Source organism: Rattus norvegicus, chromosome 1 (genome assembly GCF_021556685.1).
Source record: "Rattus norvegicus strain SHRSP/BbbUtx chromosome 1, alternate assembly SHRSP_T2T, whole genome shotgun sequence".
NCBI classification, from domain to species: domain Eukaryota; kingdom Metazoa; phylum Chordata; class Mammalia; order Rodentia; family Muridae; genus Rattus; species Rattus norvegicus.
This window is the reverse complement of record NC_141534.1, coordinates 60,887,634-60,959,722: the sequence shown is the minus strand read 5'-3', so window position 1 is coordinate 60,959,722 and position 72,089 is coordinate 60,887,634. Positions and strand designations below refer to the sequence as shown.

General features: G+C 43.7%; 1 pseudogene across 1 annotated transcript; it reads right to left on the bottom strand.

Moving 5' to 3' along the window:
• Nucleotides 1–58,048: 58,048 nt before the first annotated feature.
• On the bottom strand, nucleotides 58,049–62,994 carry LOC148007064 (sperm motility kinase Y pseudogene; annotated as a pseudogene). The gene is made up of 3 exons (XR_015646150.1): nucleotides 62,403–62,994; nucleotides 59,749–61,341; nucleotides 58,049–59,038 (listed from the first exon to the last, which is right to left on the bottom strand). The product of XR_015646150.1 is annotated as a sperm motility kinase Y pseudogene (transcript).
• Between the last annotated feature and the right edge of the window lie 9,095 nt (nucleotides 62,995–72,089).

Below are 72,089 nucleotides of genomic sequence, written 5' to 3'. Positions count from 1 at the left end.
ATCAGAAATGAAAAGGGAGACATAACTACAGATTCGGAGGAAATTCAAAAAATCATCAGATCTTACTATAAAAACCTATATTCAACAAAATTTGAAAATCTTCAGGAAATGGACAATTTCCTAGACAGATACCAGGTATCGAGGTTAAATCAGGAACAGATAAACCAGTTAAACAACCCCATAACTCCTAAGGAAATAGAAGCAGTCATTAAAGGTCTCCCAACCAAAAAGAGCCCAGGTCCAGATGGGTTTAGTGCAGAATTCTATCAAACCTTCATAGAAGACCTCATACCAATATTATCCAAACTATTCCACAAAATTGAAACAGATGGAGCCCTACCGAATTCCTTCTACGAAGCCACAATTACTCTTATACCTAAACCACACAAAGACACAAGAAAGAAAGAGAACTTCAGACCAATTTCCCTTATGAATATCGACGCAAAAATACTCAATAAAATTCTGGCAAACCGAATTCAAGAGCACATCCAAACAATCATCCACCATGATCAAGTAGGCTTCATCCCAGGCATGCAGGGATGGTTTAATATACGGAAAACCATCAACGTGATCCATCATATAAACAAACTGAAAGAACAGAACCACATGATCATTTCATTAGATGCTGAGAAAGCATTTGACAAAATTCAACACCCCTTCATGATAAAAGTCCTGGAAAGAATAGGAATTCAAGGCCCATACCTAAACATAGTAAAAGCCATATACAGCAAACCAGTTGCTAACATTAAACTAAATGGAGAGAAACTTGAAGTAATCCCACTAAAATCAGGTACTAGACAAGGCTGCCCACTCTCTCCCTACTTATTCAATATAGTTCTTGATGTTCTAGCCAGAGCAATCAGACAACAAAAGGAGATCAAAGGGATACAGATCGGAAAAGAAGAGGTCAAAATATCACTATTTGCAGATGACATGATAGTATATCTAAGTGATCCCAAAAGTTCCACCAGAGAACTACTAAAGCTGATAAACAACTTCAGCAAAGTGGCTGGGTATAAAATTAACTCAAATAAATCAGTAGCCTTCCTCTATACAAAAGAGAAACAAGCCGAGAAAGAAATTAGGGAAACGACACCCTTCATAATAGACCCAAATAATATGAAGTACCTCGGTGTGACTTTAACCAAGCAAGTAAAAGATCTGTACAATAAGAACTTCAAGACACTGAGGAAAGAAATTGAAGAAGACCTCAGAAGATGGAAAGATCTCCCATGCTCATGGATTGGCAGGATTGATATAGTAAAAATGGCCATTTTACCAAAAGCAATCTACAGATTCAATGCAATCCCCATCAAAATACCAATCCAATTCTTCAAAGAGTTAGACAGAACAATTTGCAAATTCATGTGGAATAACAAAAAACCCAGGATAGCTAAAGCTATCCTCAACAATAAAAGAACTTCAGGGGGAATCACTATTCCTGAACTCAAGCAGTATTACAGAGCAATAGTGATAAAAACTGCATGGTATTGGTACAGAGACAGACAGATAGACCAATGGAATAGAATTGAAGACCCAGAAATGAACCCACACACCTATGGTCACTTGATCTTTGACAAAGGAGCCAAAACCATCCAATGGAAAAAAGATAGCATTTTCAGCAAATGGTGCTGGTTCAACTGGAGGTCAACATGTAGAAGAATGCAGATCGATCCATGCTTATCACCCTGTACAAAGCTTAAGTCCAAGTGGATCAAGGACCTCCACATCAAACCAGACACACTCAAACTAATAGAAGAAAAACTAGGGAAGCATCTGGAACACATGGGCACTGGAAAAAATTTCCTGAACAAAACACCAATGGCTCATGCTCTAAGATCAAGAATCGACAAATGGGATCTCATAAAACTGCAAAGCTTCTATAAGGCAAAGGACACTGTGGTTAGGACAAAACATCAACCAACAGATTGGGAAAAGATCTTTACCAATCCTACAACAGATAGAGGCCTTATATCCAAAATATACAAAGAACTCAAGAAATTAGAACGCAGGGAAACAAATAACCCTATTAAAAAATGGGGTTCAGAGCTAAACAAAGAATTCACAGCTGAGGAATGCCGAATGGCTGAGAAACACCTAAAGAAATGTTCAACATCTTTAGTCATAAGGGAAATGCAAATCAAAACAACCCTGAGATTTCACCTCACACCAGTGTGATTGGCTAAGATCAAAAACTCAGGTGACAGCAGATGCTGGCGAGGATGTGGAGAAAGAGGAACACTCCTCCATTGTTGGTGGGATTGCAGACTGGTAAAACCATTCTGGAAATCAGTCTGGAGGTTCCTCAGAAAATTGGACATTGAACTGCCTGAGGATCCAGCTATACCTCTCTTGGTCATATACTCAAAAGAAGCTCAACATATAAAAGAGACACGTGCTCCACTATGTTCATCGCAGCCTTATTTATAATAGCCAGAAGCTGGAAAGAACCCAGATGCCCTTCAACAGAGGAATGGATACAGAAAATGTGGTACATCTACACAATGGAATATTACTCAGCTATCAAAAACAACGAGTTTATGAAATTCGTAGGCAAATGGTTGGAACTGGAAAATATCATACTGAGTGAGCTAACCCAATCACAGAAAGACATACATGGTATGCACTCATTGATAAGTGGCTATTAGCCCAAATGCTTGAATTACCCTAGATCCCTAGAACAAACGAAACTCAAGACGGATGATCAAAATATGAATGCTTCACTCCTTCTTTAAATGAGGAAAAAGAATACCCTTGGCAGGGAAGGGAGAGGCAAAGATTAAAACAGAGACTGAAGGAACACCCATTCAGAGCCTGCCCCACATGTGGCCCATACATATACAGCCACCCAATTAGACAAGATGGATGAAGCAAAGAAGTGCAGACCGACAGGAGCCGGATGTAGATCGCTCCTAAGAGACACAGCCAGAATACAGTAAATATAGAGGCGAATGCCAGCAGCAAACCACTGAACTGAGAATAGGTCCCCTATTGAAGGAATCAGAGAACGAACTGGAAGAGCTTGAAGGGGTTCGAGACCCCAAAAGTACAACAATGCCAAGCAACCAGAGCTTCCAGGGACTAAGCCACTACCTAAAGACTATACATGGACTGACCCTGGACTCTGACCCCATAGGTAGCAATGAATATCCTAGTAAGAGCACCAGTGGAAGGGGAAGCCCTGGGTCCTGCTAAGACTGAACCCCCAGTGAACTAGTCTATGGGGGGAGGGCGGCAATGGGGGGAGGGTTTGGAGGGGAACACCCATAAGGAAGGGGAGGGGGGAGGGGAATGTTTGCCCGGAAACCGGGAAAGGGAATAACACTCGAAATGTATATAAGAAATACTCAAGTTAATAAAAAAAAAAAAAAAGAAAATGGAGATAGAGTTAATCATCCGAATGCAGAACCGTAAATAATCAAAGCAGTAATATAGCATGTGAGAACATAAACCCACTAAAAAATGAAACCAGCAATCCATAATAAATAAATAAATAAATAAATAAAACAAAAAACAAAACCCCAATAAGGAAATAGCCAGTGGCGTGGCAATATGTGACCTAATTCTTTCTCTTGAAGTCATCCAAAAATCAATCAATCAAGAAATAGGCAGCCAGCCATCTCCATAGGCCTTTAAACTGATATTATGGGGTTGGCATACCAAATGCCTGGGAGCGACTGGTCAGCCAGCCCAGATACTTGGGCAGCTGCAGGCCAGTGAGAGAGCCTGTCTTGAAAATAAGGTTGAGAACCTACCTCAGGAACAGCAGCCGGGGTGACTTCTGGCCTCTACACTCTCTTGCACTGAGGTGCAGGTAATATAGATACAAGGGGCAAAAGGGGATGGGCACGTGCACACACAGACACACACACACACACACACACACACACATACACACACAGGCACTCACACAGGCACAGGCACACACACAGGCACACACACAGAACTACACAGAAGTGAAACTTATACTCACACAAACTCTTACAAACACCCAGATTCACACAAAACACGCATACTTACACACAAGCAAAGCTGGAAAAACACACGTCAGACACATACACACATACACACAGGGATACACATACGCACAAGAAGACATACACACATACAAACACATACACACATACAAACCTGTAAAGTCACACACTCCTACATATACTGACAAACACACAGGCAAAAGTGTACACGCACTCACACACAGGCCAATCTGTCAACACACACTCTCTTACACACACTGATACATACACATATACACAGTACAGTAAAATTCGACACAACCACACACAGCTCACTAGATACAACCAAGTCGCAGAGGGCTCCACTCCACACCTCCTCTCAAAGCACTCAAAGAATTCTAGGCCTGGCAACAGCTTAATATGTGTTTGCTGGGCCGCCTCACAATCGCTCCTCATGAGGTCACAATAGGACCTGTCAAGGCATGGTTGGGAAGGACTCTGAGACTGTGGCTTCTATGGGCTATGGAAAGACTTTAGGCTGTTAGAAATAAAACCCTGTAAGATGTTTAGCTGTCCATAGTTCTCTGTTTTGAATGTCTACTCTGCATCCTGCTTTAAAGTCCTCATGTATACACTCAGGGTGTCACGTTATCTTTGAATTCTGAAGGATTAGCCTCAAACTGATGGTATAGTTTTCTTTTTTTAAAGACAAAGCTGTTTCTAAACTGACACATCAAGAGGACACTGTTCTCATAAGTCCTCAGAAAGGCTCTAGGTTATCATCAAACACCAGAGACAAAGCTGCAGGACTAGGCAGAGACTTGAGTTTGAATCCCCCAAACGCCAAATGGATGCATCAGCAAAGCTCATAAGCTTTCTCTGTGGAGAAGTTAACATGGACCAACAGATTAGAGGGCCAGAGCCCCAACCCATGCTGGGTGGACACTCTCCTCTGACATCCAACACAGAGATCTTTGTACAGAGATCAGGAGAAGGCTTCTCTGAATAGCTGTGCAGAGCACCTCAGGCTCAGGGACTCAGGACTGACACCCATAGAATGCTGTAGTGGAACCCTTTGTGATTCAAGGGCTCATCTGCCTGGGTCCCTGAGCCTCTAGAGATGATCCCAGGACTGGGCTGTGGCTGCTTATGGGCTCAGACAGGGAGGTGCCAGGTGGTTTGCCCTTGGCTCCTGGGAGTAGAGCAGTTTTTCTTTCCCTGTCCCTGCTTTTTGAACTTTTCTTTCCTTGGGAAAATGGAAGGACTGGAAGAAGTCTGGCTATGGAGAGTGAGGCTGGCTGGGAAACTGCTCGCTGTTCTCCATTGTCATCCTGCTGGGGGTTTGGAGTTGTTGGCAGGTTAGCCTCTCCACCATTCCAATCTGCTTCTCTCCATTTAATCCATGCATCTCTGTCTCTTCGCTTCGTGACATGGTTGCACAAGTCCTACCTGTAGCTGCCACTCCAGGGCATAAGTCCCTCAGTGAGTGAATTCCAGATGGTTCTGTCTAGAGAGAAATTGTACAGGGTCGTTGCTCATTATGTAGGAACATGGAAGAGGACACTGCACGGGATCCACACACATTTCATATAACATCAATCCACATACTCTGGTACTCATCGGTTCTATTTACACCTTTCGCGATTACTGCTATTCACTGTACTGTGAAGTGTGAATTTTTATTATGTTTCACTTCTGCAAAGGAAGAGACAGTGTTTAGCACTGGAGATCCAAAGGCCTAGCTGGAAGGAAGGCCTTGACACACAGGTGTGCTCCTGGGAAATAGCTCTGTCATAAAACACCCCGTTGAATCCCATGTTCTATGGATTGCTCTATGCCCTATCTAGGGTTGACCTCAGTGTATATATATATTAACTTGAGTAATTTTTATATACATTTCCAGTATTCCCTTTCCCAGTTTCCGTGCAAACATCCCCTTCCCTCCTCCCCATCCTCCCCCCCTTGTCGCCCTCCTCCCAACAATCTAGTTCACTGGGGGTTCAGTCTTAGCAGGACCCAAGGCTTCCCCTTCCAATGGTGCTCTTACTAGGATATTCATTTTCCATGTTCCCTTCCCCAGCTTCCAGACTTTAGATGACTGGATGCCCTGACTGATTTTTACACAGGATAAAAGTCGGCTACATTTGTGTTTGATTATTAACAGTGCCTCTGGAACTAAACTCAGATCATCAGCTATTCCTTTCACCTCTGAACCATCTCAAAAGCTCACACTATATATTCTGTTCTGTCCTCAGTGTACCATGTATTGCTATAATCACCAGCATTGTTAAAGCAAGCCAAAGGAGATTTATAAAATCTTCAGATTTTGAAATTTACATTCACACAAAGCTTGTGCTACACATCATTAATCCCCCTTTCATGAGAGAGAAGGTCTCTTTACTGTCCAAACCACCCTTGTGTACAGGGTGAGTTTTAGGACAGCTTCAGTTTGTGGTAACACTCTGTCTCAAATTAAGCACACAACAGCAACAACCCAACCACACTCACACAGAAACACATGCATGGAACACACACACACACACACACACACACACACACACACACACACACACACACACACACCGAGCACTTTCCAGTTGCTACCCTTCCCATTCCTCAAGTTAGCATTCAGTGTAACTGTACTTTAATCTCACCTACCTCAGTCCTTCCAGTCTGTAGGCTTCTCTTAAACCCTCAGGAATTGGCAACTGACATCAGGCCGGTTTCTGCTTGCTGGTGGGGAAATTGGGTTGTGTTGCTTTGTTAATCTGTACTCCCTCAGCCATCTTCCCCAGGCCCTGAGAAGATTCCATTAACCTCCTTCAGAGTACTTCAGTGTTTTTAAGTCATACTCAACAAAGTAAGAAACCATTAGGTTTGATTGCAGCATTTAGGATTGTGTTGAGTAGGTACCAGCAGAATGTACACTGTTTATGAAGTAGGTCTGTGAGTAAGGGCTAGGTGTAATTTTATCTGCTGAGTGAGTGAGTGTTTGCTCCATATCGTTACCCATTTTGGCTTCTTTGGTATTTTTATTCCTATAGACTAAACGGTTTGAGTTTGTGTTGGCTTCTTCTGTGATTTCAGTATCCAGCACCTCTGGACTTATCCTATAAGTATGACCAGATTAACAGGGCTGTTGATTTTCCATGGAGATGCTTGTTTACATTTTTACTTAATCCACATCTTATGTTCAAGAGGAGGGAGAGCAGCTTGCTGGCTTTGCAGCAACACACATTGACCCAGAGTGAAGGTTCTCTCTGTTACTGATTCAAATTCCTGAATCATCATGACATTTTGCATGAGCTATCCTCCACTGTCTCTGGCATTTGAGTACTCCTTTCCCAATTCGTGAATCGGTTTGGGAAGACTCAGGAGGTGTGCCCTTGCTGGAGAAAGAATGCCAGTGGGGCTGGGCTTTGAGGTTTTAGTGCTCTGCACCACTCCCTGTGCACTGTCTGCTTTGTACTTGTGATTCCAGATGTGAGTCCTCTGCTTCCTGCTCCTTCCACCGTGCCCTGTAGTCATGGAACTTAACCTATGGTAACAGGTGGTCTGTGAAATAGGATCACTAATCGCCTACATGTTTTATAGTTTGCTGTGCTCATGGCATTTCTGTCACAGAAATACAAAGGTAACTAATGCGGAAGGGGATGTAATAGAGCTGTGTGATACCTGACCATGCCAGTTTGTGCTTGTTACTTGTTTTGGAAAATATGCAAGAATTCAGAACTTTGAACTAGAAGTGGCCCAGTGCTCTAAGAAGAGTTTAATGGGGTATACTGGCAGAAGCTTGGGAGTCAGGAGTGCCAAGACCTATCCAGAATGTGGAAGCCCAGGACAAGGGGATTCAGAAGGCAATAATATTTGTAACTGGCCTGGGATAATTTGTATGATGCTTTTACAAAAATGTGGCTTCCTTCAGCCCACATCGTAAAAACCTACCTGAGGCTAAATTAAAAAGTAATAAACAAATTTCTTCGATGAAAATTTGAAGAGAGCCCAGTATGGCCTCTGTTATACTGAGGTTATAGGACTTCAATGAAAAAGAGCAAATGGGGCAAATAGAAATGCAAAATGTATAGTTTACAGAGAAGAAGACACTGGAAAGATTAATATTATAGCCAATGCCTAGGCCAGAAGAGAGCCTGCAATTACTTAGGAGATTAGAACCTTAATAAGAGGCCATGTCTCCTCAGGTGATGACATCACTCAATTAACCTCGTAATCTGTGGTAGAAAGTGACTTACTTAGGGTTTTCCTGCTATTAACAGACACCATGACCAATGCAAATCTTATAAGAAGAACACTGCTTTGGGTTTGGCTTACAAGTTCAGCAGTTTGGTTCATTATCATCAAGGTGGGAGCATGGCAGCATCTAGGCAGACATGGTACAGGAGGAGCTGGGTGTTCTACATCATCATCTGAAGGCCGCTACTAGAAAACTGATTTTCATGCAGCTAGGACAAGGAACATAAGGTTCACATCAACAGTGACACACTTCCTCAATCAAGGCTACACCTATGCAATGAGGGCTCATCTGCAAATAGTCCCACTCCCTGGGCTGAGCATATTCAAATCAACACAGGAACATTAGGCATTTTCAGTTCCTGAAATCACCTGTGATCAGAAGCTGCTGCTACTGTGGGTCATGGGGCCCAGGGCTTTCCAGAAATCAGGCATCTTCTCATGTACTCTCATCAGTCACTGGGAGTAAGGAAGCTCAGCAAAGGACTGCTGTGTGGGCTGAGAAAACTGAGAAAGTTTGCTTGGGAAGGTGTGTCAATCTTCATCTCCACATGGAGATAGCATGGGGGTTACCTGACCTTACCTGACCAGTTTCCATGTTTGGTACCCCTGGATCATATTCACTGTCAGGTAGGAAAGTGTTATTTGGCACCCAATGTCATGTTGTGCTTATCATGTACCCAAAGTTGATAGATGACTTAAGAATGTAGGCTTGAAAGGTATCCAGTTTCTAATCTGGGAAGGAGAACAGCAGGCCTGAGAGGAACAGGCCTCATGTGCAGAGGGATGTACCATCTGTACATGGTTGGGAGAAGCTCACAGAAGGTTAGTCAAACTTGTCTATCCAGTAGAGGTTAGTTAACTGTGAAACTATCACTAACAGTAAAGGTAACTTTGAACTCTGAGGAAGAGAAGGTTTGTTGCCATTGTTTGTGGACCATGCTTCAGAGGTGATGAGACACAGAGAAGCTGTGTCTTGGGTTCATGCCAGGAAGCATGCTAGCTGAGCACTTCACATCTTAAGTTGTGTATGTCGTCAGGGCCCTTACACAAAGGTGGTCTAATGACAGTGTCATGCTTTATTTGTAGCAATCACATGAATTTAAATTTCCTACTTGTTCTTGTTCTTAAAAACTCACTGATTAGTTTTAGCTGAGACTCCTGGGAGTCTTCTCTCTCACATGCTGTAAGTTTTAAAGATTTGGTGATTAACATAAATAACTATTCATAGGTCAACACAGGGCCCACACTGACCTCACCTTGCTATCTGGAACTGTTACTCCTGAGCCAAGGGTCTCAAGGGTCTCTGCCTCAGAAAGAAATGTGGTAAAGTGATCTCATAATCTATTCACATTCCTTGTGTCATCCAGAACATCTGCTAGAATGAGAGGATCCTACTCTGCTCAGGACAATGTAGATAATGATTCCCCAGGAGGAAAGAAAGGGCCACTACCTGCCTCTGTGGGGCAGTCCCTGGTGTTCACTGTAATGTCACCCAACAGTCCCACCTTGAATCTGCTGTTCCACTTGAGCATGGAGCCTCCCTTTTATTCTGGGAGATAAACAGGAACCTCCAGCTAGGAACAGTGGTCCAAACATGAGGTTAAGTGAAGGCAGTTAGAATGGGGTATATACATTAAGGGTTTCTGATTGAATGGTTCTGAACTTAATGTACTTCCTACTAGAGTCATCTGTAAGTGATATGTAAGCTTTGTATTAAAATGTACCTTTAGGTCCAAGATTTCATTGTAGGTTAATGCCCTACACTCTCTTAAAGATAATTTAAGAACTGCATAAAGAAGAGAAAATACTGATCAGAAAATGTTCCTAGGTGTACAGGACTGGTTTACATGTGCAAGTCTCTGTGCTCAACTCCAAGAGCACACAATATGCATTAAGAAAGTAGATGATAAGAACTCTCTTTCTTTCTTTCTCTCTCTCTCTCTCTCTCTCTCTCTCTCTCTCTCTCTCTCTCTACCTCACTTTCGATCTATCACTCTCTCATGGGTGTGTGTGTCTGTGTGTGTGTGTGTGCATGTGTTTGTGAATCTGTGTCTGTGTGTCTGTCTGTCTGTCTCTCTCTCTCTCTCTGTGTGTGTGTGTGTGTGTGTGTGTGTGTGTGTGTGTGTGTGTGAAGGTGAGCTGAGGGTCTGCATGCCGAGTTGGAAAAAGGATCCCATGTTGATTGACTCCCACCTTGACAAGTATCTTGTTGTTGTGATGACCAGCATGTGACTATTGGGACAAGATAGAAGTATTTAAAAAGCCAACAGTTTTGACTGATTTATGCAAATTAGGGCAGATTTGAGAGTACACTTAAGAGTTTTATACTTTGTTTGAAAAAACTAAACAGTGTTCTTGGAAGAGTTTCTTTGGAGTAGACCGCCAAAGGCCAAATTTTATCTGATTGCTGGTGAGCACCTGTGGGTTTTTGTGTTCCTTATGTAGTATCCCTTAGGTTTGGGTCAGACAATGTAAACCTTATCATTTCCACTGTTTTTAACATCTCAAATGATGTCCAACGTTCTAGGTGCCAATCCACAAATGCCCACTCCTACATCTTCTCCCTCCTCCCTCCATTTTGCCACTATGATGCTGCTCCTAAACTCACCCAACTTTTCGAAACCCACCACTCCAGCCTCCTCCTATGTTCGAGCATCACATCTCTACAGGACCAAGGGCCTTCCATCCCATTGGTTTCAAATAATGCCATCCTCTGATATATATTGGTTGGTGGTCTATTTTCTGGAAGCTCTGGGTCATCAGCCAGCATATATTGTTCTTCCTCTATTGCAGGACCTCCTCTGTCACAGGACATCCACTGTTTAAGCACCACCACTACCTCAGGAAGTCCACTGTCTGTGTGTCAACTCCACTGTTACAGGACCACAAGTGTCTCAGCACTTCAACTATCACAGCACTTCTACTGTTCAGGAGCTCAAGAGTCTCAGCATCTCAAGTGTCACAGGACCTCCTTTGTCCAAGAACTGGACTGTCCAAGCAACACTACTATTGCAGGACTTCCACTGTAGGAGCACTACAACTGTCTCAGGACACCCACTGTCCTATAACATCCACTATCCCAGGAATTCCACTGTCGTAGCACCACCCGTAGCAACTAAAGTGTTTCAGGACATCAACTGAAGCAAGATCTCCCATGATTCTGCAACTTCACTGCCACAGGATCTCTACAGTGACAGGAATACCCCTGTATCAGCAATTCCAATTTTGCAGGACCTCCACTGTAGCAGAACCTTCAATTGTGCAGCAGCTCCCCTGTAAGTAGATTGACCCCCATGATATCAGTGCCTCCACTTTCAAAGGACCTTCACTGTCACAGAACCGGCGCTATTCCATGCCTCCACTCTCGCAGGACCTACCTCTTCACAGGATCTGCACTGTTGCAGCAACTGTAATTTCAATTTTTCAAAGTCATTGCTGGTTATTAGATTTGAGGCTGAATGAAATGTGATGCTACTTTTGACAGCATAAGATTTTGTTCTATAGCTCTTGTGATAAATGCCATGTGTGCTAGGACCAGTAACCTATGGAAGACTTCATGAGCTCATACCACTCTCCACCTCACTTTGTGGAAGCTGGTGTTTTTAGAGTGTGATAAACTTCAGGTGAATGGATTCATTCAGCTGCACCACGCTCTAGAGTGGGCTACACAGCAGTCATATTGAGTCCTTGCTGGGAAGAGAAGAAATCCAGAAGAGGGAGATGGTTGTGTTGGGGGAAGAATCATTAAATACTTAGAGGATATAAGAAGTTAAGAATTATGGGGAACTGGAAAACAGAGCCAGAGGAAGAATGAGCACAGAGCAAACTGGAAAGGACAAAGTACAAAGGCACGTGGGTTTTGCCATCTGCCTGTTCTCTGGACAATCTCCCTTGGCCTCATTTCTGGGAGAAAACTCTCCCTCCACCCCCTTGTAATGTTTCATTCTTGAAGGAAAGCAGCAACACAACTTCATCAGTGAATTTCCCCATTGGAATTGGTTCATCCTTTAATGCCTCTGGAAATCCCCAGCTGGGGAATGTCCTGCTCTCTGCTGAGAGACAGCAGGAAAGTAGGTTGTCCTCTGTTTTCTCGTTGCTACAGCTCTTCTAAGTGTGGCTGATTGTTGAGTGAAGACACAGGACACTTCTGGTGTGTATGTATGCTTTGTTCACTGTGGGTGTTGTCGGGAGTGTCCTGAAAAGAAGAAGGGCATGCCCAATGGCTCTTTGCTTCCTCTTTGACTAGCCTTATGATCATAGGGATACACTAGGCCATTGGAAGATGAGGAGAACAATGTGTCTATGTTGTGTTCACTTCTATTCCTATTTAGTCTTAGAGGGAAATCAGCAAGGGTAGAGAATGGGACCGTAACTGGACAAAGCTGCTGAGCCTGTGTTGTGAAGCAATTCCTGTGTATAACTTGCTGTTACATTAAGCAATAGGATGCCATGTTCTGGTTATACCTTTTTGATGCAATGAATCTATAAAATTTTACCTCAAACCTCAATATATTACGTTTCTTCCTCTTTTGGAGTATCTGGCATGGGAGGGATCACTTCTTCATAAGGATTTGTGAACCTCTTCCAGTTTTCATTGACCAGGGGTACATCATCACCTCTGAGACTGTCAGCCCATAGTTTGGATTGACTTTTATTAAGAGGCTAAGCTGCCTCTTCTGACACCCCACAGTGAGCAGGGTACACACCTGCTACAACCTGTCTTCTGAACTGTTGTATGACAACAGAGTCAAATACAACAGTGAAATATAAGCCTACTCCTAAGATCCATACGTTGTTGTTTTTTTTTTTTTTTTTTTTGCACCATCATAAAGTTGTCCTAGGAAGAGATCAGGTGCACCAATAGGGTAAGCACCATGCTGCCAGTTCAGCATTTGCCCAGGTTTGTCTTGAGTTGAAGGCCAAAGTCGATGCTTTTGACTTTTCCGTTCTTCTCTAACAGAATATAATCTGGTTTCAGGTCACTGTGAACTTATACAGTGCCCATAGCCATAGATAAAGCCTGCTAACATTTGCCTAAATATTTCCTTGGCTCCTTCCTCCTCTCGGTGGAAAGACTTTCAGATGTATTTGTAAAGCTGTAAAATTTCAACCAGTTTCACGATAAGTTATTAGAATTGTCTCAGACTCAATTGGAGAAGCAAGATGATGTTGGGGTGGATGAAAAACTTCATTATATTTGCCATGGTCATGTTTGGCTGGCACCATTGCTTCTTCTTTGCATGCAATTTGATAACCCCTGTAGCAGAACTTCCACTGTCCCAGCACCTGAACTATCCCAAGACCTCCACAGTAAAAGGACCAATATTGTGGTAGGGCGTCTGTGGTCAGGCAACTCCTCTGTCTCAGACCCTCCAAATTGCAAGACCTTTACGGGCACTGGAAGTCACTGTCCATAAACTTCCACTGTTGGAATACCTCAACTATAACAAGGACCTCTACTATTGTACAACCCCCTTGTCATAGCACGTCTATTGTTACAAAGTAGTCCACTGTCAAAGGACCTCCATGGTCTCAGCCTCTCCACTGTTACAGGATTTCTACTGTCTTAGGACCACTGCTGTTGGAGGACCTCCTGTCTCTCAGCAACTTCAGTTTGTTGGAGCTCTCCTATCAGAGGACATTTACATTTTCTGTACCTCCAGTGTCACAGCTGTTATAAGAACCTCCATTCTCACAGGACCTCCAGTGCGTCAGTACCTCCACTGTCCAAGGACTTTTATATTGTAGGACCTCTACTGTCCTACAGAATGTCCACTGTTGCTAGATTTCCACTGTCGCAACACCTCAACCATTACAAGAACTGCAATTTTGGCATGACCTCCAGTGTTCCAGCCCCTCCAGTGTCATAGGACCTCCACTATCACAGGACGTCCACTGTCTCACCAAGGCCAATTTAAAGGACCTCTACTATAACAGGATATCCACTGTAGCTGGACTTACACTGTTGCAGTACCTCAACTGTTGCAGGACCAACAAGGTTGCAGGACATAGACCCTCTCAGCAGCTAGAATTTGCAGGACCTCTACTGGCACAAAAATTCCACAGTTGCTGGAGCTCCACTGTCACTGCAAATGCACTGTCTCATGATATTCACTGTTGCTGGACCAGTAGTGTGGCAGCACATCCATTTTTGCCAAGCCCCTCCACTGACGCAAGACTTCCACTTTTGTAGCACCTTCACTGTCCAAGCAAACCAACTCCTGCAGGATCTCCATTGTCTCAGGGCATTCACTAATGCCAGCTCTCCAATGTTGTAGGATATCCACTTTCACAACAGCTAGAATCTTGCAGGACCTCTACTGGCAAAGACAGTCCACTGCTGCTGGCTCTCTACGGTCAGTGCCAATGCACCGATTCATGACCTCCATTGTCACAGGACCTCCACTTTTGTAGGACCTTCACTGTCCAGGCAAACTGCAGGATCTCCAGTGTCTCAGGACACTTACTGGTGCAGAGCCTCCCTTTATTCCAGACTTCAACTATTCCAAGTTCATCTACACTGTCTTAGGACCTCCAATATTGCAGGACCTCAAATGTCCCAGGACCTCAGGTGACATAGCACCTCCATTGTCCCAACACCCTTACTGTCCCAGAACCTCAATTTTCCCACGACCTATTCAGTTGCATGACCTCCAAAGTTGGAAGAACTGCACGGTATGAGAGCCTCAACTGTTGTAGGACCTCCAATGTTGTAGGAACACAATATTCCTACACTGGACCTACACTGTCCATCACCTTCACTTTCCTAGCACCTCCACTCTCACAGGACCTACACTGTTGCAGGAACTCCATTGTCTGAGCACCTGCATGTCTCAGGACCTCGAATGATCCAGAACCTCTAATGGTGCAGGACCTCCACTGTCACCAGACTTCCACTGTCTCAGGACATCCACTCTATCACCAACTAGACTTTTGCAGAACTTCTACTGGAACAGGATCTCCATTGTGGCTGGTCTTACATTGTCTAAGGCCTCCACTATCACAGACTTTCAGATGAATTCGTAAAGCTGTAGAACTTCAAAGAGCTCCATGAGAAGGTATAGACGTGTCTCAGACTCAATTCCTTGGTGAAGCAATATGAATTTGGGGTGGATTAATATCTTCATTATATTTGCCATGGTCTGGTCTGGGTGGCATCCTTGCTGCTTCTTTCCATGCATTTTGATAACCATTGTAGCAGTACTTCCACTGTCCCAGAACCTGCACTACCCTAAGAACTCCCTTGTCACAGGACATCCACTGTGGTAGTACCTCGGCTGTCAGGAAACTCCACAGACTCAGTACCTCCAAACTGCAAGATCTCTACTGGCACAGGAATTCTACTGTCCCTGAACATCCACTGTCACAGCACTTCAACTGTTTCAAGGACCTCTATTGTCGCAAGACCTCCTATATCACGGTTATAAGGACCTGCATTGTCAAAAGACCTCCATTGTCTCAGCCCTTCCACTTTCTCAGGACCTCCAAGCTGCAGGAACTCTACTGGCACAGGTTATCCATTCACACTGCTTTTCCACTGTTGCAGGACCTCAACTGTTATAAGGACCTCCACTGTGGCAGGACTTTCAGTGTCTCATCAACTTCACGGTGAGCAACACCAATGTGCCAGACCTCTACTAGCACAGGATATGCACAGTATCTATACTTAGACTGTTGCAGTACCTTAACTGTTGCAGGACCTCCAATTTAGAACATGCACTCTTTTAGCAGCCAGACTTTTGCAGGACCTCTACTGGCACAATAATTCCTCTGTTGTTGGACCTCCACCATCAGTTCAATGGCACTGACTCATGACATCCACTGTTGCAGGACCTCCAATGTTGAAGGATGTTCACTGTTGCAGGGCATTCCCTGTCAAAGGACCTCTGTTGATGCGGGATCTCCACTTTCACTGTTCTAGCAAACCAACTATTGCAGAACCTACAGTGTTGGAACAACTGCATTGTATCAGGACATTTACTGTTGCATGACGTGTAGTGTGGAAACACCCCCATTTTTACCAGATCTCAGCTGTCCCAGGCCCATCTCCACTGACTGAGGACCTCCAATAATGCAGGACATCCAATATTTCAGGACCTCAAATGTGCCAGGACCTCAACTGATGAAGGATCTCCAATATCGCAGCACCAAAACAGTCACAGGACCTCCATTGTCCCATCACCTTTACTGTCCCAGCACCTCCACTCTCACATGACCTACAATGGTGCATAAACTCCAATGTCCGAGCAACTGCACTGTCTCAGGACCTCGATTGTTCCAGTACCTCCAATGGTGCAGGACCTCCACTGTCACCAGATCTCCACTGTCTTAGAACATCCACTCTATCACCAACTCGACTTGTGTAGAACCTCTCCTGGCACAGCATCTCCATTGTGCCTGGTCTGACATTGTCTCAAAACTTCAGCTATCACAGGAATTCCACTGTAGCAGGACCTCCTCTGTCTAAAGACAACCCCTATTGCAGGACCTTTACTGTGCAAGGAACTCCACTGTTGCAGGACATCCATTCTTGCAACACCTGCATTGTCTCAGGACCTCCACTGTACCAATCCCATCTCCAATGTCTCAGGACGCCCACTCTTTCAGGACCTCCACTGTTGCATGATCTTGAATGTAAAAGGACCTTCGCTATCTCAGTGCCTCCACTGTTGCACGAACTACAATGTCTCTCAGTGCCTCCACTGTTGAAGGACCTACAAGGTCACGGGTGCTGCACTGTTTTATCAACACCACTATCACTTATTACAAGGCTTTGCTGGTTATTTATTTTGAAGCTTAATGGAGAATGATGTTACTTTTGACAAAATAAGAATTTGTTCCAAACCGCTTGTGATTAATTGCCATATGTGCAAGGATCATTTGCCCCTAGAAGATTGCATGAATCCATAGGCCTCTAGACCTCACCTTGTGGGAACCGTTTCCTTTTGGTGGTGATACCGTCCTGGTAAAGGCATGGGGTAACAGGACAACTCTGACGTCTGGGGTACACATCAGTCATATTGAGTCCTTGTTCGGAAGAGGAGAAATCTAGAAGAGGGAGAAGAATTGGCGGAAGAATCATACAGTACTTAAAAAGTTAAGAGAGAAACGATTTTGCAGAAATGGATACCAGAGACAGAGCTAAGCAACACAGAGCAAACTGGGTAGAACAAAGCACAAAGGTACCTGTCCTTGCCTGCCTGCCGCTTATTTTTTGGATGCTGTCTCCAGCCCTCATTTCTCAGGAGAGATACTGTCCTGTCCCAGGAGAGTTTTCTTGCTTGATTGAGCACAGGAACACTGCTTCCTTTGGATATTCCTAATTTCTTGGACCATCCCTTGAATCCTCTTAGCCAGCCACTGATGGGGACAGACTCGCCCTCTCCTCATGCACAGAGAGATAATAGGTTGTTTTCTGTGTTCTCGTTGATGCTTCTGTTCGGCCTGAGGCTGCTTGTTGAATGAAGGAAGAAGACACTCTGGCATGTATGTTTTGTCCAGGTCATCTGTAGTGGCCTGAGAAGAAAGCCAGTCCCAGTGGTTCTTCTGAAAGCTCTATGACTAGAATATGGACAAAGGCATAAATGAGGCCATGGGGTTGACAAGTCCAATGTGTCAATGGTGGGTTGGTTTCCACTCCTCTGCAGTCCAGTCCTAGAGGGACAGCAGCATAATCATTAAGGGTAGGGAATGGAGCCATTACTAGACTCACAGTCTGAGCCTGGGTATGAAGCCAGCCATCAGAATTGCCTGTCCTTCCAGTAAGCAGTTGGATGCCATGATCCGCTTAGACTTTCTTTGATGTAAAGAATCTTTGTCTTGTGTTTTGAATGGAACATGTTGTACTACTTCCAAAATTCCAGGGTGTGGCCTGAGAGGTATCATTTCTTCATAGGGATTTGGGAAACGCTCCCAATCCTCTTTGAAACAGGGGTGCATTATCATGTCTATGACTGATATTTCTGGGTTTGACTGTTATTAAATGCTAAGCAGGTCATCTAGCTCTCTTGACACCCCACAGTGGTCAAGATGCACACTTGCCACAACCTGTCTTTTCAGCTCCTATATTAAAACAGAGGTAACTTTTTCAGCTACCATAAAATGTAAGACTAACATTCATATGTGGTTCTTTGGACCATCATAAGTATAACACAGGAAGAGTTCAGGGGCATCAAAAGTGTTAGCATTGTAGTACAGGTTCAGCATTTGCTCTGGTTTGTCTTGGGTACTAAGGCCAATGTCGATGATTTTGACTTTATTGTTCTTATCCACCATTTTATTTGTTTTGAAGTCCTGTATTTATTCTGTGCCCCTGACAGTAGATCCAGGCTGCTAATATCTGCATAAGTATTTCCCATGCCTTGTCTTTCACTATGTAGCCATACTTTCAGATACATTAATGAAGACATTGAACCTCACACAGCTCCATGACATGTTATCTACTTGTTTTCGTCTCAATTATTGAAGATGATGTTGGAGTGGTTAACCACAATTGTCATCATTGCCATGGTCATTATTGGATGGCATAAGTGCTTCTTCCTCACAAGGACTTGGAGGCCACTGTAGCAGGACATCCACTGCCTTAGCACCTGCTTTTTCCCCACACCTCCACTGTGCTGACTGTCCAAGCCTATTTTGTGCTGTCTTGCCTGTGAACTTCCTGCCTTTGCAGAAGGAAGTAGGATGCCATGGTCTGGTTATAATTTTGTTCAGTTGAAGTGTCCTTAGTTTCCAGCACTTGGAATCCTATATATTCCATTGCTCTTATACTTACAGGGTCTGGCCTGAGGGGGATCAGTTGCTCATAGGGATTTGGGAACTGCGTCTAGCCTTAGTTGAACTAGGGTTGCATCATGACCACAGTGACTTTTGGCCTATATCTAAGGTTGACTGTCATTACGAGGCTAAGTAGGTCCTTCTGACACCACACCAGAGGCACCACACACTCCTGCTACAACCTGTCTTCTCAACTCTAGAATGACGAGAGAGTCAAATGGAAACTTTCTGACTGCCATGAAATATAAAACTCCACCAAGGTTCAAATTTAGTTCTTTGGAACGTCATAAAATTTGCCAAAGAAGAGTTCAGGAACACAAAAAGTATAAGTACTGCAGTGCTGGTTCATCATTTACCCTGATTGGAATGGGATACTAAGGCCAAAGTTGCTAATTTTGACTTTCCCATTGATGTACAACACAATATTCTTTGGCTTTAGGTGCCTGTGAAATATTGTGTGCCCATAGCAGTAGCTCATCACAGCTATTATTTACACAATATTTTGCTGGCCTTGCCTTGCTCTAGATAGCCATACTTTTGGGTGTATTTGTAAAGCTGTTGCCCTTCAAGCAGGTCCATGAATAGATGTATTGTTTTGGTCTAAATTACTTGAAGAATCGAGGTGATGTTGGGGTGATCAACCATCATCATCACTTCCATGGTCATTGCTGGCTGGCATTATTTCTTCTCTAATACAAGGACTTTGTTGGACACTGTCACAGGAACACCAGTGTGGTAGAAACTCTGTTGTCAAATCAACTCCACATTCTCAGGGCCTCCAAATTGCAGGGCCTCTCCTGGCACAGGACATACACTTTCCCTGTACTTCTACTCTCACAGAGTCTCAACTTTTCAGGACCTGAACTATTGTAGGACCTTCACTGTTGCAGAAAATTGATTCTCTCAGCAACTAGTATGTTGCAGGATCTCAGCTCGCAGAGAAATTCCACTGCCGCAGGACCTGCAATGTCAATGTAAATCTAGAGTCTCAAGACCTCCACTGTTGCAGGAGCTCCAGTGTTGTAGGATGTCCAAATTTGCAGGGCCATCACTGTCAAAGGACCTCCTCTGTCACAGCCTAGACCTTCAGACTTAACTCTAAAACTAGTGGCATTCAAGTAGCACCATGACAAGGTACTATCTTGTCTCAGACTCAATTCCTTGCGTAGTGAAATGAAGTTAGAGTGGTCAAAAATCATCATCGTTACAAGCACTTTGATGTGCACTGTAGCAGGACATCCACTGTTCCAGTGTGGCTTCTGTCCCAGTACCTCCACTATCACTGGACCTCCAGTGTCATAGGACCTTCTCACTAACAGCGGCTGCATTGTCAGGACCCTCAATTTTCAGGACATCTACTGTCACAGTATGTGTACTGTTGCTGGACTTTCATTGTCACTGCACCTAAACTGTCACAAGATCATCCAATGTCACAGAGCAGTGTCTCAGCACCTCTACTCTCCCAGGACCCCACAGTCACAGGACCTCCAATAACTCAGGAAATCCAAGTTCCATTACCTCAACTGGCACATCATGTCCACCCACTGATGTTGGACTTTCACTGTGGTAGCACCTCAACTATCACATGAAGCCCACTATTGAACGACCTCCACTTTTCAGGACATCTATTTCCTCTGAAACTAGAATTGGCAGGACCTCCTCTGTCACAGTACGTCTACTGTCGAAGCACTTCACTATCACAGGACCTCTAGTGCTGCAAGGCTTTCACTATTATAGCATTTCTATTGTCGCCACACCTCTACTGGTTCTCCTACACCTGTACTGTCCCATCACCTCCTAGGTCAAAGATCCTGACTCGTGCATCAATTGAAGTTTTTCAAGACCTCCATTGTAGCAGCATATCCACTGTCCCAGCTGCTACTCCACTGTCAAAGGACCTGAAATGTCTTAGGAACTCCACTGTTACAGGACCTCAACTGATGAAGCACCTCAACTGTCACAGTACCTCCACTCTTGCAGTACCTCCAAAAACTCAGCCACTCCACTGTCACAAGTCTTCCAGTTTGAAGGAACTCGACTGTTGCAGCACCTCCACAGTTGTCGAAGCACCATTGATATGGCACTTCCCCTGTCCTGGGACCTCCATATCTTCTACTCTATATTCTGAGGACCTCAACTGTTGAAGCACATCCACTGTCCCAGGACCTCCATTGACAATGGACCTCATTGTGTCAGGAACACCACTTTTTTTTTTTATTAACTTGAGTATTTCTTATATACATTTCGAGTGTTATTCCCTTTCCCGGTTTCCGGGAAAACATCCCCCTCCCCTCCCCTCCCCTTCCTTATGGGTGTTCCCCTCCCAACCCTCCCCCCATTGCCGCCCTCCCCCCATAGACTAGTTCACTGGGGGTTCAGTCTTAGCAGGACCCAGGGCTTCCCCTTCCACTGGTGCTCTTACTAGGATATTCATTGCTACCTATGGGGTCAGAGTCCAGGGTCAGTCCATGTATAGTCTTTAGGTAGTGGCTTAGTCCCTGGAAGCTCTGGTTGCTTGGCATTGTTGTACTTTTGGGGTCTCGAGCCCCTTCAAGCTCTTCCAGTTCTTTCTCTGATTCCTTCAACAGGGGACCTATTCTCAGTTCAGTGGTTTGCTGCTGGCATTCGCCTCTGTATTTGCTGTATTCTGGCTGTGTCTCTCAGGAGCGATCTACATCCGGCTCCTGTCGGTCTGCACTTCTTTGCTTCATCCTTCTTGTCTAATTGGGAGGTTGTATATGTATGGGCCACATGTGGGGCAGGCTCTGAATGGGTGTTCCTTCAGTCTCTGTTTTAATCTTTGCCTCTCCCTTCCCTGCCAAGGGTATTCTTTTTCCTCATTTAAAGAAGGAGTGAAGCATTCACATTTTGATCATCCGTCTTGAGTTTCGTTTGTTCTAGGGATCTAGGGTAATTCAAGCATTTGGGCTAATAGCCACTTATCAATGAGTGCATACCATGTATGTCTTTCTGTGATTGGGTTAGCTCACTCAGGATGATATTTTCCAGTTCCAACCATTTGCCTACGAATTTCATAAACTCGTTGTTTTTGATAGCTGAGTAATATTCCATTGTGTAGATGTACCACATTTTCTGTATCCATTCCTCTGTTGAAGGGCATCTGGGTTCTTTCCAGCTTCTGGCTATTATAAATAAGGCTGCGATGAACATAGTGGAGCACGTGTCTCTTTTATTTGTTGAGGCATCTTTTGGGTATATGCCCAAGAGAGGTATAGCTGGATCCTCAGGCAGTTCAATGTCCAATTTTCTGAGGTACCTCCAGACTGATTTCCAGAATGGTTTTACCAGTCTGCAATCCCACCAACAATGGAGGAGTGTTCCTCTTTCTCCACATCCTCGCCAGCATCTGCTGTCACCTGAGTTTTTGATCTTAGCCATTCTCACTTGTGTGAGGTGAAATCTCAGGGTTGTTTTGAATTCCATTTCCCTTATGACTAAAGATGTTGAACATTTCTTTAGGTGTTTCGCAGCCATTCGGCATTCCTCAGCTGTGAATTCTTTGTTTAGCTCTGAACCCCATTTTTTAATAGGGTTATTTGTTTCCCTGCAGTCTAACTTCTTGAGTTCTTTGTATATTTTGGATATAAGGCCTCTATCTGTTGTAGGATTGGTAAAGATCTTTTCCCAATCTGTTGGTTGCCGTTTTGTCCTAACCACAGTGTCCTTAGCCTTATAGATGCTTTGCAGTTTTATGAGATCCCATTTGTCGATTCTTGATCTTAGAGCATAAGCCATTGGTGTTTTGTTCAGGAAATTTTTTCCAGTGCCCATGTGTTCCAGATGCTTCCCTAGTTTTTCTTTTATTAGTTTGAGTGTGTCTGGTTTGATGTGGAGGTCCTTGATCCACTTGGACTTAAGCTTTGTACAGGGTGATAAGGATGGATCGATCTGCATTCTTCTACATGTTGCCCTCCAGTTGAACCAGCACCATTTGCTGAAAATGCTATCTTTTTTCCATTGGATGGTTTTGGCTCCTTTGTCAAAGATCAAGTGACCATAGGTGTGTGGGTTCATTTCTGGGTCTTCAATTCTATTCCATTGGTCTATCTGTCTGTCTCTGTACCAATACCATGCAGTTTTTATCACTATTGCTCTGTAATACTGCTTGAGTTCAGGGATAGTGATTCCCCATGAAGTCCTTTTATTGTTGAGGATAGCTTTAGCTATCCTGGGTTTTTTGTTATTCCAGATGAATTTGCAAATTGTTCTGTCTAACTCTTTGAAGAATTGGATTGGAATTTTGATGGGGATTGCATTGAATCTGTAGATTGCTTTTGGTAAAATGGCCATTTTTACTATATTAATCCTGCCAATCCATGAGCATGGGAGATCTTTCCAACTTCTGAGGTCTTCTTCAATTTCTTTCCTCAGGGTCTTGAAATTCTTATTGTACAGATCTTTTACTTGCTTGGTTAAAGTCACACCGAGGTACTTTATATTATTTGGGTCTATTATGAAGGGTGTCGTTTCCCTAATTTCTTTCTCGGCTTGTTTCTCTTTTGTATAGAGGAAGGCAACTGATTTATTTGAGTTAATTTTATACCCAGCCACTTTGCTGAAGTTGTTTATCAGCTTTAGTAGTTCTCTGGTGGAACTTTTGGGATCACTTAGATATACTATCATGTCATCTGCAAATAGTGATATTTTGACCTCTTCTTTTCCGACCTGTATCCCCTTGACCTCCTTTTGTTGTCTGATTGCTCTGGCTAGAACTTCAAGAACTATATTGAATAAATAGGGAGAGAGTGGGCAGCCTTGTCTAGTACCTGATTTTAGTGGGATTGCTTCAAGTTTCTCTCCATTTAGTTTAATGTTAGCAACTGGTTTGCTGTATATGGCTTTTACTATGTTTAGGTATGGGCCTTGAATTCCTATTCTTTCCAGGACTTTTATCATGAAGGGGTGTTGAATTTTGTCAAATGCTTTCTCAGCATCTAATGAAATGATCATGTGGTTCTGTTCTTTCAGTTTGTTTATATAATAGATCACGTTGATGGTTTTCCGTATATTAAACCATCCCTGCATGCCTGGGATGAAGCCTACTTGATCATGGTGGATGATTGTTTTGATGTGCTCTTGAATTCGGTTTGCCAGAATTTTATTGAGTATTTTTGCGTCGATATTCATAAGGGAAATTGGTCTGAAGTTCTCTTTCTTTGTTGTGTCTTTGTGTGGTTTAGGTATAAGAGTAATTGTGGCTTCGTAGAAGCAATACGGTAGGGCTCCATCTGTTTCAATTTTGTGGAATAGTTTGGATAATATTGGTATGAGGTCTTCTATGAAGGTTTGATAGAATTCTGTACTAAACCCGTCTGGACCAGGGCTCTTTTTGGTTGGGAGACCTTTAATGACTGCTTCTATTTCCTTAGGAGTTATGGGGTTGTTTAACTGGTTTATCTGTTCCTGATTTAACCTCGATACCTGGTATCTGTCTAGGAAATTGTCCATTTCCTGAAGATTTTCAAATTTTGTTGAATATAGGTTTTTATAGTAAGATCTGATGATTTTTTGAATTTCCTCTGAATCTGTAGTTATGTCTCCCTTTTCGTTTCTGATTTTGTTAATTTGGACGCACTCTCTGTGTCCTCTCGTTAGTCTGGCTAAGGGTTTATCTATCTTGTTGATTTTCTCAAAGAACCAACTTTTGGTTCTGTTGATTCTTTCTATGGTCCTTTTTGTTTCTACTTGGTTGATTTCAGCTCTGAGTTTGATTATTTCCTGCCTTCTACTCTTCCTGGGAGTATTTGCTTCTTTTTGTTCTAGAGCTTTTAGGTGTGCTGTCAAGCTGCTGACATATGCTCTTTCCTGTTTCTTTCTGCAGGCACTCAGCGCTATGAGTTTTCCTCTTAGCACAGCTTTCATTATGTCCCATAAGATTGGGTGTGTTGTATCTTCATTTTCATTAAATTCTTAAAAGTTTTTAATTTCTTTCTTTATTTCTTCCTTGACCAGGTTATCATTGAGTAGAGCATTGTTCAATTTCCATGTATATGTGGGCATTCTTCCCTTACTGTTATTGAAGACCAGTTTTAGGCCGTGGTGGTCCGATAGCACGCATGGGATTATTTCTATCTTTCTGTACCTGTTGAGGCCCGTTTTTTGACCAATTATATGGTTAATTTTGGAGAAAGTACCATGAGGAGCTGAGAAGAGGGTATATCCTTTTGCTTTAGGATAGAATGTTCTATAAATATCCGTTAAGTCCATTTGGCTCATGACTTCTCTTAGTCTGTCGACATCTCTGTTTAATTTCTGTTTCCATGATCTGTCCATTGATGAGAGTGGTGTGTTGAAATCTCCCACTATTATTGTGTGAGGTGCAATGTGTGTTTTGAGCTTTAGTAAGGTTTCTTTTACGTATGTAGGTGCCCTTGTATTTGGGGCATAGATATTTAGGATTGAGAGTTCATCTTGGTGGATTTTTCCTTTGATGAATATGAAGTGTCCTTCCTTATCTTTTTTGATGACTTTTAGTTGGAAATTGATTTTATTTGGTATTAGAATGGCTACTCCAGCTTGCTTCTTCTGACCATTTGCTTGGAAAGTTGTTTTCCAGCCTTTCACTCTGAGGTAGTGTCTGTCTTTGTCTCTGAGGTGTGTTTCCTGTAGGCATCAGAATGCAGGGTCCTCGTTGCATATCCAGTTTGTTAATCTATGTCTTTTTATTGGGGAGTTGAGGCCATTGATATTGAGAGATATTAAGGAATAGTGATTATTGTTTCCCTTTATATTCATATTTGGATGTGAGGTTATGTTTGTGTGCTTTCATTCTCTTTGTTTTGTTGCCAAGACGATTAGTTTCTTGCTTCTTCTAGGGTATAGCTTGCCTCCTTATGTTGGGCTTTACCATTTATTATCCTTTGTAGTGCTGGATTTGTTGAAAGATATTGTGTAAATTTGGTTTTGTCATGGAATATCTTGGTTTCTCCATCAATGTTAATTGAGAGTTTTGCTGGATACAGTAACCTGGGCTGGCATTTGTGTTCTCTTAGGGTCTGTATGACATCAGTCCAGGATCTTCTGGCCTTCATAGTTTCTGGCGAGAAGTCTGGTGTGATTCTGATAGGTCTCCCTTTATATGTTACTTGACCTTTTTCCCTTACTGCTTTTAATATTCTTTCTTTATTTTGTGCGTTTGGTGTTTTGACAATTATGTGATGGGTGGTGTTTCTTTTCTGGTCCAATCTGTTTGGAGTTCTGTAGGCTTCTTGTATGTCTATGTGTATCTCTTTGTTTAGGTTAGGGAAATTTACTTCTATGATTTTGTTGAAGATATTTACTGGTCCTTTGAGCTGGGAGTCTTCACTCTCTTCTATGCCTATTATCCTTAGGTTTGATCTTCTCATTGAGTCCTGGATTTCCTGTATGTTTTGGACCAGTAGCTTTTTCCGCTTTACATTATCTTTGACAGTTGAGTCAATGATTTCTATGGAATCTTCTGCTCCTGAGATTCTCTCTTCCATCTCTTGTATTCTGTTGGTGAAGCTTGTATCTACAGCTCCTTGTCTCTTCTTTTGGTTTTCTATATCCAGGGTTGTTTCCATGTGTTCTTTCTTGATTGCTTCTATTTCCATTTTTAATTCCTTCAACTGTTTGATTGTGTTTTCCTGGAATTCTTTCAGGGATTTTTGTGTCTCCTCTCTATGGGCTTCTACTTGTTTATTTATGTTTTCCTGGAATTCTTTCAGGGATTTTTGTATCTCCTCTCTATGGGCTTCTACTTGTTTATTTATGTTTCCCTGGAATTCTTTCAGGGATTTTTGCGATTCTTTCAGGCATTTTTGCAATTCCTCTCTGTAGGCTTCTACTTGTTCTCTAAGGGAGTTCTTCATGTCTTTCTTGAAGTCCTCCAGCATCATGATCAAAAATGATTTTGGAACTAGATCTTGCTTTTCTGGTGTGTTTGGATATTCCATGTTTGTTTTGATGGGAGAATTGGGCTCCGATGGTGCCATGTAGTCTTGGTTTCTGTTGCTTGGGATCCTGCGCTTGCCTCTCGCCATCAGATTATCTCTAGTGTTACTTTGTTCTGCTATTTCTGACAGTGGCTAGACTGTCCTATAAGCCTGTGTGTCAGCAGTGCTGTAGACCTGTTTTCCTCTCTTTCATTCAGTTATGGGGACAGAGTGTTCTGCTTTCGGGCGTGTAGTTTTTCCTCTCTACAGGAGGAACACCACTTTTGCTTGGTCTGTCCCTAAAGCCTCTGGGCTGGCACTAGCTGAGGACAGACTTTCTCCCTACTGAGGCATACCAGGAGAGTAGATTGGCTTCTGTGTTCTTATTTTCATTGTTCTTCTCAGTGAGGCTGATTTTTTAGTGTATTCAGGCGACACTGGAGGCATGGATGCAGGTTTCTCCAGTGTGGGTGTCATCTGGAGTGGCCTGAAGAGAGAAGGGCATCACCAGGTGCTCTTATGCCTAATCATGGACCAGTTTATGGCCGCAGGGAAACAGAAAGCCATTGGAGGATGATGAGACCAGTGTGCTTAGGGTGGGGTAGCTTCCACTCCTCTTGAGCCCAAAGGGAATGAATCATTATCATCAAGGTTAGGGAATAACTGAACTCAATGTGTGAGCCTCTGTTGTACAGCCTTGCACCTGGAGAACTTGCCAGGACAGTAAGCAACATGATCCCATGGGTTGATTATACATTGTAATATCTTAGGCTCTGGACTCAATATGTTCCATGTCGTCCACAATTACAGGGTCTTGTGTGATGGAGCTCAGTCCTCATAGGGATTTGAGAAAGCCTTCCGGTCTTCCTTTAACCAGCGGTACATCATCACATCAGTGACTGTCATGCTATATTTCATGTTGAGTATCATTAAGAGGCTAAGCAGGTTATCCATCTCTTCTAACACCCAACAGGTGGCAGAATACAATTGCCACAACAAGTCTTTTCAAATCTAGTATGAATACAGAGTAAAGATCTTAACTTTTTAAGTACCATGTATAACTAAGGTCCAAATGTCATTTTGTGGACTATCATAAAGTTTGCTGGGCAAGAGTTCAGGAGTTCCAAAAGACAAAGCACCACAGTGCCAGTTCAGCATTGCCCTGGTTCAACTTGTGTTCTAAGGTGAAAGAAAGTCTATGATTTTAACTTATCCATTTATGTCCAACATAATCTTATATGGTTTGAGTTCCCTGTGTACTATACCATGCTCATGGCATTAGCTCACAGTTGCTCTAATTTGCCTAAATATTTGCCTGACTTTATCCTCCTCTACCTTACCCCCATTTTCTGGTGTTTTCATAAAACTGTTGTCCTTCAATGAGCTCTTACTTGGGGAAATAAGATGCTGTTCAGGTGGTCGACCATCATCATTGTCTCTGCCTTGGTCATGAGTGGCTGGCACCATTGCTTCTTTAGAAGCAGTTTGATGGTCATGGGGCTGCCAGGGAGCTGATGATGTGGTATTGGGACCTTGGTGTTGCTCCTGTGTCCCATGGTCCTTAAGTCTTTGTATTGACAGTGGAAGTATACCTCCTCAGAGATTCTGCTCAGGTCTTGGGTGTTGTAACTCCTCCTTACTATGTGTAAGCATTGTAGTTAAAAACTACAAATATTCCCTAGAAATAACTTAATAAGAATAGAATAAAAATGATGAAAAAGATGTAGTGAAATTACTATATGTGTTAACTCAAAATGAGCAAAATGTCTTGTGGATTGCTCTTTGTATTTTTGCTTTCCCAACAGGGTGGACCTGTAGTGCAATAGATCACATATTCAGATGATGTCAGGTGAAATAGTAATTAGCCAAATAAAGGTTACTTCCTCTGATTGGACAATGGAAGGAAAAGGTAGAGCAGAATGCATTGGAAAAGGGAGAGAAAGAAAAATAGAGATGGAGGATGTGGGCAAGAAGTAGATGGAAGAGGAAGAGGTTAAAAATAGAGCAGACCCCTGTGGCCTGGAGGAGCCACAAGTAGCTAGAGATTTCATAAATGGGCAATAGAGTAGTGTAGAGGTGTATTTGTCCAATCTAATCGCACACTTTGTCGTTATATTATTGTGTTTTCTGTTCCTTGCATTGGCGTTTTTGGTTTGGAGATTTACCCATGTAAATCTGGTTAGTATACACCTCTGGTATTTTCATTTCAAATGACGAAGGCAAGTCCTGTGAGAGGAACTTTACCCAGCCTTCTGCAGGCCAGCCAGAGGGTGTGGGTGGGATGAGAAATGCAACAGCACTCCAGGCATTTCAGTTAAAATTTGTTTGGTTAAAGTAGCAAACAAACAGCAGGAACCAAGACAAGATGGCTGCATAGAACTAGCCATGTAGGGTGAACCTAACCACTGATACCAGAGCATAGAATGAATTAGCATGGGTTTAATTTAAAACTACATGCAATAGGTGACGTTGAGTGTGGTAGTCAACAATCCACTAGGGAGTTAGGATTCTTGTCCTAGGGATGAGAGAATTAGATTCCTGAATGAGCAGAGATGAGTCAAGGGACTCCAGCACATGGGAATCTTAAACACAGGGATAGACAGACCCAAATCAGGCTCTGAGTTCTCCTCCTGTAAAAAGAATCAGTATAATGAATGGCTCCAGGCAGAGAGGGAAAGTAAAGGGTGCCTGCTTTTAATAAAGTTTGGTTTAGTTGTTGCTAATTTGGTTTAATTGGATAGAAGAGGACACAATTTTGGCCTCAGTCACCTGGGGAATTCCTCCTGAGGTTCAGAGCTAACTCAGGGAAAATGGGCCCAGATTATCTGGGAGCTCCTGCTGTGCAGGGAGAAGCTGAACTAACAGAAAAACTACAACCTGCAAAGCAGACAACAGAGATTGGATGAGGATAAAATCCTCTAGGAAAGTCTCAGTGTCTCACAGGATGCTCCTGTTCTCTCAAAATTGGGTTCAATATCCTGGCCTGGCAGATTAGAAAAGGCCGGAAAGAAAGGTTTCTACTGTGCTTGTTTGGTTTAGTTACTTTGTTGAGAATTTAATTTTCAAAATGTGTGTGATTTTGAATTTTCTGGTTATTTTACTATTTTTCTGGGAAAGATGTCAAGCTAAAAATCTTTCTGGTTACTGGCTAAAGGACATGCTAGTTTGGGAGAAAGTCCTTATGTTTCTGCTTATAGGAAAAGTAATTAGGCCCTGGACTCCTTCCAGAGTTCTCTGGATCAGAAAGGGCAGAGGGAGCCACCCTGAAGAACTAGAAAATTCTAGAGAACCAAACAAGAAAGGTAAAGATTCCTTATGCCATCCTTCACAAGGCATGAGCAAAGACTTATGATTGGTTATTATTAAATTTGGCTCATAAAAAGACTATCTTTTCACATGCTCAAACAAAGAGCAATTTCATCTTGAGTAGTCAAGGTATTTTATGTTAAACTGGTTCACAATCGGCTTAGCAATCGAGCCTTAGGATGCAGAGTAACAAGTGCATAGAAGTAGCCATGGAGGCTGCATGAAACTCTGATGCCTGTGTTTAGCCAGACTTAGTGCTGGGTTATTTTAAAATTGCATGTAGCATAATGTGCTTGAAATGAACTAAAATCAAAGTTAGAAAAATAGAATATATATCATGGAAAGATATCAGGGAAAAGGCTAAAATCAAAAATCCCAAGTAAAATCCAAACAAATAACCAACTTTATATTCTGTTCAGCAGAGTCATGAAGCTCTCTAGAAGGAGACAAGAGAGGATGCAGCTGTTGGGCTATCTCAGGCAAACTCTGCACCAGAGCACCTGTTCAAAGAGATTAGGGCATCATTACTGTATCATGGATGATTACTGGGAGAATTGAATGAATTAACAGCTGAGTTGTGGAATTCTATAGATCTATAAAATAATCCGCAGTGGATAATACAAAGTTATGAAATATCTTCCAGCTTCTTAATCAGAACTATAAATTTTCAATGTAGCCCATGGATGCTGAGGGTAACTGTGATTTCAAGGTCATTTCCAATCATCTATGTTAAGTGTTTTGACTCAAGGAAAGTGGCATTGCCATAGATGAAATCAGTTAAAGGCATATTTATTTCTGCTTTGCCAAGTAACTGGACAAAAGTCAGTTCAAAAAGTTGCCATTATTGAGTGTACTTTTTTCCTCTCAGTTACTTCATGTATTTTCTCACTTATTTAAATTTCCATACATCTATACAGTAAAATATGGTCTTATCAACCCTAACTTCTCTCCTCCAAATTCTAAAAGATTCCTCTCAGAATCCCCCTTTTGACTCTATAGCCCTGGTTAGTCTGGGAATGGCTGTGTAAATCAGATTAGTCTAGAACTCACAGAGGTCCACCTGAATCAGATCCTGGGTTAAAAGTCAGCACCACAAATATCATCCTGAGTGAGCTAACCCAATCACAGAAAGACATACGTGGTATGCACTCATTGATAAGTGGCTATTAGCCCAAATGCTTGAATTACCCTAGATCCCTAGAACAAACGAAACTCAAGACGGATGATCAAAATGTGAATGCTTCACTCCTTCTTTAAATGAGGAAAAAGAATACCCTTGGCAGGGAAGGGAGAGGCAAAGATTAAAACAGAGACTGAAGGAACACCCATTCAGAGCCTGCCCCACATGTGGCCCATACATATACAGCCACCCAATTAGACAAGATGGATGAAGCAAAGAAGTGCAGACCGACAGGAGCCGGATGTAGATCGCTCCTGAGAGACACAGCCAGAACACAGCAAATACAGAGGCGAATGCCAGCAGCAAACCACTGAACTGAGAATAGGTCCCCTGTTGAAGGAATCAGAGAAAGAACTGGAAGAGCTTGAAGGGGCTCGAGACCCCAAAAGTACAACAATGCCAAGCAACCAGAGCTTCCAGGGACTAAGCCACTACCTAAAGACTATACATGGACTGACCCTGGACTCTGACCCCATAGGTAGCAATGAATATCCTAGTAAGAGCACCAGTGGAAGGGGAAGCCCTGGGTCCTGCTAAGACTGAACCCCCAGTGAACTAGTCTATGGGGGGAGGGTGGCAATGGGGGGAGGGTTGGGAGGGGAACACCCATAAGGAAGGGGAGGGGGGAGGGGGATGTTTGCCCGGAAACCGGGAAAGGGAATAACACTCGAAATGTATATAAGAAATACTCAAGTTAATAAAAAAAAAAGTCAGCACCACTAAACCACCCCTCTGTGTGTGTGTGTTTGTGTGTGTGTGTGTGTGTGTGTGTGTGTGTGTACAGAAATACAAATAAACACATTTTTTTTGTATCTCATTAAGCCCTGTTAGACCTGGTCAGGCTTGCATACTGTGTGTACAGCTGTTCACTGGGAGTCGTACCAATGGCCTTCCCCCAAGGAAGAATGAATTTCTATCAGCTGCTGTTAACTGCAGCTCCTCATTTGATGCAAGGGCTTATAATTTCTTCTCCCACCCATGCATGATGTGCAGACAAATGCCACATCTGTCACTTTACTCGGTTAACATCTACAAATAAAATGTTGTGCTGTTTTCAAATTTATATATATATATATATATATATATATATATATATGTATATATATTGTGCATGTATAATGACACATCGTATATACTCGTAGTGGCTATTCCTGGTTGTGAACTTGACTATAAGTGGAATGAACTACAACCCAGAATTGTAAAGCTCACCTTTGATCCTGATGTTGAGGCTGGGAGATACAAGTTTCTGAACTGCATCTTGGCATGGAGATCATGAGGCAAAGTGGCTAGGAATCTCAGGAGCTTAAGGCAAGGAGGTCTCTGAGTTCAAGGTCACCTGGGACAAAGCAAGTCCCAGATCCAACTGTGGTTGTATGCACCTTTAACCTGGGACACACCTTCTGCTGGGGATTTACATGAGGACATTGGAAGAAGGAAGAGTCTCTCTTTTTCACCTACCTGTCTGCCTGCCTTGTGGGACTGAGCCACTGCTAGATCCTTGGACTCCCATTCATACCTGCTGCTGATCATGGTTGGGGAGTTGGACTACAGACTGCAAGTCATCAACAAATTGTCTCTCTGTACAGAGATTACCCATAAGTTCTGTGACTCTAAAGAACCCTATATAAGACAATTCTCTTTTATAATATATAATTTCTATTTATATATTAATGTACAATGTAATTTATTATTTTATTCATAATTTTATTACATACATCCATATATTTATATGTAAATAAAACACAGGTTGTATGCCTATGAAACAGTAACACACTGCATACTTGATGACTGCTGCCTTGTCCCTACTCCCTACTGCAGGGGAGAAAATGGACCAGTCTCACCAATGAAAAAGGTAAACTAAAATGTTAACTACTGGGTGGAAATACAGATGGTGTGCATATAAAATAACATCTTCTTGATTCCTTCTTTAGAAATTTTTCTTCATTTCTTGAAGTCACTTTTTATGATACATTCTTATATGATATACTATCTCACAGTTATTATGGTAAGTTATTTTTATTGTTAGTACAAAAGTATACACATAATGTTGTGCTAATTCCAGTAATGTCCGGGTAAGGCTTCATGCACATGACTGCATTGTATAATATTTCCCTATGTGATCCAAAACTCTTTTGTTGTTATATTATGATCTCTAAGCAGAATATTGATGATCCTGAAATTATATACCATACCTAAGATTTTTCTCAAACATTTCATTAGCTTTCCATAGAATGCTATTGTAAGTGCATTTGACTGTTCAGTTCCAGGGTATGAATTCCAGTAGAGTACTTTCTGGATAATATTTCCTTACAAAATGCTGTTAACTGCTTCCTCCAAGAATTTAATTTCTTGTTTTAAAATTTATAAATTATGTTTAAATGGAAGATAGAGAAGGCAGATGCTGGATTATTTAGTACCAAGCTGGTTTTCTGTCCTGATGTGGGTAAGGGATGGTCACTTGTTATGTTTCTCATTCCTTTAGATTTGTAGCTGTTTTAGACTTTATAAATAATCATTTTGAGTATTCCAAGTCCATAGGCATTTTCTGACCCAATTGTCCATTTTACAGGAGTATTTTTCTTAGAAGTTTGGAACCATAAAATAGAAATTTTCCTAACTAGTCAAGATTCCAGGGTATATGTAGGTAGGATTTTGCTCATTTCCTGCTGTGTGATTTCATTGTGCTGTTCTGACCTTGTTTTTGCATAGGGTGCTGGCCGGTATAAACGGGAAATGTATGTTAAGTCGTTGTCCAAGGCAGTGTTGCAGATGTGGCCAGTATTTGTTTTAAAGGAATCAGTGAAGGGCATTCTGCACTCGAGCTTTGTGAAAAAGTGTGCAGATGCTCATGGCTGTGGATGCTGTGTGGTGTGAAGAACACTGCAGTTCATTGAATATGCTGTGAGGAATGCTGCTGTGCACTGACTGTGTGGTGTGAGGTATACTGCTGAGCACTGACTGTGTGGTGTGAGGGATGCTGCTGTGCACTGACTGTGTGGTGTGAGGAATGCTGCTGTGCATTGATGCTGCCTTTTTTCCCCACTGTTTTTTTTTTATTAACTTGATTATTTCTTATTTACATTTCGAGTGTTATTCCCTTTCCCGGTTTCCGGGCAAACATCCCCCTCCCTCCTCCCCTTCTTTATTGGTGTTCCCCTCCCCATCCTCCCCACGTTGCCACCCTCCCCCCAACAATCTTGTTCACTGGGGGTTCAGTCTTAGCAGGACCCAGGGCTTCCCCTTCCACTGGTGCTCTTACTAGGATATTCATTGCTACCTATGAGGTCAGAGTCCAGGGTCAGTCCATGTATAGTATTTAGGTAGTGGCTTAGTCCCTGGAAGCTCTAGTTGCTTGGCATTGTTGTTCATATGGGGTCTCGAGCCACTTCAAGCTCTTCCAATTCTTTCTCTGATTCCTTCAACGGGGGTCCTATACTCAGTTCAGTGGTTTGCTGCTGGCATTCGCCTCTGTGTTTGCTGTATTCTGGCTGTGTCTCTCAGGAGCGATCTACATCCGGCTGTCAGCCTGCACTTATTTGCTTCATCCATCTTGTCTAACTGGATGGCTGTATATGTATGGGCCACATGTGGGGCAGGCTCTGAATGGGTGTTCCTTCTGTGTCTGCTTTAATCTTTGTCTCTCTATTCCCGGTCAAGTGTATTCTTGTTCCCCTTTTAAAGAAGGAGTGAAGCATTCACATTTTGATCATCTGTCTTGAGTTTCATTTGTTCTAGGCATAGGGTAATTCAAGCATTTGGGCTAATAGCCACTTCTCAGTGAGTGCATACCATGTGTGTTTTTCTGTGATTGGGTTACCTCACTCAGGATGATATTTTCCGTTACACCCGTTTGCCTACAAATTTCATAAAGTCATTGTTTTTGATAGCTGAGTGATATTCCATTGTGTAGATGTACCACGTTTTCTGTATCCATTCCTCTGTTGAAGGGCATCTGGGTTCTTTCCAGCTTCTAGCTATTATAAATAAAGGCTGCGATGAACATAGTGGAGCACGTGTCTTTTTTATATGTTGGGGCATTTTTGGGGTATATGCCCAAGAGAGGTATAGCTGGATCCTCAGGCAGTTCAATGTCCAATTCTCTGAGGAACCTCCGGACTGATTTCCAGAATGATTGTACCAGTGTGCAATCCCACCAACAATGGAGGAGTGTTCCTCTTTCTCCACATCCTCGCCAGCATCTGCTGTCACATGAGATTTTGATCTTAGCCATTCTCACTGGTGTGAGGTGAAATCTCAGGGTTGTTTTGATTTGCATTTCCCTTATGACTAAAATGTTGAACATTTCTTTAGGTGTTTCTCAGCCATTCGGCAATCCTCAACTGTGAATTCTTTGTTTAGCTCTGAACCCCATTTTTAATAGGGTTATTTGTCTCCCTGCGGTCTAATTTCTTGAGTTCTTTGTATATTTTGGATATAAGGCCTCTATCTGTTGTAGGATTGGTAAAGATCTTTTCCCAATCTGTTGGTTGCCGTTTTGTCCTAACCACAGTGTCCTTTGCAGTTTTATGAGATCCCATTTGTCGATTCTTGATCTTAGAGCATAAGCCATTGGTGTTTTTTCAGGAAATTTTTTCCAGTGCCCATGTGTTCCAGATGCTTCCCTAGCTTTTCTTCTATTAGTTTGAGTGTATCTGGTTTGATATGGAGGTCCTTGATACACTTGGACTTAAGCTTTGTACAGGGTGATAAGCATGGATCGATCTGCATTCTTCTACATGTTGACCTTCAGTTGAACCAGCACCATTTGCTGGAAATGCTATCTTTTTTCCATTTGATGGTTTTGGCTCCCTTGTCAAAAATCAATGCCCATAGGTGTGCGGGTTTTTTTCTGGGTCTTCAAATCTGTTCCATTGGCATATCTGTCTGTCTCTGTACCAATACCATGCAGTTTTTAATCACTATTGCTCTGTAATACTGCTTGAGTTCAGGGATAGTGATTCCCCCTGAAGTCCTTTTATTGTTGAGGATAGTTTTAGCTATCCTGGGTTTTTTGTTATTCCAGATGAATTTGAAAATTGTTCTGTCTAACTCTTTGAAGAATTGTATTGGTATTTTGATGGGGATTGCATTGAATCTGTAGGTCGCTTTTGATAAAGTGGCAATTTTTACTATATTAATCCTGCCAATCCGTGAGCATGGGAGATCTTTCCATCTTCTGTGGTCTTCTTCAATTTCTTTCTTCAGAGTCTTGAAGTCCTTATTGTACAGATCTTTTACTTGCTTGGTTAAAGTCACACCGAGGTACTTTATATTGTTTGGGTCTATTATGAAGGGTGTCGTTTCCCTAACTTCTTTCTCAGCTTGTTTCTCTTTTGTGTAGAGGAAGGCTACTGATTTGAGTTTATTTTATACCCAGCCACTTTGCTGAAGTTGTTTATCAGCTTTAGTAGTTCTCTGGTGGAACTTTTGGTATCACTTAAATATACCATCATATCATCTGCAAATAGTGATATTTTGACTTCTTCTTTTCCGACCTGTATCCCCTTGACCTCCTTTTGTTGTCTGATTGCTCTGGCTAGAACTTCAAGAACTATATTGAATAAATAGGGAGAGAGTGGGCAGCCTTGTCTAGTCCCTGATTTTAGTGGGATTGCTTCAAGTTTTTCTCCATTTAGTTTAATGTTAGCAACTGGTTTGCTGTATATGGCTTTTACTATGTTTAGGTATGGGCCTTGAATTCCTATTCTTTCCAGGACTTTTATCATGAAGGGGTGTTGAATTTTGTCAAATGCTTTCTCAGCATCTAATGAAATGATCATGTGGTTTTGTTCTTTCAGTTTGTTTATATAATGGATCACGTTGATGGTTTTCTGTATATTAAACCATCCCTGCATGCCTGGGATGAAGCCTACTTGATCATGGTGGATGATTGTTTTGATGTGCTCTTGGATTCGGTTTGCCAGAATTTTATTGAGTATTTTTGCGTCGATATTCATAAGGGAAATTGGTCTGAAGTTCTCTTTCTTTGTTGGGACTTTGTGTGGTTTAGGTATAAGAGTAATTGTGGCTTCATAGAAGGAATTCGGTAGTGATCCATCTGTTTCAATTTTGTGGAATTGTTTGGATAATATTGGTATGAGGTCTTCTATGAAGGTCTGATAGAATTCTGCACTAAACCCGTCTGGACCTGGGCTCTTTTTGGTTGGGAGACCTTTAATGACTGCTTCTATTTCCTTAGGCATTATGGGGTAGTTTAACTGGTTTATCTGTTCCTGATTTAACTTCAGTACCTGGTATCTGTCTAGGAAATTGTCCATTTCCTGCAGATTTTCAAGTTTTGTTGAATATAGGCTTTTATAATAAGATCTGATGATTTTTAGAATTTCCTGAATCTGTAGTTATGTCTCCCTTTTCATTTCTGATTTTGTTAATTTGGACACACTCTCTGTGTCCTCTCGTTAGTCTGGCTAAGGGTTTATCTATCTTGCTGATTTTCTCAAAGAACCAACTTTTGGTTCTGTTGATTCTTTCTATGGTCCTTTTTGTTTCTATGTGGTTGATTTCAGCTCTGAGCTTGATTATTTCCTGCCTTCTACTCCTCCTGGGTGTATTTGCATCTTTTTGTTCTAGAGCTTTTAGGTGTGCTGTCAAGCTGCTGACATATGCTCTTTCCTGTTTCTTTCTGCAGGCACTCAGCACTATGAGTTTTCCTCTATAGCACAGGTTTCATTGTGTCCCATAAGTTTGGGTATGTTGTACCTTCCTTTTCATTAAATTCTAAAAAGTCTTTCATTTCTTTCTTTATTTCTTCCTTGACCAGGTTATCATTGAGTAGAGCATTGTTCAATTTCCACGTATATGTGGGCATTCTTCCCTTATTTTTATTGAAGACCAGTTTTAGGCCGTGGTGGTCCGATAGCACGAATGGGATTATTTCTATCTTTCTGTACCTGTTGAGGTCCGTTTTTTGACCAATTATATGGTCAGTTTTGTAGAAAGTACCATGAGGAGCTGAGAAGAATGTATATCCTTTTGCTTTAGGATAGAATGTTCTATAAATATCTGTTAAGTCCATTTGGCTCATGACTTCTCTTAGTCTGTCTACGTCTCTCTTTAATTTCTGTTTCCATGATCTGTCCATTGATGAGAGTGGGGGTGTTGAAATCTCCTATTATTGTGTGAGGTGCAATGTGTGTTTTGAGCTTTAGTAAGGTTTCTTTTACGTATGTAGGTGCCCTTGTATTTGGGGCCCAGATATTTAGGATTGAGAGTTCACCTTGGTGGATTTTTCCTTTGATGAATATGAACTGTCCTTCCTTATCTTTTTTGATGACTTTTAGTTGAAAATTGATTGTATGTGATATTAGAATGGCTACGCCAGCTTTCTTCTTCCGACCATTTGCTTGGAAAGTTGTTTTCCAGCCTTTTACTCTGAGGTAGTGTCTGTCTTTGTCTCTGAGGTGTGTTTCCTGTAGGCAGCAGAATGCAGGGTCCTCGTTGCGTATCCAGTTTGTTAATCTATGCCTTTTTATTGGGGAGTTGAGGCCATTGATATTGAGAGATATTAAGGAATAGTGGTTATTGTTTCCCTTTATATTCATATTTGGATGTGAGGTTATGTTTGTGTGCTTTTCTTCTCTTTGTTTTGTTGCCATGACGATTAGTTTCTTGCTTCTTCTAGGGTATAGCTTGCCTCCTTATGTTGGGCTTTACCATTTATTATCCTTTGTAGTGCTGGATTTGCAGAAAGATTTTGTGTAAATTTGTTTTTGTCCTGGAATATCTTGGTTTCTCCATCTATGTTAAGTGGGAGTTTTGCAGGATACAGTAACCTGGGCTGGCATTTGTGTTCTCTTAGGGTCTGTATGACATCTGTCCAGGATCTTCTGGCTTTTGCAGTTTCTGGTGAAAAGTCTGGTGTGATTCTGATAGGTCTGCCTTTATATGTCACTTGACCTTTTTCCCTTACTGCTTTTAATATTCTTTCTTTATTTTGTGCGTTTGGTGTTTTGACTATTATGTGACAGGAGGTGTTTCTTTTCTGGACCAATCCATTTGGAGTTCTGTAGGCTTCTTGTATGCCTATGGGTATCTCTTTTTTTAGGTTAGGGAAGTTTTCTTCTATGATTTTGTTGAAGATATTTATTGGTCCTTTGTGCTGGGAGTCTTCACTCTCTTCTATACCTATTGTCCTTAGGTTTGATCTTCTCATTGAGTCCTGGACCAATGTTTTGGACCAGTAGCTTTTTCCGCTTTACATTATCTTTGACAGTTGAGTCAATGATTTCTATGGAATCTTCTGCTCCTGAGATTCTCTCTTCCATCTCTTGTATTCTGTTGGTGAAGCTCGTATCTACAGCTCCTTGTCTCTTCTTTTGATTTTCTATATCCAGGGTTGTTTCCATGTGTTCTTTCTTGATTGCTTCTATTTCCATTTTTAATTCCTTCAACTGTTTGATTTTTTTTTCCTGGAATTCTTTCAGGGATTTTTGTGACTCCTCTCTATGGGCTTCTACTTGTTTATTTATGTTTTCCTGGAATTCTTTCAGGGATTTTTGCGATTCCTCTCTGTAGGCTTCTACTTGTTTATTAATGTTTTCCTGTGTTTCTCTAAGGGAGTTCTTCACGTCTTTCTTGAAGTCCTCCAGCATCATGATCAAATATGATTTTGAAACTAGATCTTGCTTTTCTGGTGTGTTTGGATATTCCATGTTTGTTTTGATGGGAGAATTGGGCTCAGATGGTGCCATGTAGTCTTGGTTTCTGTTGCTTGGGTTCCTGCGCTTGCCTCTCGCCATCAGTTTATCTCTAGTGTTACTTTGTTCTGCTATTTCTGACAGTGGCTAGACTGTCCTATAAGCCTGTGTGTCAGGAGTGCTGTAGACCTGTTTTCCTGTTTTCTTTCAGCCAGTTATGGGGACAGAGTGTTCTGCCTTCGGGCGTGTAGTTTTTCCTATCTATAGGTCTTCAGCTGTTCCTGTGGGCCTGTGTCTGGAGTTCACCAGGCAGGTCACTTGCAGCAGAAAAGTTGGTCTTACCTGTGGTCCTGGGGCTCAAGTTTGCTCCTGGGGTGTTGCTTATGAGCTCTCTGCGGCGGCAGCAACCAGGAAGATCTGTGCTGCCCTTTCCGGGAGCTTCAGTGCACCAGGGTTCCAGATGGAGTTTGGTGTTTTCCTCTGGCGTCAGATATATGTGCAGAGTGCAGTCTCTTCTGGTTTCCCAGGCATGTCTGCCTCTCTGAAGGTTTAGCTCTCCCTCCCATGGGATTTGGGTGCAGAGAACTGTTTATCCCGTCTGTCCCTTCAGGTTCTGGTGGTGTGTCAGACGCAGCGGTCCTGCTGCACCTGGGCCCTCCTCTGCGGGAACCCAGAGGCCTTAAACAGTTTCCTATTGGGCCAGGGATGTGGGTAGGGGTGAGCAGTGTTGATGGTCTCTTCTGTTCTGCAGCCTCAGGAGTGCCCACCTGACCAGGCAGTGAAGTCTCTCTCCCACGGGGTTTGGGAGCAGAGAGCTGCTGCGGGCCGGTATCCGTGGGTTTGGGACTCCCGGTAAACCCCGGAAGTGCCCAGTCCTAGAGGAATTTTTGCCTCTCTGTGTCCTGAATTCACCAGGCAGGTCTCTTGCAGCAGAAAAGTTGGTCTTACCTGTGGTCCCGAGGCTCAAGTTTGCTCGTGTGGTGCTGCCTATGAGCTCTCCACGGTGGCAGCAACCAGGAAGATCTGCACCGCCCTTTCCGGGAGCTTCCGTGCACCAGTGTTACAGATGGTGTTTGGTGTTTTCCTCTGGCGTCAGAGATGTGTGCAGAGTGCAGTCTCTTCTGGTTTCCCAGGCGTGTCTGCCTCTCTGAAGGTTTAGCTCTCCCTCCCACGGGATTTGGGTGCAGAGAACTGTTTATCTGGTCTGTCCCTTAAGGTTCTGGCGGTGTCTCAGACGCAGTGGTCCTGCTGCTCCTGGGCCCTCCTCTGCAGGAACCCAGAGGCCTTATACAGTTTCCTCTTGGGCCAGGGATGTGGGCTGGGGTGGGCAGTGTTGGTGGTCTCCTCTGCTCTGCAGCCTCAGGAGTGCCCACCTGACCAGGCGGTGAGGTCTCTCTCCCACAGGGTTCGGGAGCAGAGAGCTGCTGCGTTTCGGGATCCGCGGGTTTGGGACTCTAGGTAAACCCCGGAAGTGCCTGGTCCTAGAGGATTTTTGCCTCTGTGTGTCCTGAGTTCACCAGGCAGGTCTCTTGCAGCAAAAAAGTTGGTCTTACCTGTGGTCCCGAGGCTCAAGTTTGCTCGTGGGGTGCTGCCTATGAGCTCTCCGCAGCGGCAGCAACCAGTGACGCTGCCTTTTTTCTTTTCTCCCTACACCCTTCTGGTGGCTCAGGTTGGACAACTAGGTGCCCATGACCAACTCCTCATTGTGGATGAATTTAGTCTGGATGGACTTTCTCAGGAAAGGTATGACTAATTGGTCACTTAAACGCGTCAACTAATTGGTTAGTTTTAGTGTACTGAAGTGATAGTTTGCATTTAATTTTGAAATTTGAATTCAAAAAGAAGTGATGTAAAAGCTCTTTGTGTTTACTCACATTCACTATAACCCTAGTTCTTAGAGCACATGAATCTCATTTTGGGTTCACTCATAAGAATGTATATTAGTATAAACATTTCATTAAATAATTATATAAATATGTACACATATACTTAGAGCTTGTAAAATCTTTAAATATCTTAATGTTTATGATATAGAATAGAATATATTTATCTGTTTTATAATTAATTATCATAAGTGATGTGGACAGGACATAATCTTCTGAAAGTCTGGTTTATTTCCCCAAACAGCAACCAGGCTGAAGAACCTAAGCACAAGTATTCTGAACATAGACTCCTCTATGACAGTGAGCACTGTTTCTTTATATTTTCTTCCTAGGGCAGCAGAACTCATGACTACAACCAGTTCCATGGTTACACTGGAAGTGGCAAATCAAGGCATCCTCTCTCACTGCCTGTCCACCTGTCTTACCCAGCCATTGTCCTCCATGGTGCAGAGAGGTAAGAGCTAGTGACTCAAGCCAGGTTAGCCAACATATAGTAATCCTGTATTGAGATATGGCTCCTCCTAAAAGTTATCAAAATCAGGGGCTGGAAAGATGGTTCAGTATTTTACAACACCAGTGTTAGCTCACAACTGCCTAAAACTCTAATTTCAGGGGATTTGAAACCTTCTTCTAAGTTCTTTGGACACCAGTCAAGCATTCATGTGCACATATGCTGGGCAAACACTCATACACATAAATTATTTTTATAAAGTGAGACCCTAAAAGTCCCATGTAGTAGCTCCTACCACAGCTCTTGCTCAGCTTTTCAAGGAAGAAGTTAGTTGAGACTGAGTGCATGATGCTGAGAAATACTTCTGTACCATGATACAGATCAGATCTGATGGTACGGTTTACTAGATATATTCACAGTCTGTTAGGTGCAGTATTGTGAATCCTCTTCTGACCCTGACTCAGCTTTTATTTTTACTTTTTATTTTTTCAGTTTTATTTTTATTACGCTACTCAAGTAAATTAATACTAAATTAATGAATCTGGGAAAATGAGAATTAGTTTAAATGAGTAAATATAATGTGAAATGTTTTTTATTGAAAGCATAGTGTCAAAATTATAGTTTTTAGCAGGGCATTTAAAATACATGCTTTTTAGAAAACCATTTATTTATTTCCTTTACAATCCTGTCTTCCCAGTAACCCACCATACAATTCTTCCCTCCATCACACTTTTCCTGAAATGGCAAAGCTTGTTTCGGGGTGTCAACCCCCATGAATGCTTTTTAAAAGATTGTAAAACAGATACCTGAGGAAAAAGTATGCCTTTTATGCAGTTTTAAGCATCTGATTGTTTACTTCTTTACATTTCACAAGAACAGACCCCTCTACCTAGACCTGAAGTTAGGAGCTAAATTTCAGGAGTGGCAATGCCACAAACAGCATGCATCAGTGTATAGAAAAAATCTTTTTATTCCTTTGTAGACACAGGAACAGCTGGCTACTTGGCCAGTGAGCCATAAAGCAGTGTCAGGTCTGGTTATATAACCATTCCCCAGTTTTTGTTACCTCCTCTGTGAGGAAGAAACATGCATGAAATTTTGCTAATATCTCTGGTGAGTCCCTGAAGTAGTATAGCTTCCTCTTTTCTTTTCTCAGCCTCTTACCCCATCCAAGGAAGAGCTTCAGGAAGTTTAAGCCACTTGAGCTCCACTGAGTAGAGGCTGGCAAGGGTCTCTAATGTGACAGTGATATGTGGATCCAGAGGTCCTCAGTGGAATCTAGCACATGCAGCCAGGAGCACCTGAACTCTTCCTCCAAGTCAGTTGCCCCTGCTTCCACTCTGACCAAGAGTGGTCCTGGCCATTGGGAAACCCCAGCAGAGGTGCTGCCCACCCCTGTGACTGTCTCCCAGCCCATATGAACAGACCTCCCTCCACCACCTCCTCTACCACAGGTCCACTACACCAGATATTGGTGGCATTTCAGTGGATTTGCCACTCCCCCCTCCTTCTGCAAACAAGGCAGCATCCCAGTCTGCACAGGTGGCTGGGAAAAAAGAGTGAGGAGCAGCAGTGGTGGTCTGAGATATAGAAGGCCTGTCTGGACAAGGAAGCAGAGAGGAAGCACAGGGAGCAGGAGAGGAAAGGGTGACAGATGCACTCTCATTCCCTGAACTTGCTTCCTTCTCTTCTTTGACCGCACCGACCAAACCAGGAAAACCTTCCACACTGCAGAGGCCCCAAGGAACAGTCATTCTGGTGTTGTAGTCCCCGCAGCAGCCCCCCACTATTGAGCACAGGGATCTGCAGTTCATAACTATCAGTAAAGAGGAGTTGTCCTCTGGGGAGTCTGTCTCCAGACCCATAAAAATAAGATGTCAGGAAGAAGCTGGAGAAGCAACAGCAAATGCACCTTGTGGATATGCTAAGCAAGGAGATCCATGAGTTGCAAAACAAGGGGGACGGTAGTGCAGAGGAGACTGACTGCCTGTGGACGCTTATGCTGGAGTGGCAGTTCCAGAACAGACTTCAGGCCATATTTCTTGCGTTTCTCCCAGGTTCATTTCATAAAACTGTTCAAGAAGCACAACATTTGATGTTTCCATAGTAGAAATTTATAACAACAATGTTTTTGCCCTTCTGGCCTTAGACAGTTCTACAGTGGTGTCTATGGTTAAGTGCCAGGCAGTGAGAACCCAGGAGTGACATTCAGAGGTACACAGGATGACCAGCAGGTGAGGTGCTCCTGGGGCCCAGTGTCCTGAGTGCAGGTCCTCAACCTTACATCTGCACACTCCAGCTGTGCCTGGGATGGAGCCAGTGCTACCAACCTAGGAAGCAGCTCAGGGAGTGTGCTTAGTATGTGCCCCATTGCTTCAGTGCATGACAAGGTTAATCTGCAGGAGTAGCAAGGATTTTAGCCAGCTCGCGTTCTGTATCTGAGGAAGAACATGTCTTTAAGAACATCAAGATGCTCACCTCTAGCACATATCAGCTTTATATATCAAAGATATCATAATAAAGCTGTTTAAAACAAAAAAAGTTATAAGGTAGCTCAAGGGTAGGATTACTGACCCTGAGTATTATATCTAATTACACACACACACACACACACACACACACACTAACACACACACACACACACACACACACACAGAGAAAGAGCTACAAAAGTTGGAAAAATAAACGAATCTTAAGAATATATAAATAAATGTATAATTATTAAAATCTATATGAGAGTCAATGTTTATCACCCAGCATTGAGGAAGGGGCTTAGAGAAATGAATTATCCCCCTCCAACCTCAAAAAACATACGCACACACACAATCAATGACATGTGTAATTATACCAGGAAATACCCGTATTTTATAGAATGCCATAATCGAATGTAAGAACCATCTTTTTTGTTATGGGTTGCCAATACATTCTTTTTCCAAGGTGTGTGCAGCTGTGCCAGTCTTGTTCACTATGGGATGGAAGAGGTCCCTGACCTGTGAGCCTAGAGGTGAGCAGGGGATCTTTGCTCCATTCTGAGACTGAGAAAGGCAGGATGCCCACTCAAGGGTCCATAGCAGGGAAGGTTTTCAAGCTATGACAGTGCTGGAAAAGCCTATACAAGGCACACAGTTAGCAGTGATGTGTTTGCAGGGAGTCCAAGGAACCAGCTTTGTACTGATGCAGGTGGGCAAGCATTTATCATCCACCTCCCACTATGACAGCAATGAGAGTATTGCTTAAGTTTTATTTCATAGATTTGATCCCTGACCAAAATACCAAAAACTGCACCCTTAATGATGTAGCAAATAGAATAGTGGATGCTAGGCCAGGAACCTATGATGCTTCTAATACCATTGTGTATTTCCGAGCAAGGAAGGAGAGGTATCAATGGACAGCAGTCTGTTTCCCCACGAGTACTCTACCACTGAGTTAGTAGCCTTAGCCCTCCTCACCTCTAGAAAAAGGGTGTCACTAAGTTGTCCAAGCTGATCTTAAACTCATGATGTAGACCAGGCTAGCCTTGAAGTTCTGATCCCCCTACCTACTGTGTGTCTTGAGTGTCTGGTATTACAGGCCCGTTTATCTATGGATTAGTAGCCCATGGAAGAGTCCATGATCCCATGACCCCCTAGTTCTCACCCTGTGGAGTTATTGGCCTAAGGGGGAGATGGAGTCCATCTGAAGGGAGGGTCAACAAGACAACTCTGTAGAGTGGGGAACTCATCATTCATATTGGGTCCCTGCTGGGAAGAGGAGAAATCAAGAGGAGGGAGGAGATTGGTGTTGGGGAATCCTCCTCTTCCTCCTCCTCCTCCTTCTGCTGCTAATGCTGCTGGCACTATTGCTGTTTCTCCTGCTGGACCTTCTTCCTCTTTTTGGATGAACCTTCTGGCCATAATGAGATACGTGACCTTGGGAGAATGACACCTGCAAGGTGCCAAGGACTGGCAGGCTTCCACTCCTCTTTCTTTGTAATCTAAAAGCAGCAGCAGGGTCAAGGCTAGGAAATGGGGCTGAAATGGGACTCACTTGCTGTGCCTGGGCTGTGCAGCCATACCCCGGGATAGCCTGCTGTTGTAGGAAGTAATAAGTTGCCATTTCCTCATTATATTTTCTTTTTATTAGAGAGTATTTTATTACAGAGGCTTGAAATCCCATGCATTTCATCGCACCCAAAATTTCAGGGTCTGGCCTGAGGGGAAGCAGTTCTTCACAACGAACTGTGAACCCCTTCCCGTGTTCTTTGAACCAGGCGTGTTTCATCACCTCGCTGGCTGTTGGTCTATACATTGGATTTACTGTTAGTAATTGACTAAGGAGGTTCTCCAGTTCTTCTGAAACCCCACAGGGGGCAGGATACACCCCTGCAACAACTTGTTTTTGTAATTCTTGGATGATCACAGAATCAAATGGGAGCTTTCCCACTACCATATAATACAAGACCTCTCCTATTGTCCACATATCATTCTTCATCCCGTCATACAGAAGTCCAAGGAAGCGTTCCAGGGAACCAAAAGAATACGCACCGCAGTGCTGGTTTAGCATTTGTCCAGGTTGTGTTTCAGTGCTAAGCCCAAAGTCGATGACTTTGACCTTTTTGTTTTTATCAATCATTATATTGTCCACTTTCAGGTCTCGGTGAACAATCCCCTTTCCATGGCAGTAGCTCACTGCTGATAATATCTGTTCAAATATTTGCCGGGCCTCATCCTCCTCTATGTGCCCTGACTCTCTGATGTACTGGTAGAGTTGTTGGCCTTCCACCAGCTCCATTATGAGGTATATTCTAGTTTTGTTTTCAATGACTTGTAAGAGAGAAACAATGTTGGGGTGGTTGATCTTTCTCATTATGTTTGCTTCTGTCATGGCTGGCCGGAACCACTGCTTGTTCTTTCGGAGAACTTTGACCGCCACTTGGGTTCCTGTGAGCCGGCGGTGGGCCAGGAGGACCTTGGCATGGCTTCGTTTTCCAATAGTCTTCAGTACTTTATATTGGGAATGAAAGGTTCCCTCCTGAGAGATACTGGGATTGGGACTAGAAGGTGGTAACTCCTCCTCAGTCTCTGTAGGCATTTTATCAGTACTAATGCTACCTAAAAATAACAAACAAATGGAATCAAATAATGAAAAAGATGGAGCAATTCAGGAACTAAAATTACACATGTGGAACCTAAAAGAAACAAATGAAACAAAAAGAAAAAAATAATAACAAAGAAAAGACTAGACTAGAAAAATAGAGTAAAATTATGAACAGGGGGAAATATGAAGAATCATAAGTAAAAGCCACCCAAATAACCAACCCCAAAAGAGAAAGCCAAGAGCACACACATACTAAATGCAATGATGAAAATAAAAATCGTCACACTACAATAGGATTGGGCAGCCAAAGCTGATCAATACTGTGAATGGATGTAGTTTGAAGAAAAAGGTCAGGTGAAAGAAACGGGAGGAGAAACAATTAGTATAAGACAAAACAAAGAAATGTAAAAAGCCAACACTTAAGGGAAACTCCATTGAATTTCAGGACCTAGTGATCCACAAAAATCCACAACTCTCCAGAGCAAAATACTGAAAATTAAAATTAACCAACCACAAGGAATAAGGCAGTTAAATATCAGTGAATAGTAAACCTTAAACAAAGGCCGAAGAGTCAAAGTGTCACAAAGGGCAAATTTGTATCAAGTCTAAGCCAATGATTGCTTGTACTCAATAAATAGAGAAACAGGAATAATGTAAAAGGATGAAACCGCAGGGCACTGAAAATGGAGATAGAGTTAATCATCTGACTGCAGAACCGTAAATAATCAAAGCAGTAATATATATAGCATGTGAGAACATAAAAACCACCACCAAAATGAATCCAGCAATCCATAATAAATAAATAAATAAATAAATAAAACAAAACCACAATAAGGAAATAGCCAGTGGTCTTGAGAATATATGGCCTAATTCTATCACTTAAACACATAGAAAAAAAAATCAATCCATAAATAAGCAGCCAGCAGTCTACGTAGGCCTTTAATCTGATATTATGGGGTTGGCATATCAAATTCCTGGGAGCCACTGGAGAGCCAAGACAGGTACTTGGGCAGCTGCAGGCCAGTGAGAGAGCCTGTCTTGAAAATGAGGTTGAGGACCTGCCTCAGGAACAGGAGCCAGGGTGACTTCTAGCCTCTACACTCTTTTGCACTGAGGTGCAGGTAATATAGATACAAGGGGCAAAAGGGGATGGGCACGTGTGTGCACACACAAACACACACACACACACACACACACACACACACACACACACACACACAGGCACACACACAGACAAACACCCAGATTCATACAAAACACACTCACGTAGGAACAGGCGCACACATACTTACACACAAGTAAACCTGGAAAAATGCACATCACAGACACACACACACACACACACACACACACACACACAGGGACACACACACACACAAAAGAAGTGGTACACACATACAAACATACACACAAACAAACCTGTAAACTCACACACTCCTACATATACTGACAAACACACAAGCGAAAGTGTACACACACTCACACACAGGCAAATCTGTCAGCACACACTCTCTTACACACACTGATACATACACATATACACAGTACAGTAAAATCCAATACAACCACACACAACTCACAAGATACAAACAAGTCGCAGAGGGCTCCACTCCACACCTCCTCTCAAAGCACTCAAAGAAATCCAGGCCTGGCAACAGCTTAACATCTGTTGGCTGGGACGCCTCACAGTCGCTCCTCATTAGGTCACAATAGGACCTGTCATGACATGGTTGGGAAGGGCTTCAAGGCTCTGGCTTCTGTGGGCAATGGAGAGATTTAAGGCTTTTAGAAATCAAAGCCTGTAAGATGTTTACCTCTCCTCAATTCTCTGTTTTGAATGTTTTCTATGCCTCCTGCTTCAAAGTCGTCATGTCTACACTCAGGGTGTCACTTTTTCATTGAATTCTGAATGATTAGCCTCAAACTGATGGTACACTGTAAAAAAAAATAAAAAAAAAACAAAGCTGTGTTTCTAAACTGACCCATCAAGATGACACTGATTTCATAAATCCTCAGAAAGGCTCTAGGTTATCATCAAACACCTGAGACAAAGCTGCAGGGATAGGCAGAGCACTTGCCTCCCAAGGGTAAGGAATTGAGTTTCAATCCCCAAAACCCCCATCAATGTTGGATGCATCAGCAAAGCCCATAAGCTCAACATCTGTGGAGTGGGGAGGGGTGGGGGTTGAAGACAGGTGGTCTGACATGCAGGCGTGAGGACCTGTCAGAGGATGGCCTCTGACAGGACATGGGGTAGTGGTATGCATGGACACCTAGGCACATAAGGGGGTATGCATACACAGGCAGACACTTCCTATCACACAGAGGTTGGCATGATGTATAGAAAACCAAGTCCATCCTGAGTGTAGGGCTCACTTTAAATATTAAGGTCCAGTGATGGAAGAGGCATGTATGAGGACAAGGAGCCCTGTGCAACCTGGGGCCAGAAGGAACAGTGTGGCTATGCTGACAGAGTTGAAATGAATTCTCAATCACAGTCTGTGACAGCAAGGTCACAGGACCCAGTCTGCTGTGTTATTTGTGAGCAGCCAGTGCAGCCAGAAGCTAACTATTGAGCACTGACTGGCCCAAGCCCAGAAAGGGTCTCTGTTTCTCAGATTGCTGGGGGCAGTGCAGTGTGTACAGCTTTCCTTCTGAAGACTCTTCTGGGGTTTGGAGTCCCCTGTAGAGGACTCTCATGGCTGCAGACACTAAGCCTGGGAGGAAAGATCCTCATCTGCAGAGTTCACTGAAAGGCCTGAGAGCAGAAAAGGAAAGAAACAGCAAAGTGTGCCACCTCTGCTCACTGTGGTTCAGCTTCTGCCTTTGCAGCTGAGCTCAGGTTCCTGGAGTCCTCCCTAGGCTGAGTCAGTGATCTCAATTTTAAGTCCCTACTTCCTGGTTTGTAGTATCAAACAAAGCACAGTTTCAGGCAAGAAAAGCTGTGAACACCATCTAGACATTGTTGTCTACATTTGAGGGGGAGTGTTGAGCCCCAAAGGGAGCAAGGGTTACAAGGTCAGGTATTATAGGAATGGCCAGGGTTGGAATCCAAGTTCCAATCTCCCTTTGCTCTGGGCAGAGGGTAGGCCTGGCAATTGGTTCCTGCTGTGTACATGGGGAGAATCAAAGGGTCTTATGGGATCGCTGGCACAGACCTGCCCAAGCATGGCTTAGGGAGCCTCACACCAACTCAATATTTGATGTGTTCCCAGTTTTGTCTACCACCCTCAGCTGTGTGCCATTTTCCCTGCCTCCTGCAAGGGACCCTAAATATCTTCCTATAAAAGGCGATCAAGGAGGAGTTGCACAAGGACAGGTGGGGCTCTGTGGGGAGGTTCACATGGGCTAACACATTAGAGGGCCACAGTCCCTGGATTGATGCTGGATGGACACCCTCCTCTGACAACCAACAGAGAGATCTTCACAGAGATCAAGAGTAGGCTTCTCTGAATAGCTGTGCAGAGCACCTCCGATTCATGGACTTAGGACTGACACCCATAGGATGCTTTTGAGGAGCCGATTGTGATCAAGGGCCCATCTGCCTGGGTCCATGTGCCTCTAGAGATGAGCCCAGGACTTGGCTGTGGCTGGTTACGGGGTCAGATCAGAGGATGGGAGGGGGCTTGTCCTTGGCTCCTGGGAGTAGAGCAATTTTTCTTTCTCTGCCCCTACTTTTTTTGCTTTTCTTTCCTTGGCATAAGGAGGGACTGGAAGAAGTCTGTCTATGGGGAGTGAGGCTGGCTGGGAAACTGCTCGCTGTTCTACATTGTCATGCAGCTGGGGGCTTGGGGTTGTTGGCAGGATAACCTCTGCACCATTCCAGTCTGCTTCTCTCCACTTTATCCATGCATCCCTGTCCCAGGGCTGGGAGACCTGGATACAAAAGTCCCACCTGTGGCTTCCAGTCCAGGGATGGAGTCCCTCAGTGAATGGATTCCAGATGGTTCTGTGTAAAGCTGCATCGAACAGGGTAGTTACTGAACATGTGGGTACATGGAGGAGGATACTGCACTGCACCCACCCACATTTCATATAAAACCAATCCTCATGCTCTGGTACTAATTGGTTCTTTTTATACCTTTCACCATTTTTGCTATTCACTGTACTGTTAAGGGTGAATTTTCATTGTTTCACTTCTGCAAAAAGACAGAGTTTAGCATTGGAGACTCCCTACAGCCTGGCTGGAAGGGAGGCCTACACCCATGTGGCCTTCTAGGAAAAAGCTCTTTCATAGGATGCCTCCCTGAGTCCCAGGATGTGTGGAGGGCTCTGTGCCCTACCCAGGGTTGACCTCAGTATATTAACGGGAGCAGAGGCTTCTCTCTGATAGAACAGTACCACCCTCCTGCAAGATGTCTATGATGGTTTGTATATGCTTAGCTCAGGGAGTGGCAATATTAGGAGGCGTGGTCTTGTTAAAGTAGGTGTGTCACTGTGGGCATGGGCTTTAAAACCCTTTTCCTGTCCACATGCAAGCCAATCTTCCCCAAGCAGCCTTCAGATGAATATGTAGACCTCTCACTTACTCTGGCACCATGACTGCCTGGATGCTGCCATGCTCCCAGCTTGATGATACTGGACTGAGTCTCTGAACCTGCAATCCTGTGTCCATTAATGTTGTCCTCATAAGAGCTGCATTGGTCATGGTGTGTCTGTTCTCAGCAGTAAACCCCTAACTGAGACAATGTCCTTGTTCCCTACTCCAGCTTCCTGGCTATAGAAGCTTCACACATGAGCGGCATTCTCTTGGGATATGGGCCTAATAGGCTCTAGGCTGTCTGCTTGATCTGAGAGTGCTAGGACATCCTGCTCCTATGGGCATTGTTACTGTTCCCATGCAATACTGTGAAAACATCAGCAGGCTCCTGCTTTCTTACCCCCCTGAACACAATGCTGCCTTTTCCAGGAGTGGATCCAACATATCTCAGAACCTCCTCAGGAACTATGTGTTTCCCAAGGATTACCTGCACTTGCTTACACACCCCTATTCTGTGTCCTGAAAACTTTTCAAAGCCCATTCATCTGAGACTGGTGAGTTCAGGACAGTAGTCCCAAGTGTCTTGTCCTACGCTGACAGTTCATTCTCATGAGGCATCACTTACCCTTGACAGAGGATTTTTCCAAGGGGCATTGGATGTGCAGGAGAATTGTGTGTGCTGACTCCTGTCAGATCAGCACAGGATACCATCAAGGCCCCATTTGCTCTTGATTTTGGAACTCATGGTCTTGGCACTGTCTTGTTGTTATTTAGGTCCATGTCAGTCCCTAATTGAATTTTAGCATGGGAACCCAGGGCAGTTGTCTTCAAAGATATTCCTAGTATGGGCCACATCTTCACCTTGCCAGACATAAAGCACAACAAAACACCAGGCAGGCAGAGAACCCTCAGGGGCTGGAACTGGCATGTTCAAACACTCTGGCTTGACCTTGGCCAGCACAGATTCAGAGAACATCTTCTATGTAGGAAGATCTCCTTCCTCCTCTCAGAGTTTAGGACATCTAGAGGTAGGCTAAGGTGCTGGCACAATGTGAGCAGAGGCAGCACTCTGGGCTTGTTCAGTGTCAAAGCTTCCCTGCCACCCCTGTATCACAGTCACATCAGCCCATCTCATGAGAATTCTAGGGCTGCTGATATCCTGGATGAATAATCCATGTTCTGCTGCTAGTTTCTTTGCTTCCACATGGACAACTGAGAGAAGGGATTAATTAAGTGTAGGTGAGGAAGCCCTGCAAATATCTACTTGGTGTTACCAAAGACAATGGGTTCTGACTGGCAAGATCTTTGAATTAGATTTTGAAAAATGCCACCTAGGAACAGTTAGTAGGTACTCTCAGGAAGGTGCAGCATGTTGGGCACAATGGGACAGGATCCCTGAGGCTGGTGCAGTGGGACAGGGTCGTTGGGGCAGGTAAAACTGAGTAGGAAACGTGAGCCAGGAACAACCGGGCAGGGACCCTGGTCCAGTTACAACAGAGCAGGAATCCTGGGGGAGATGCAAGGGGGCATGAGTCCTGGGGAAGGGATCTTGTAGTTGTGGCCCTGTGGCATGTGCAACTGGCAGGGACCCTGGGGCAGGTGCACTGTGACGTGCACCCAAGCTGGAATGTTCAGACAGGTGTGTGTTTGCTTCATGCAGCTGCTGTCTGAAGTAGAGAACACTGGCAACTGCCCCAGATGGGATTTTGGGAAGTCCTTCCAAGAATCCCTTAGCTCCTAACTGAGAAGCTATACATTCCACAGATGGACCTTTATTGAGATGAGCAGATTCTAAGGGAGCTGCCTTGAATGAACAGCCAAAGAAAGCAGAAATGAAGAACAAGCACATGCAGCAGACATGTTCAGTGTGTTTTCGACCAGAAAAGTAGGACTGGAAGAAACTGATTAAGTCAAATCACTTCTCTGTCTATCCATCCATCCATCCATCCATCCATCCATCCATCCATCCATCCACCCACCCACCCACCCATCCATCCATCCATCCATCCATCCATCCATCCATCCATCCATCCATCCATCCATCCATCCATCCATCCATCCATTTCCCTGAGGGAAGTCAGCTTTTATTTCTGAGAAGGTCAAAGCAGCGCTCCCTTGTGGTGACAATGAGGATTGCAGGCAGTGAGATAAGTGGGTATTTATTTATTTATTTATTTATTTATTTATTTATTTATTTCATGATCTGCGATAGACTGCCACTTGTGGCCAGTCCCCTTCTGCATCAGCTGTACCATAAACCCAGTCTCAGTGTGACACAGAAAAGGCCTAATTGGAAAGTATGTCCTCTCTCTAAGCGACACTGTATAATAACATACTCTGGACTGCAGGTCAGTCAAGGCCTGTGTTTAGGAGACTTGTGGACAGATGAATGTCTGTGAGTCTGGACTTAGACTCTGTGGAGGGCTCAGGTCACCTGACTGTCCTGAAGCTTCCCACTGTGATTTATTTCCCTCCTACAGAGCCAGACAACTGAGCAACTGCATTTCCTGGTTATCCCCTAATCCTCTTACACTGTGTAGTGTGTTCAATCTCAGGGAGGGCCTGGGAATCTGAGAGACACCACTGAGCCCCCTGGGCCTGGCTGACTCAACCTGAGGCTACTCTGTGTGTCTTCATTTTGCTCCACCTCCAGAGACCTCAAAAGTCAGCAGTGAGCTTGCTGAGAGGTCAGGAACCTCCATATTGGCCCAAGAGCAACTGTCCTCTTTTACAGGGTCATCCACAGAGCTTGTAATTCTGATTGGTGCAACAGTCAGGAAGAGTGAAAGATGTCATCTCCCAAGGACAAGTGCTGTGCTAGTGGACACTGAGGAACTTCAGGGATCAAACCCTTCCCCATTCTTCTCCAGCCTCTCTTGTTCTTCGTTGAGATGTTTCCTGAAGATCTAAAAGATCCAGGCAATCCATGACATGGGTTTGAACATAATCTCGACATTTTATTCATTGCCTGATAACTAAGACTAGGTAAAATTTATTTATTTATTCATTCATTCATTCAATCAATCGTTCGTTATGCATATGTACAGGGTAGCTGTATTTAGAAAGACCAGAGAGGGCATCAGATGTCATTAGAGACATTTGTGAGCCTCCATGTGTTTGCTGGGATATGAACTCAGGACCTCTGAAAGAGCATTCAGTGCTCTTAGCCACTTATCAATCTTTCCATTTTCCAGGCTAACTTTTTTACTTCCAATAATGTCTTCTTTATTCAGGTTACATCCTGATCCCAGTCACTCTCCCTCTTCCCTTCCCAGTCCCACCTTACAAATCCTTTCTACCATAATGCTCTCCCTTCTCTTTGGACAAGGGGAGAGTCCCTGGGTACCACACCACCCCGGGACATCTAGTCCCAGGTGGCCCGAGCACATTCTGCCCCACAGATTTACAATCAGGCAGTCCGGGTATGGGGAACAGATCCAATGGCAGGCAACACAGACTGTGACAGTCCTGGATCTACTTGTCAGATGACCCACATGGAGACCAACTGCAGATAGCTAACCCGGCTCTGGGGTTGGTTGCACAGGCTCTAGCATACTCCATGGTCCAAGGTATCTGACGGTAGGGGACTTCTTGTAGTGTTTTAACCCAACCAGTTTCCTTGTAACTCTCCCCCCACTCTTCCACAAGACTTCCCGAGCTCCATCTGAGGATTGGCTGTGGCTTTCAGCTGCTGAGTGAAGCCTCTGGAGACAGGTGTGCTACTTTTCTGTCTGCAAGTAAATCAGAAAGAATATCATAAATAGCGTCATAGGTTGTGTCTGTCACATGAGACAGATCTCACTTTGTGTCAGTCATTGACTGGTTGGTCCCTCAATATCTGCTTTACCTTTATCCCTGCACACTTATTGGCAAGACAGATTTCGAGTTGAAGGTTTTGTGAATGTATTGATGTCTCCTTCCTCTTCTAGAAGTGTTTCTTGTTACAGGAGGTGGCCATTTCGTTTTCATGCTCTGGTAAGCCTGCAAGGGAGGCTTTGTGTTGGGTCCAGTAGTTAAAAGCAAGACCTGGGAAGAGGAACGGCAGAGTTGTGATCTAGGACTTCCTGCAGCAGCCAGCTCTGGGTCCTGGGAGCCTAGGCAGGCTTTGCAGTCATAGAGCTCCATCCAATGCCCAAGTCCCATCCTGACACCTTCTCCATTTCTATTACAGACCATTGTAATTCTGGCATAGTCGCTCTGTCCTGGGCCCGATAGGCCATCCTACCCTGGAAGAACAGAGAGTTCAAGGACGGCCAAATTTCACTTAAGCAAACTTGTTCTCAGACTGTGTGGTTGCTCTGTCTTAGCTCTTATAACACACTTTCCTCTACGTTGCCTTAGGCTGTATCCTCCAAGCATCCCACCATGCATCAGCTCCATATCCTGACGAACCTACCTTAGGGTCCCTGATAATTCCAGATACTTTAATGTTCTCCCAGGATGGACTGTGGCCTCTGGTGTGGCTCACATTGATCCTAGAAGTTCTTGGGAGCCTCCATGCCATGGCATAGGATGTCTCTGAATCCGCACTGGCCTGAGGGATTCCATCTGGCACAGGATTCTCTCCCTATTGTTGAATTTTGGCTCTTACGTTTTTCAGGAATGGCTCTGCATGTGGTCAACACACACTACCCTGGAAGACCAGAGTTCAAGGAGGGCCAACTTTCACTTAAGCAAACTTTTTCACAGAGTGTGTGGGTCCAATCAGCAGAGAGTAGCCTCCACATTGCAATGATGTGCAAACTTCTGCCTTTCAGCCATGATGGACTTTAGGATCTACCCTGAGGACCCTCCACAAGCCACAGGTGGGTGATGTGTAAATTGGGCATGTTATTGGGTCAGGTCTTCAGTGCAGTGCCTTAAGCTGACAGCCTTTTGGGAGGGCATATGCTTCTCTATTAAATGAACTGGTTCCACTGTTGGCCTGGAGTCTGCTGTGTCTGCCGCTCATGCTCTCCTCCAAGTCTCTAACTGTCCCTAACTCTCCTTGACTGGCTGGTCAATCAGTCTTCATACCAGTCTAGAGCCATTCTATAAACACAGAGCCCAGACTGTCCTCTGCCGACGTTTAACAGGGCTGCTGGTTTAGTGTCCTGGGTTCCCTATGGGGGTGCAAACTCAAGTTTCTTAGGTCCCTATGTGTCTGACAAAAAGCCTTTAGAACAAGGTAGATGTGAAGAAATCAGGAAATAAACTCCTGCAGTACTTCATGTCTACTACTGGAGGGCTCTACACTTTTCTGGTCCTGGTGTGCTACTCAGCAAACCCTCTCACTGGAAGGCTCTGTGCCTGAAGCAGAGAACCTCTGCTAAACACAATGTTACCAAGAAACTGGCTGTATCTTCAGGGCAGCCTGTAGAAGATTCTCCACGACCCTGAGGACCCAATTGGGAAAACTTAGGTAGGCAGGGTGTGGGAGCCACCAGGGCTGTATGGAGACCTTACCCAGAATTTAATCTCCAGCTGTGCATTCCGATTAACATGACCCACACTCCTATGAAGGTCTCTGGGTGGCTCCTGATGAGTTGGGGGATGGGGGAGGACAAGGAAGCTGGGTCAAGACAGAAGCACTGTCCTTACTCACTGCGTCTGGGCTTGTTCCTGCCCTAACTGGGAAGCAGGAATGAAACACCCACTCCTCATGGGACTGTCCGTAATGAGGCCAGCTCAGGATCTGAACTGTCAGCAAGAAAGACAGGAGCTGTATGTGCCACAAACCAGAGCACAGTGTCCCGCATAAGCCCATCTCTCAAATGATGCCATCTCCTCCCCAGAGTGGCTCCAGTCTGGGTTAGGAGTGGGTCATGTATTCCGAGCTCTCTGCTACTCCTGCAAACACAGCAAAGGTGCCTTCTCATGCTCATCTATACTGAGCCTAGGGAGCAGCCAGAGGTCATACTCATGGGAATTCAGACTCAGTTCAATCTGCTATCCTGTAGCCCATGAGTCTGGACTCAACTTTGGTGGTCAAGGCCAGTGGTTTTTTCCTGGACAAGACTTTGAGAATGTTAGTGACACATTGTATGCCCTTGGCTGGCCTTCACTCTAATAGCCCTGAGTGACCATTCCAGCCTGCCCTCAGGGATTCAGATCAGCTACCTGTTCCTATAGCTCACCTCCACTGGAGTTCATGTGTCCTGGCTGCTGCAGCTGCTCCAGAAGCTACCAGATGTCTTCCCACAGAATCCTGTAGTCCCTGTGGGCTCATCCACAGACATCTCACACTCTCCCTGCTGGGAGTTAGGCTGGATGCCTGCTGTGTGGGAGCTGCCTTGCCTTGTGGAGCAGAGTCAGAAGCAGTGGAGGAGATGTTGTCTGTTGCTCTTAATGTCCTCAGTGCCCAGGGCTTGCCTGTGGTGTGGTTGTGGTCCAGCTCCAGTTAATCACTGATATAAATTCAGCCCGTAGAAGCTGCGTACCCCATGTGGCACAGGGAGGACCATGACTGAGGGGGAACCATGCAATCCAGGACCCTGTTGGGATCAGGGAATATTCCAGGTCCCCTCTCACGCAGGATGCAAGGCTAGGAGCTCTGTGTGCCCTGACACAGGGGCATGGGACCGTGACTCCCATGAAATGCTCCTTCATACCTATTACATCATCAGCTTTGAGAAGGTCTTCCTCAGTAAGAACATTCCACACTGCTTGCCTCTGCCATCTGGCTCTCTTTTCCAGGGCTGCATGCCCTCAGGAACATTGACATGTCTTCTATGAAAATTAATATTCTGTTAAATCATTTTGATAAACAGTTCTCAGCATGATATCTGTGTCCAGAAGTAGTCATCAGCAATTGTCACGGGGACAGGGAATCAAAATCTTCCCCCTGCTCTTCATCCTCCTCTTTCTCCTCCTCTTCCTTCTCTTCCTCCTCCTCCTCTTCTTTTTCCTCCTCTCTTCATCTTCCTCCTCCTCCTCCTCCTCCTCCTCCTCCTCCTCCTCCTACCCTCCTCGTTCTCCTCCTCCTGCTGCTGCTGTGCCTATTGCTGCTTCTGCTATTGTTGCTACTCCTGTTGCTGCTGTAGTTTCTGCTGGTGTCTTTTCCATTGCCATGTGTCTGAAATCACCTACTGTTTATACTGAGGACATGAAAGAATTTCCAGATGACACTGTGAAATAGACAAGACAATTTATTCCAAGCAAAAAAGACAGTGAGGTAGAATTCTTAGCTTACCATTTGGGGCTTTGATTTGCCTTACTATATTATAACTTCTTTTTTCTACTTCTCAGTTGAGGTCTTTGAAAGAAACCATTTAGAACTACAACCTATAAAATTCAATAGATCACTAGGACTTAGGAACAAAAAAAACCAGTATGCAAATCAATATGCATGCATGCAGGATTGTGACCATCAACTATAACCCACAAACTAGGTTGTTGATACTTATTCAATGACAAACCTTGTTAATTAGTTTTGAGGCTTAATGGAATGGGTTGTTACATTTGAAAACATAAGACTCTGTTCTGCAGCACTTGTGATTGATGACCACATGTGAAAAGATCAGTAGCCCCTGGAGGAGTCCATGAGCCCATGAACCTCTTGTCCTCACCCTGTGGGAGCTATTGGCCTAAGGGGGAGCTGGAGTCCATCTGAAGGGATGGGCCAACTAGAAAACTCTGTAGAGTGTGGAACTCATCAATCCTATTGGGTCCCTGCTGGGAAGAGGAGAAATCAAGAAGAGGGAGAAAGCTTGGTGTTGGGGAAACCTCATAAAGAACTTAGAGCAGATACAAGGTAAGAATTGTGGGGAAAATGGAAACCAGAGACAGAGGTAGGACCAGCATAGAGCAAACTGAAAAGGACAAAGCACAAAGGTACCTGGGCTATGCCTGCTGCTTGTTCTCTGGACTCTCCCTGTGGCTCATTTCTGGGGGGAGATTCTGTTCTGCCCCAGGCGAGGTTTCTTTCTCCTTGGCATGCAGCAACACAGCTTTATCAGGGCATTTGCTATATTCCTGGTCCACCCCTTAAAACCTCTGTGCCGGACCCTGCTGGGGATGGGCCTATCCTCAAATGGGGTTCTGTGGGAGAGTGGGTTGTCTTCTTTGATTTCCTTATTGCTACTCTTCTCAGTGAAGATGCTTGTTGTTTGAATGCATGGGACACTCACGGCACATTTGTGATAGTGGTCCTGTGTAGGTGTCATCGGTAGAGGCCTGAGACGACCAGCCACAGTGGATCTTTTGCCTCCTTTTGGATGAGCATTCTGGCCATAGTGAGATACATGACCATGGGAGGATGACACCCGCAAGGTGCCAAGGACTGGGAGGCTTCCACTCCTCTTTGGTTCTAATCTAAAAGCAGCAGCAGGATCAAGGCTAGGAAATGGGGCTACAACGGGACTCACTTGCTGTGCCTGGGCTGTGCAGCCATCCCCCTGGAGAGCCTGCTTTTGTAGAAAGAAATAAGTTGCCATTTCCTCATTATATTTTCTTTGTTTTAAAGAGTGTTTTACTACAGAGGCTTGGAATCCAATGCTTTTCATGGCATCCAAAATGGCCGGGTCTGGTGTGAGGGGAAGCATTTCTTCATAGGGACCTATCAATCCGTTCCAGTGTTCTTTGAACCAAGGGTGTTTCATCGCCTTTCTTGCTGTTGGTCTAAAGTTGGGATTTACCCTCAGTAATTTACTAAGGAGGTCCTCCAGTTCTTTTGAAACCCCACAGGGAGCAGGATATACCCCTGCCACTACTTGTCTTTGCAGTTCTTGGATGATCACTGAATCAAATGGGAGCTTTCCCACTACCATACAGTACAAGACCACTCCTATAATCCACATATCATTCTTCGGCCCGTCATACCGATGGCCAAGGAGGAGTTCAGGGGAACCAAAGGAGTACGTGCCGCAGTGGTGGTTTAGCATTTTTCCAGGTTGAAATTGGGTGCTAAGCCCAAAGTCGATGACTTTGACCTTTTTGTTTTTATCAATCATTATATTGTCCAGTTTGAGGTCTCGGTGAACAATCCCCTTTCCATGGCAGTAGCTCACTGCTGACAATATCTGTTCAAATATTTGCCGGGCCTCATCCTCCTCTATGTGCCCTGACTCTCTGATGTACTGGTAGAGTTCTTGGCCTTCCACCAGCTCCATTATGAGGTATATTCTCGTTTCCTTTTCAATAACTTGTATGAGAGACACTATGTTGGGGTGGTTGATCTTTCTCATTATGTTTGCTTCCATCATGGCTGGCTGGAACCACTGCTTGTCCTTTCGCAGAACTTTGACAGCCACCGGGGTTCCTGTGAGCCGGTGGTGGGCCAGGAGGACTTTGGCGTTGCCCCCTTGCCCAATTGTCCCCAATACTTGGTATTGGGAATGGAAGTTGCCCTCCTCAGAGATACTGGGCTCGGGTGTAGGGGTTGGTAACTCCTCCTCAGTCTCTGTAGGCATTTTATCAGTACTAATGCTACCTAAAAATAATAAAAATGGAATCAAATAATGAAAAAGATGGAGCAATATAGGAGCTAAAATTACACTTGTGGTACCTAAAAGAAACAAACAAAAGAAAAAGAAAAAAACAAACAAAGACAAAGTAAAAACTAGACTAGAAAAATAGAGCAAAATTATGAAAAAGTTAAGGGGAAAATATGAAGAGTCATAAGTAAAAGCCACCCAAATAACCAACCCCAAAAGAGAAAGCCAAGAGCACACACATACTAAATGCAATGATGAAAATAAAAAACGTCATACTACAATAGGATTGGGCGGCCAAAGATGGTCAATACTATGAATAGATGTTCATTGAAGAAAAAAAAAACAGATGAAAGAAACGAGAGGAGAAAGAATTAGTATAAGACAAAACAAACAAATATAAAAAGCCAACACTTAAGGGAAAACTCCATTGAATTTCAGGACCTAGTGATCCACAAAAATCCACAACTCTCCAGAGCAAAATACTGAAAATTAAAATTAACCAACCACAAGGAATAAGGCAGTTAAATATCAGTGAATAGTAAACCTTAAACAAAGGCCGAAGAGTCAAAGTGTCACAAAGGGCAAATTTGTATCAAGTCTAAGCCAATGATTGCTTGTACTCAATAAATAGAGAAACAGGAATAATGTAAAAGGATGAAACCGCAGGACATTGACAATGGAGATAGAGTGAATCATCCGACTGCAGAACCGTAAATAATCAAAGCAGTAATATAGCATGTGATAACATAAAAACCACTAAAAAATGAAACCAGCAATCCATAACAAATAAATAAATAAATAAAACAAAAAACAAAACCCCAATAAGGAAATAGCCAGTGGCGTGGCAATATGTGACCTAATTCTTTCTCTTGAAGTCATCCAAAAAATCAATCAATCAATCAAGAAATAGGCAGCCAGCCATCTCCATAGGCCTTTAAACTGATATTATGGGGTTGGCATACCAAATGCCTGGGAGCGACTGGTCAGCCAGCCCATATACTTGGGCAGCTGCAGGCCAGTGAGAGAGCCTGTCTTGAAAATAAGGTTGAGAACCTACCTCAGGAACAGCAGCCGGGGTGACTTCTGGCCTCTACACTCTCTTGCACTGAGGTGCAGGTAATATAGATACAAGGGGCAAAAGGGGATGGGCACGTGCACACACAGACACACACACACACACACACACGCACACACACACACACACGGGCACTCACACAGGCACAGGCACACACACAGGCACACACACAGAAATACACAGAAGTGAACTTATACTCACACAAACTCTTACAAACACCCAGATTAACAGAAAACACGCATACTTACACACAAGCAAAGCTGGAAAAACACACGTCAGACACATACACATATACACACAGGGATACACATACGCACAAGAAGACATACACACATACAAACACATACACACATACAAACCTGTAAACTCACACACTCCTACATATACTGACAAACACACAGGCAAAAGTGTACACGCACTCACACACAGGCCAATCTGTCAACACACACTCTCTTACACACACTGATACATACACATATACACAGTACAGTAAAATTCGATACAACCACACACAGCTCACTAGATACAACCAAGTCGCAGAGGGCTCCACTCCACACCTCCTCTCAAAGCACTCAAAGAATTCCAGGCCTGGCAACAGCTAAATATGTGTTTGCTGGGCCGCCTCACAATCGCTCCTCATGAGGTCACAATAGGACCTGTCAACATGGTTGGGAAGGACTCTGAGACTGTGGCTTCTATGGGCTATGGAAAGACTTTAGGCTGTTAGAAATAAAACCCTGTAAGATGTTTAGCTGTCCATAGTTCTCTGTTTTGAATGCTTACTCTGCATCCTGCTTTAAAGTCCTCATGTCTACACTCAGGGTGTCACGTTATCTTTGAATTCTGAAGGATTAGCCTCAAACTGATGGTATAGTTTTCTTTTTTTAAAGACAAAGCTGTTTCTAAACTGACCCATCAAGAGGACACTGTTCTCATAAGTCCTCAGAAAGGCTCTAGGTTATCATCAAACACCTGAGACAAAGCTGCAGGACTAGGCAGAGACTTGAGTTTGAATCCCCCAAACGCCAAATGGATGCATCAGCAAAGCTCATAAGCTTTCTCTGTGGAGAAGTTAACATGGACCAACAGATTAGAGGGCCAGAGCCCCAACCCATGCTGGGTGGACACTCTCCTCTGACATCCAACACAGAGATCTTTGTACAGAGATCAGGAGAAGGCTTCTCTGAATAGCTGTGCAGAGCACCTCAGGCTCAGGGACTCAGGACTGACACCCATAGAATGCTGTAGAGGAACCCTTTGTGATTCAAGGGCTCATCTGCCTGGGTCCCTGAGCCTCTAGAGATGATCCCAGGACTGGGCTGTGGCTGCTTATGGGCTCAGACAGGGAGGTGCCAGGGGGTTTGCCCTTGGCTCCTGGGAGTAGAGCAGTTTTTCTTTCCCTGTCCCTGCTTTTTGAACTTTTCTTTCCTTGGGAAAATGGAAGGACTGGAAGAAGTCTGGCTATGGAGAGTGAGGCTGGCTGGGAAACTGCTCGCTGTTCTCCATTGTCATCCTGCTGGGGGTTTGGAGTTGTTGGCAGGTTAGCCTCTCCACCATTCCAATCTGCTTCTCTCCATTTAATCCATGCATCTCTGTCTCTTCGCTTCGTGACATGGTTGCACAAGTCCTACCTGTAGCTGCCACTCCAGGGCATAAGTCCCTCAGTGAGTGAATTCCAGATGGTTCTGTCTGGAGAGAAATTGTACAGGGTCGTTGCTCAGTATGTAGGAACATGGAAGAGGATACTGCACTGCACCCAAACACTTTTCATATAACATCAATCCACATACTCTGGTACTCATCGGTTCTATTTACACCTTTCGCGATTACTGCTATTCACTGTACTGGGAAGTGTGAATTTTTATTATGTTTCACTTCTGCAAAGGAAGAGACAGTGTTTAGCACTGGAGATTCCAAAGGCCAAGCTGGAAGGGAGGCCTTGACACACAGGTGTGCTCCTGGGAAATAGCTCTTTCATAAAACTCCCCGTTGAATCCCATGATGTGTGGATTGCTCTATGCCCTATCTAGGGTTGACCTCAGTGTGTGTGTATGTATGTATATATATATATATATATATATATATATATATATATATATATATATATATATTAACTTGAGTATTTTTTATATACATTTCCAGTATTCCCTTTCCCAGTTTCCGTGCAAACGTCCCCTTCCCTCCTCCCCATCCTCCCCCCCTTGTCGCCCTCCTCCCAACAATCTAGTTCACTGGGGGTTCAGTCTTAGCAGGACCCAGGGCTTCCCCTTCCAATGGTGCTCTTACTAGGATATTCATTTTCCATGTTCCCTTCCCCAGCTTCCAGACTTTAGATGACTGGATGCCCTGACTGATTTTTACACAGGATAAAAGTCGGCTACATTTGTGTTTGATTATTAACAGTGCCTCTGGAACTAAACTCAGATCATCAGCTATTCCTTTCACCTCTGAACCATCTCAAAAGCACACACTATATATTCTGTTCTGTCCTCAGTGTACCATGTATTGCTATAATCACCAGCATTGTTAAAGCAAGCCAAAGGAGATTTATAAAATCTTCAGATTTTGAAATTTACATTCACACATAGCTTGTGCTACACATCATTAATCCCCCTTTCATGAGAGAGAAGGTCTCTTTACTGTCCAAACCACCCTTGCGCACAGGGTGAGTTTTAGGACAGCTTCAGTTTGTGGTAACACTCTGTCTCAAATTAAGCACACAACAGCAACAACCCAAGCACACTCACACAGAAACACATGCATGGAACACACACACACACACACACACACACACACACACACACACACACACACAGCACTTTCCAGTTGCGACCCTTCCCATTCCTCAAGTGAGCATTCAGTGTAACTGTACTTTAATCTCACCTACCTCAGTCCTTCCAGTCTGTAGGCTTCTCTTAAACCCTCAGGAATTGGCAACTGACATCAGGCCGGTTTCTGCTTGCTGGTGGGGAAATTGGGTTGTGTTGCTTTGTTAATCTGTACTCCCTCAGCCACCTTCCCCAGGCCCTGAGAAGATTCCATTAACCTCCTTCAGAGTACTTCAGTGTTTTTAGGTCATACTCAACAAAGTAAGAAACCATTTGGTTTGATTGCAGCATTTAGGATTGTGTTGAGTAGGTACCAGCAGAATGTACACTGTTTATGAAGTAGGTCTGTGAGTAAGGGCTAGGTGTAATTTTATCTGCTGAGTGAGTGAGCGTTTGCTCCATATCGTTACCCATTTTGGCTTCTTTGGTATTTTTATTCCTATAGACTAAACGGTTTGAGTTTGTGTTGGCTTCTTCTCTGATTTCAGTATCCAGCACCTCTGGACTTATCCTATAAGTATGACCAGATTAACAGGGCTGTTGATTTTCCATGGAGATGCTTGTTTACATTTGTACTTAATCCACATCTTATGTTCAAGAGGAGGGAGAGCAGCTTGCTGGCTTTGCAGCAACACACATTGACCCAGAGTGAAGGTTCTCTCTGTTACTGATTCGAATTTCTGAATCATCATGACATTTTGCATGAGCTATCCTCCACTGTCTCGGGCATTTGAGTACTCCTTTCCCAGTTAGTGACTCTGTTTGGGAAGACTCAGGAGGTGTGCCCTTGCTGGAGAAAGAATGCCAGTGGGGCTGGGCTTTGAGGTTTTAGTGCTCTGCACCACTCCCTGTGCACTGTCTGCTTTGTACTTGTGATTCCAGATGTGAGTCCTCTGCTTTCTGCTCCTTCCACTGTGCCCTGTCGTCATAGAACTTAACCTATGGTAACAGGTGGTCTGTGAAATAGGATCACTAATCGCCTACATGTTTTATAGTTTGCTGTGCTCATGGCATTTCTGTCACAGAAATACAAAGGTAACTAATGCAGAAGGGGATGTAATAGAGCTGTGTGATACCTGACCATGCCAGTTTGTGCTTGTTACTTGTTTTGGAAAATATGCAAGAATTCAGAACTTTGAACTAGAAGTGGCCCAGTGCTCTAAGAAGAGTTTAATGGGGTATACTGGCAGGAGGTTGGGAGTCAGGAGTGCCAAGACCTATCCAGAATGTGGAAGCCCAGGACAAGGGGATTCAGAAGGCAATAATATTTGTAACTGGCCTGGGATAATTTGTATGATGCTTTTACAAAAATGTGGCTTCCTTCAGCCCACATCATAAAAACCTACCTGAGGCTAAATTAAAAAGTAATAAACAAATTTCTTCGATGAAAATTTGAAGAGAGCCCAGTATGGCCTCTGTTATACTGAGGTTATAGGACTTCAATGAAAAAGAGCAAATGGGGCAAATAGAAATGCAAAATGTATAGTTTACAGAGAAAAAGACACTGGGAAGATTAATATTATAGCCAATGCCTAGGCCAGAAGAGAGCCTGCAATTACTTAGGACATTAGAACCTTAATAAGAGGCCATGTCCCCTCAGGTGATGACATCACTCAATTAACCTCGTAATCTGTGGTAGAAAGTGACTTACTTAGGGTTTTCCTGCTATTAACAGACACCATGACCAATGCAAATCTTATAAGAAGAACACTGCTTTGGGTTTGGCTTACAAGTTCAGCAGTTTGGTTCATTATCATCAAGGTGGGAGCATGGCAGCATCTAGGCAGACATGGTACAGGAGGAGCTGGGTGTTCTACATCATCATCTGAAGGCCGCTACTAGAAAACTGATTTTCATGCAGCTAGGACAAGAAACATAAGGGTAACATCAACAGTGACACACTTCCTCAATCAAGGCTACACTTATCCAATGAGGGCTCATCTGCAAAGAGTCCCACTCCCTGGGCTGAGCATATTCAAATCAACACAGGAACATTAGGCATTTTCAGTTCCTGAAATCACCTGTGATCAGAAGCTGCTGCTACTGTGGGTCATGGGGCCCAGGGCTTTCCAGAAATCAGGCATCTTCTCATGTACTCTCATCAGTCACTGGGAGTAAGGAAGCTCAGCAAAGGACTGCTGTGTGGGCTGAGAAAACTGAGAAAGTCTGCTTGGGAAGGTGTGTCAATCTTCATCTCCACATGGAGATAGCATGGGGGTTACCTGACCTTACCTGACCAGTTTCCATGTTTGGTACCCCTGGATCATATTCATTGTCAGGTAGGAAAGTGTTATTTGGCACCCAATGTCATGTTGTGCTTATCGTGTACCAAAAGTTGATAGATGACTTAAGAATGTAGGCTTGAAAGGTATCCAGTTTCTAATCTGGGAAGGAGAACAGCAGGCCTGAGAGGAACAGGCCTCATGTGCAGAGGGATGTACCATCTGTACATGGTTGGGAGAAGCTGAGAGAAGGTTAGTGAAAGCTGTCTATCCAGTAGAGGTTAGTTAACTGTGGAAACTATCACTAACAATAAAGGTAACTTTGAACTCTGAGGAAGAGAAGGTTTGTTGCCATTGTTTGTGGACCATGCTTCAGAGGTGATGAGACACAGAGAAGCTGTGTCTTGGGTTCATGCCAGGAAGCATGCTAGCTGAGCACTTCACATCTTAAGTTGTGTAGGTCGTCAGGGCCCTTACACAAAGGTGATCTAGTGACAGTTTCTTGCTTTGTGTGTAGCAATCACATGAATTTACATTTCCTACTTGTTCTTGTTCTTAAATCTCACTGATTACTTTTAGCTGAGACTCCTGGGAGACTTTTCTCTCACATGCTGTAAGTTTTAAAGATTTGGTGATTAACATAAATAACTATTCATAGGTCAACACAGGGCCCACACTGACCTCACCTTGCTATCTGGAACAGTTACTCCTGAGCCAAGGGTCTCTAGGGTCTCTGCCTCAGAAAGAAATGTGGAAAAGTGATCTCATAATCTATTCACATTCCTTGTGTCATCCAGAATATCTGCTAGAATGAGAGGATCCTTCCCTGCTCAGGACAATGTAGATACTGCTTCCCCAGGAGGAAAGAAAGGGCCATGTCCTCCCTCCGTGGGACAGTCCCTGATGTTCACTGTAATGTCACCCAACAGTCCCACCTTGAATCTGCTGTTCCACTTGAGCACGGAGACTCCCTTTTATTCTGGGAGATAAATAGGAATCTCCAGCTAGGAACAGTGGTCTAAACATGAGGTTAAGTGAAGGCAGTGAGAATGATGTATACACACTAAGGGTTTCTGATTGAATGATTCTGAACTTAATGTACTTCCTACTAGAGTCATCTGTAAGTGACATGTAAGCTTTGTATTAAAATGTACCTTTAGGTCCAAGATTTCATGGTAGGACAATGCCCTACTTGCTTTTAAAGATATCCTAAAAACTGGATAGAAAAGAGAATATACAGAAAAGAAAATGTTCCTAGGTGTACAAGACTGGTTTACATGTGCAAGTCTCTGTGCTCAACGTGAAGAGCACACAATATGCCTTAGAAAATAGATGATAAGCACTCCCTTCTCTCTCTCTCTCTCTCTTTCTCTCTCTCTCTCTCTCTCTCTCTCTCTCTCTCTCTCACTCTCTGTTTCTACCTCTCCCCCTCTCATGGGTGGTTGTGTCCGTGTCTGTGAGTGTTTGTGTGTGCATGTGTGTGTGTTTCTGTGTCTGTGTGTCTGTGTGTCTGTCTGTCTGTCTGTCTGTCTCTCTCTCTCTCTCTCTCTCTCTCTCTCTCTGTATGTGTGGTGTGTGTGTGTGTGTGTGTGTGTGTGTGTGTGTGTGTGTGTGTGTATGTATGTGTGTGTGAGAAACTGAAGGTGAGCTCAGGGTCTGCATGACCCAGTTGGAACTAGAATCCCATGTTGATTGACTCCCACCTTGACAAGTATCATGTTGTTGGGATGACCAGCATGTGACTATTGGGACAAGATAGAAGTATTTACAAAGCCAACAGTTTTGACCAATTTATGCGAATTAGGGCAGATTTGAGAGTACACTTAAGAGTTTTAAACTTTGTTTGAAAAAACAAAAAACAGTGTTCTTGGAATAGTTTCTTTGGAGTAGAGCGCATAAGGCCAAATTTTAACTGATTGTTGGTGAGCACCTGTGGGTTTTTGTGTTCCTTATGTAGTATCCCTTAGGTTTGGGTCAGACAATGTAAACCTTATCATTTCCACTGTTGTTAACATCTCAAATGATGTCCCACGTCCTAGGTGCCAATCCACAAATGCCCACTCCTACATCTTCTCCCTCCTCCCTCCATTTTGCCACTATGATGCTGCTCCTAAACTCACCCAACTTTTCGAAACCCACCACTCCAGCCTCCTCCTATGTTCGAGCATCACATCTCCACAGGACCAAGGGCCTTCCATCCCATTGGTTTCAAATAATGCCATCCTCTGATATATATTGGTTGGTGGTCTATTTTCTGGAAGCTCTGGGTCATCAGCCAGCATATATTGTTCTTCCTCTATTGCAGGACCTCCTCTGTCACAGGACATCCACTGTTTAAGCACCACCACTACCTCAGGAAGTCCACTGTCTGTGTGTCAACTCCACTGTTACAGGACCACAAGTGTCTCAGCACTTCAACTATCACAGCACTTCTACTGTTCAGGAGCTCAAGAGTCTCAGCATCTCAAGTGTCACAGGACCTCCTTTGTCCAAGAACTGGACTGTCCAAGCAATACTGCTATTGCGGGACCTCCACTGTCACAGGATTTCCACTGTAGGAGCACTACAACTGTCTCAGGACACCCACTGTCCTATAACCTCCACTATCCCAGGAATTCCACTGTCGTAGCACCACCCGTAGCAACTAAAGTGTTTCAGGACATCAACTGAAGCAAGATCTCCCATGATTCTGCAACTTCACTGCCCCAGGATCTCTACAGTGACAGGAATACCCCTGTATCTGCAATTCCAATTTTGCAGGACCTCCACTGTAGCAGAACCTCAATTGTGCAGCAGCTCTCCTGTATGTAGATTGACCTCCACGATCTCAGTGCCTCCACTTTCAAAGGACCTTCACTGTCACAGAACCGGCGCTATTTCAGTGCCTACACTGTCGCAGGACCTACCTCTTCACAGGATCTGCACTGTTGCAGCAACTGTAATTTCAATTTTTCAAAGTCATTGCTGGTTATTAGATTTCAGGCTGAATGAAATGAGATGTTACTTTTGAAAGCATAAGAATTTGTTCTATACATCTTGTGATAAATGCCGTGTGTGCTAGGACCAGTAAACTATGGAAGACTTCTTCAGCTCATACCACTCTCCACCTCACTTTGTGGAAGCTGGTGTTTTTAGAGTGTGATAAACTTCAGGTGAATGGATGCATTCAGCTGCACCACGCTCTAGAGTGGGCTACACAGCAGTCATATTGAGTCCTTGCTGGGAAGAGAAGAAATCCAGAAGAGGGAGAAGGCTTGGGTTGGGGGAAGAATCATAAAATACTTAGAGGATATAAGAAGGTAAGAATTATGGGGAACTGGAAAACAGAGCCAAAGGAAGAATGAGCACAGAGCAAACTGGGAAGGACAAAGTACAAAGGCACTTGGGTTTTGCCATCTGCGTGTTCTCTGGACAATCTCCCTGGGCCACATTTCTGGGAGAAAACTCTTCCCCCACCCCCTTGTAAGGTTTCATTCTTGAAGGAAAGCAGCAACACAACTTCATCAGTGAATTTCCCCATTTGAATTGGTTCATCCTTTAATGCCTCTGGGAAATCCCGAGCTGGGGAATGTCCTGCTCTCTGCTGAGAGACAGCAGGAAAGTAGGTCGTCCTCTGTTTTCTCGTTGCTACAGCTCTTCTAAGTATGGCTGAGTGTTGAGTGAAGACACAGGATACTTCTGGTGTTTATGTATGCTTTGTTCACTGTGGGTGTTGTTGGGAGTGTCCTGAAAAGAAGGGCATGCCCAATGGCACTTCTGCTTCCTCTTTGACTAGCCTTATGATCATAGGGAGACACTAGGCCATTGGAAGATGAGGAGAGCAATGTGTCTAAGTTGTGTTCACTTCTATTCCTATTTAGTCCTAGAGGGAAATCAGCAAGGGTGTGAGGAATGCTGCTGTGCACTGACTGTGTGGTGTGAGGAATGCTGCTGTGCACTGACTGTGTGGTGTGAGGAATGCTGCTGTCCACTGACTGTGTGTTGTGAGGAATGCTGCTGTGCACTGACTGTGTGGTGTGAGGAATGCTGCTGTGCATTGACGCTGCCTTTTTTCTTTTCTCCCTACACCTGCATCCTTCTGGTGGCTCATGTTGGACAACTAGGTGCCCATGACCAACTCCTCATTGTGGATGGATTTAGTCTGGTTGGCCTTTCTCAGGAAAGGTATGACTAATTGGTTACTTTAAAGCTGATTGGTTAGTCTTACTGTATTGAAGTGATATTTTGCTTTTTATTTTGAAATTTGAATTCAAAAAGAAGTGATGTAAAAGCTCTTTGTGTTTACTCATCTTCCCCTATAATCCTAGTTGTTAGAGCACATGAATCTCATTTGTGTTCACTCATAAGAATGTATATTCTTTAGAGTATTTCCTTAAATAATTATATAAATATGTACACATACTTAGAGCTTGTAAAATGTTTAAATATCTTAATGTTAATGTTATAGAATAGAATATATTTACCTGTTTTATAATTAATTATCATAAGTGATGTGGACAGGACATAATCTTCTGAAAGCCTAGTTTATTTCCCACACAGCAACCGGGTTGAGGAACCTAAGCACAAGTATTCTGAACATAGACTCTACTGTGACAGTGACCGCTGTTTCTTTTCTACCT